General features: G+C 39.3%; 3 long non-coding RNA genes across 4 annotated transcripts; 1 reads left to right on the top strand and 2 right to left on the bottom strand.

Moving 5' to 3' along the window:
• Positions 1-23,044: 23,044 nt before the first annotated feature.
• Positions 23,045-27,150, bottom strand: LOC120888442 (uncharacterized). Its single transcript, XR_013423346.1, has 2 exons — positions 26,394-27,150; positions 23,045-23,186 (listed from the first exon to the last, which is right to left on the bottom strand). It is a non-coding gene; the product is annotated as an uncharacterized LOC120888442 (long non-coding RNA).
• A 1,261-nt stretch (positions 27,151-28,411) lies between these two features.
• On the bottom strand, positions 28,412-60,285 carry LOC120888440 (uncharacterized). 2 transcript variants are annotated; one of them, XR_013423345.1, is made up of 5 exons: positions 57,136-60,285; positions 54,134-54,242; positions 34,322-34,443; positions 32,320-32,416; positions 28,412-31,656 (listed from the first exon to the last, which is right to left on the bottom strand). It is a non-coding gene; the product is annotated as an uncharacterized LOC120888440 (long non-coding RNA). The 2 variants fall into 2 exon arrangements; XR_005732086.2 differs by lacking the exon at positions 57,136-60,285 and having other exon boundaries at positions 54,134-56,461.
• LOC120888441 (uncharacterized) lies at positions 38,661-44,934 on the top strand. The gene is made up of 2 exons (XR_005732088.2): positions 38,661-39,061; positions 44,726-44,934. It is a non-coding gene; the product is annotated as an uncharacterized LOC120888441 (long non-coding RNA).
• Positions 60,286-72,089: the final 11,804 nt, after the last annotated feature.

Genomic DNA, 72,089 nt, shown 5'->3' with positions numbered 1-72,089 from the left:
ATGGTTGAAGATAAGCACATATAGTTTAATGTGATACTCAAAAAATCTGCTATTGATAACAGTGCTAAGGTGAGCATCAGAGTGTCTGTATTCAAGTGTACAGATTCCAAAAGAGAAGATTGGTTTCCTGATCTCATTCTGGATCTCCCTGCCTTGGGTCTCCAGAGCAATTCAAAAGAGTCTGTCAACTGCTTTTCTCACTTTTCCTGGCTGGGCCCACAAATGCCTGAAGTGTTCTACAGAAATCATCCTTTTTAGGGTCACTCTGAAAGGTTGGCATTTATAGCCTATTAGTAAAGGCCCAGCACAAAGTACATGTACAATGAATGTCTCTGAATACCAAGTAGCACCATAGCTATTGTTTACACCACAAAGAGAATATCAATTGGTGAGATGGAGGGGCTTGAGTCGTTGGGTAAAATTCCATACTCAATAGACAAAGAAGTTCAATTTTTTTTTTGACTGCTTATCCCTGTACCTTAACTCTGCCACCCTGCTTGTATCCCATGGAGTCAACACCCAAGGACCAGGATTTTATGAATTGCCTAATGCACTACCTATACCAGCAACTTTGCCCCATTTCCAAAGCAAACTGTACCACTGACTGCCAGCCTCTTGCCCCATCTCCTGTCTAAATCTGTACTTTCACCCCTTAAATCTCACAACCCACAGCTGTCTGCAGGAATCACCCTAGACTTCCCGCCTGACTAGAGGCTGCATTTTCTCCTGTCACTGAGAATATCATCTCAGCATATTCACAGAGCACTTGGGGCATGCTTGCCGGCACTGCTTCTACTCGTCTTATGTTGTCTGCTGCCTCTCTTGGCTCTTTCCCAGTCCCAGAGTCAGGGATTGACTCCCCCCACCTCCAAAGGGCTAATGAATCAAAGGAGCAGGAAAAGGGGTGGGAACGCAGGACTGCTCCCCAAAGCTGCTCCTTTTGCCACCAGTCACATTCAAATGTTATGTAACATTGGTCAAAACTCAGCCTCCACTCTTCCTCACATATCTTATTTTCCAAGTCTACCTGGAAAGGCAGAGAAGGAGAAGGCAGAAGGGAGGAGCAAAGCCCAAGAACCCCGGGGGCATTTTTCTTAGGCAATGGTCAAGACTGTTCTTGGCAAACAGAAACTGCGTGGAGGTGACCACTGGTGCAGAGGCCAAGGGCACCTTAGCAGGAATTCTAACCCCGCTCTGAGGTGACACTGCTTCCGTTTTCACCTGTGGGTATTAACCCCTTTCACCCTCTAGGCATATAAGTCCTTGTGTGCATTTCACATGGTTTATCCTTCAGTTGAAGTCCTTGGTCACCTCTGGTCTATGGGATCCCACCACTCTCCCCACCTCTCTTTGTCCTGTGACACTTGTTGCATGAGGCACACAGGGTTTGCAGTCACTGTGCTCCTTGTGATTGTGAGGTAATTGGATAGTATCATCACTTTCCCAGAAAGCCTTTAAACTTATCATGAGGAGGTGAGGAGGTGAGTCTCCTGGGAAGTGTCTGTGTGGTCAGATAAGAGCACAGTTACATTCCACTCCAGTTCTGTCATTCTTTCAGTGTGGGCAGCTTCATGGAGTCCCAAGAGTGACAGTTCAAAGCACTCAGCTCAAATGGAATTCCACACACAGCACCCACAAGTTGGGTTTCTAATAATCAGTTTGTATAGAGCCTGTCTACAATTTAGGGCTTCAGTTTTGCTGCCCTTTGGGACTTGAATAATATCAGAGGCATCATGTAGAACATGATACAAGCATCATCATCAAAGAGAACTTTTATACAAAGCACATTTTTTTTTTCCTGTAGAATACAACATAAATTTTAATGCTTGCGGATTTATTAGCTAGATTGCTTGGGTATAAATCCCAGTTTTTACATTTTTTAGCTGTTTAAAATTGCTTAGGTTAACCTCTCCATACCTCAGTTTCTCCATCTGAAAATGAGAATTATATAATAGGATGCACTCCACCGGTCACTGTGAAGAATGAAAGACTTATCATATATAAAGCACTTAAATTCCAGGCAAAGAGTTGACAAAAAACACACACCATCCTATCCATAGTAGCCATAGTGGAAGGAATGTCTACAATTGCCATAGAGGAGGAGGTTTTCCTGCAGTGTTCTCCTTTGCAACAAGTCTGAGTATGTCACTGGCTCCCTAGAAGTCTATGGACCTCTGAGAATCATTACTTTCATGAAGAGCCCCAGATTAGCTGTTGCAGCTACGCACACTGTCCTCATTTCACAGATGAGGAAGTAAGTTCAGATGGTGTAACCGAATTAATACTATGGAGCAGGAGAAAACACAGGGGACTCTTTGGAGCCACTATTTGAATCCCAGCACATGAATCTGTGGAAAACCATCCAACCTCTCTAACTCATTTCTCCCTCCTGTAAAACTGGCAGATCTCTGCCCTGTCTGCTCCAAGGGTGAGACTCCAATGAGAAAGGGGGTTAATTCAAGTCCGCTGCAGGGTGCGAAATGGCACCTGGAACCGGATTGCAAGCACCTGAAAAGCCCTGGTCCTGCAGACGTGGGGCGGAGCTCGGATCTCGCCTATTTGCCCCACCCTTGGGGCGGGCGCTTGGCCGAGTGGCAGGCAGATTGGCCAATAGGTTTGCAGGAGCCGGGGGGGCGGGCTCCGCGCCGGCCAGTGGGAGAGCCAGCGGCCCCCAGCCTGGCCGCGCCCCTCTCCGCTCCGCCACGCCGGGTCAAGATCCACAGCGCTGGCGGCGGCCCCCAGACACCTGGCCTTGGTCCAAGGAGCCTGGTGAAATCTGGTTAGCGAGGACAGCAGGCTGCTGGCGAAGTCACGACGCGGTGCCAGTGACCTCGGTTCTCTCTGGCCCCTGTGGGCCCGCAGGCTCGGGAATCCAGGCGTCGGGACCATCACTCACTTTAAATAGACCCCCGGGACCCTGCCTTCTGCTTCCTCCCAGATTCCCGCCCGAATGGAACAGGCGCTGGGCGGGACCAGGAGCAAGAGAAGCTTAGGGAAGGGCTTTCCTACCGAAAAAGCAGACACAGAAAGAATGACACTGCGGTTGTCACATCCTGATAGGATCCTTTGACACCATCTCTCACCTGCTCTGTGGCTGTGCTCCTCTGGAGCCTTGCTCCAAGATTTGCCCATTCTTGTCGGGCCCACCGCAGCCCAGAGCGGTTGTTGTGACTTGCAAGTCTAGCCACATTGTCCTACTTTAAACCGTTTAGAGGGTTTCCTCAGGATAAAGAAAGGCCTGACTCTGGACTTGGCTTTCAAGGCCACAGAAAAGAGGCTCTGGTCTCCTGTTATCTGTTTCAGTCTGATCTCTGGGTCTTTTCCATTTTCTTTCTCCAGGGTTTGTGAGAGTAACACTTTAGGGATGAGTTTTTTTCTAGAATTACCAGCAAGAGTGTATGTCTAGAAGAAACTCTTCATAATGACAATGAAAACTTGTGTGCTCAGCAATCTCTACATGGAGAAGACATATGTATCCTGGAATTCAGGAAATGTGGAGTCTCTTCTTTGCTCAACTGCTGATTTCACTGTGTAAACCATCACATGTTGCTTTCACTTTGTATTTGTATAGTGCTTTTCTCTATCCATCTATGTCTCCATTTAGCTAATTCTTAAAAGATCCATGTTGAATGAATTAATGAATGATGATGAATGATGATAGGTGGATGGGCAGATGGCTACCATGAAGGTTAAGCCAAAAAAATCTGGGTTCTTATTGAATCAGCACGTCCACCTTGTGAAGTAAGTAGGGTAGCAATTAATGACCTCATTTTACAATGATGAGACTGAGATTCAGAAAGTTAAGCCACTTAGTTGAAGACACTTACAAAATGGCAAAACTGGCCCTTAACACTTAGGATACTTTTATTCCCATAACATCATAGTTCCTAAACGCAAGAGAGACATAATCACTGTGTTTTAGGTTGAGAACAAGTCTTCCTTAGAGAAAAGAACATTTACATGCCTCTTTCCTACACTTTCTCCTCCCTACGTGAATGGTTTCAGAGGCAAGCTGTTCTCAGAGGGTAATTTTCCAGACAGGTCCGGAATATGACACCTGTTAGAAACATGGTCAAGAAGAAGTAAACATCGTGAGGTTTCAACTCAGTTTTGTGGAGTCTTCTAATGGAAGAGTCAGCACAATTCTCTGCTTAGGAAAGGGGAAAAACTGAGGGAGGTAATTTCCAGACAGATAATAAAGCATATTTTCTTGGAATCATTTCTCCAGGCACTGGAGAAATTAAAAGGGCAAGGGTAATTCAGAGACCAGGAGTGTACATGGGTGATCTCTGAGAAATAGGACAACTTTTTAGATCCCTTCCAAGGGACAGGATAAGTGAGAAACTTGGGCATGTAAATGTTTTGAGCTCTTGGACCTAATCTGTTTTGCTAGCTGACTCATATCTCTCCATATGGATCATAAAGATAGACTTCCTAGGTCTTGAACCCTGGATTAAACACTAACTAACTCTGTAATGGTTCTTAACCTTGACTCAGCTCATTACCATCTCATGAAATGGTAATAGTAATAACACATCCCTTGTAGGTTGTTGTAAAGATTAAATGAATTAGTTTATGTGAATACCTTAGATCAGTGTTTGGTGTTATAGCATTGTAAATGCTACAGTAGCTGCCTTCTGTTAATTGAAGTAGGACATATACTTTTAAGACAGTTAGTTTTCTTTTTTTAAAATATTTTTTAGTTGTAAATGGATCTTTTATTTATTTATATGTGGTGCTGAGGATTTATTTATTTATTTATTTATATGTGTTGCTGAGGATCGAACCCAGGACCTCATGCAAGCAAGTGCCCTACCACTGAGCCACAACTCCAACCCCAAGACAGTTATTTTTTAATTGATTTTTTAAAAAGGAAGATAGTGTGACCAGTTCTCTGAGGTGCTTTTATATGTTCTGACTTTCCTCCTCATCGTCCATCCCCAGGCTTTTGGAAATTAAGATTTTGTATGTCTAGGGTGAGACATAGACATATTGTATTTTGAAAAGGCAAGTCTAAAATGTTTTCCTTCATCCTGTCCCTCAACCTAATACCCCACAGCACAGGAACCTCAACTTTCAGGGATTTTTCTCAAGACTAAAAGGTATCTTTACCATTAGTAATAGTTTCTATTATCAGGGTAGTAGAAGCTTGGGCAGGGCATGTACATCTTATGAAGTTCATCCCCTGTCTCCAAGAAGATCTCTTTGAAGCCAGCCTAGTTTATGGTCCAAACTTCCCCTTGCATTGTAGACATGCTGATGAGCTGCCTCAAACTTACTGATGATGTTATCATGACAGTGCTCTTTCTGAGAACACTAAGTCCTGTTAATTTAAAATTTGATCTTATAGTATTGCATGCATTACTCTGAAACTGACTTTTTTTCACCTAATAATCTATGTGGTCATCCTTCCAGGTTCATGACTCGAACTCATTCTTTTTTATAACTGCATAATATTTCATAGTATATTTTTTCATGCTTCCAATATTAGTCAACTTTTCAGTGTTGTGACAAAATATCTGGAAAGAACAACAATAACCTAAAGGAAAATTTATTTGGGATCACAGTTCTAGAAGTTTTAGTACATGGTTGGGCAGCAACATTGCTTTGGGCCTGAGGTGAGGCAGAACATCATGGCGGTAGGGCCTGGTGAAGGAAAGCTGCTCCACTCATGGCAGCTGGGAAGGAAAAAGGGGGCTGCGGGGACAAGATACAGTCCCCAAGGGTATACTCCCGAGGACCTATTCCCTTCAATTACATCTCATGTTCTACAGTTTCCACCACCTTCCAATAGTCCATTCTACTATAAATCCATCCATGGAGTTATCCATTATTAGAATCAGAGCCTTCATGATCCAATCACTTCCCAAAGTCCCACCCTTAGACATTGCTGCCTTAGTGACCGAGTCTTCAACACATGAGCCTTTGAGGGACATTCCAGATCCAAACCATAACACTTTACACTCTTGATTACTGAAAATGCAGATTGTTTCCTGCCCAATTTTTTTTTTTTAAAAAAACCATGGGGCTCCATGTTTATTGTGTTGCTGTTAACACCCTGGCACATATTTTCCTAAACACTAGAATACTTTTTCTTTCTTCTCAGGCTAGAATCATCCAAGTGTAATGGGTAGATCACAGGTGTGCACCTCAGTTATTTTAGAAAATATTGCTGAAGACGTTGAACAACCCCTCACCACCCCTCCACCGGTTTTCTCTGGGCATATTAGGTGTGCTGTGGAAAGGGGCAGGCTGACTTAGAACATCTTCAAGTGGATGCACCTGTGAGCACGATAAGATTATGATTCGAGGTTTAGGAAGCATTTTGGATTTTATGGGTCTGGTAAAACCTCGTTAGATAACACGCTGTCTGCCCTTTATTTAACGTAACTGTGTCTATCATGTGGCTGAATGAACCACCCACCACTGCACACAGCCACAAGCACCCATCCACTTTCCACCCCTGCTCCCAGTTTTGTGTGATACCTACTTGAGGGAGGGAGAGAGAGCGGGTGAGTAGATGCTAAAAACCTATAGGGGTAGGCAAATGAGACCATGGAAGACAGGTCAGGCTCTCTCTTTCCTGCTCTCTCTGCTCACAGACACTTTCAGCATAATAGCTGCTGGTTTTTGTAACAGCCTCCTATAATCTCCTGCAAATCCAATGGTCTCTGTGTTGTCACACTTTATCAGCTGTGTTATAATTCCCAGTAACTGGCACACAATGGATGTCCTATCCCTGAAAAGCTGCCCCCAAATAAGTGGATTCTGAGGGCTTAATGACAAATCAGAGGCATTCTGAATGGATGCTGAAAGGATTCTAAGTCAGGACAAATCCTCGCTGGAATCCAATTTGGCTGCTTCATTACTAGTTCCATCTCCTGCATACAGAAAGATGATAAACAACATTGTAAAGATGCAGATGAGATTGGCTTTCGTGACCTAATGTTTCTGATGCAGAGAGGAGTACGTGTTGTTAAAACAGGAAGAGGCACCCAACCCACTGGCAACAGAATATAATAAATTTCGCCTTGAACAGGAATCATTTATGTTTTATTACCTCAGAAATAAAGCCCTGGCTGTCTCTGCATTTTGAAGTGGCTTAATTAACCTTTGTGCATAAAAAAAATGGTACACCTACTTCCATGAACTAAAAGCCACTTAAAAAAATAAGGTTGCTGGCTATTTCTTTCTGATCCGGAGGACCAAGATTTTGCAAAGGTTCAGAGAATGGTGCAAGTGCACTTTCCAGAGCCAGGTTCTGCATGATGACAAGGGATTTAACTTCTCTATGCCTCAGTTTCTTCAATTAGAGAATGGGCACCATCTGAAATGAAAGTGTCAACAGGGTCATGCTCTGCAGAGGCTCTGGAGGAGACTGGGTTCTGTACCTCTTCTAGCTTCTGGAGGTGACCAGCATCCCTTGGTGTGCCTGGCTTATGGCTGCTCCCATTCAGTCTTTGCCTCTGTCTTCACACTGCCTTCTCCCCTGTGTGCATCTAAGCTCCCCCGCCCTTCTCTTATAAGAATGCATTTGATGGTATTTAAAGTTCATTCAGATAATCTAGGATGACCTCAGATCCTTAATTTAGTCCAATCTTTGAAATGTTTACCATATAAAATAAAATAATAGTCACAGAGTTTAGGGATTTGAAACTCGTATCTTTGAGGGCACCATTCAGCTCCCCACCATCCCTTATGATATGACAGACTCTCCTGGGTTTCCAGGGTCATATCTCATTTCTACTTTAAGGGAGAAATTGAAGGAAAAGGGACCATGATTTTATTTAATCAGAATGCTGAAAGTCATGGGTAGTATTTGGCAATACAGAACAAAGCAAATATCTATTTCTCTGCTACCAGATCATCACTGAAAGCATTAACAATAATCTTACACAGGTGATACGGCATAGAGGTAGAGGCGTTGATCCAGATGGTCTGGGTCAACAACCAGCTATAACTTTATAATAGGTATAACTTAATTTCCTTATGCCTCATTTTAAAAAAAAATCTGTAAAATGAATTATGTACCTAGCTCAACAGCTGTCTGTGAAGAGTAAACAAGGTGGAGATCACAAACAACTCTGTGAACGCGTTAGCTATTATCATACATTTCTATGCATATGGCCAGAGAAAAGACTGGGGACCAGGTAAAACACTACATTTCTGAAATACAAGTTCCCACTCTTTGTGTTCTTTCTTCTAATTTAATTACTTGCATCTGAAAGCATTATGCAGAGAACATTCTGGTTAATTAAGAATCGTGGGTATGAGGACACCCATGAATTGACATTTTTCTACATAATTATGCCCACATCTCTCTCCTGTTCTTGAGTTTTTAGGTGTTTTGAGGCTGGGAGAGAAAGAACATGTGGATTTAACTCTGTGGGAACAAAATGTATAATATGGGGCCCTTTTGATGAAAAGGAGCACAAAGTCACAAATGCAAAATTAGATAGTGTATTATCCCATTTTCTGTTGCTGTCACAAAATACAGGGTGCTGGGAAATTTGTAAAGGAAAGAGGTTTATTTAGCTTAGAGTCCTGGAGTTCCAAGAGCATTGTGCTAGCCTTTGGTTGGCTTTGGTGAGGGACACACTGTGGATGGCATCACAAAAGTGGGAACATATCATGAGACAGGAAGCCAGAGAGCAGGGAGGAGTCAGTGTTGCTGATGTATCACAACCCACTCTCTAGAGATCTAACTGGGGTCCCATGAGAATTTAATCCCTTCTAGGGGCAATGCCTCCAATAGCCTAACTACCTCCCAGGAGTCTCCACCTCTTAAAGATTCCACTGCCTCCTAACATCACCCCACAGAGGATATGCAGGTTTCTGGGGCCAGTCTGTACATATGACCAGGGTGTAGGTGGTTAGGAGCAGCAACTCTGGGAGGGGTCTTGACAACCCTCTCCTAAACTAGGAGTCAGTACAGTCATATCCATGAATCAGTAAATATATACTGCATCTGAACTAGAGCAATTTAATTGTTTTTTTAAAGACTTTACAAATAGAGAAATTTATAGATCTGTCTGAGCCTGTATTGTAATTTGGGGTTAGGAAAATACAATTTTGAACTTTTCTTTTAAATTCTTAGCTTTCCTCTATAGAGGGATGACTCTCAGATCCTGAATGGAAAAGGGAGCCTGGTAGTGTGGCCCAGGACTTTGGGTCAAGGTAGCAGTACCTACACAGCACAGCACACTGGGGTTGATCTTCTCTCTTGTCTCTCTTGTGTTCTTGGGCTCTTGGGGGGGTCGTGTGGCTGGGAGAGAAGGTATGCATTTAAGAATACATGTGCTGGGGCTCGGGTTGTGGCTCAGTGGTGGAGCGCTCACCTCACATGTGCAAGTCGCTGGGTTCCATCCTCAGTACCACATAAAAAATAAATAAATAAAATAAAGGTGTGTGTCCAACTACTTCTAAAAAACAAACAAACAAACAAACAAACAAACAAACAAATAAAGGTTTAAAAAAGAATACATGTGGTGGCAAAACCAAAAAGAAATGTGTAACTACATGATTGACATGTTAGTTTGCTTCACTATGGTAACCCTTTCTGTGTCTCCCACAACCCTTGAAGAAAGGAAATATGTACTATCAGTCCTGACCCTGGAGCTTCTCAGTGCTGTCTGGGAAGCTTTGGAAACATTAAGAAAAGTTGCTAGAAAGTACTGTCCTGTACAAGGAACCATAGAAGGGGCGAAGATGGCCTGTATCTCCCTCCTATTTCTTTTTCTCTTTGTCCTCCCCTATCTCCAGTCCCCATTTCAGAAGCCTACAGATACCAAATTCAGAAATTGCTCATGAGTTGGGATCTCTGAAAGACCCAAGAGCACGAATAGCTAATGATGGTGGAATTTTGGACACAGTGACAGGAAAAGGGAAGCTTAATGTAGTGGGCTCCAGGGATGGTGAGCTTCTGGGCACTCACTCAATGACTCAGAGGCCACACCTGCCCACTCAGCTTACTCATAGAGTCACTGCCGCTCTTGGGGATAATTGACCCTTTACATCAGGCAGTGCAGCTGAGCTTAGAGGCCCAGGGACGGTGACATGCCTACGCCAGCCTGTTCATACCTCCTCCTCAGCGAGAAGTGCAGCCCATGGGGGAGTGTTGTGTACGGTAGCGTGGGACATCACAGGACTAATGGTCCCAACTGAAGCCCAGGCATTGTCTGAATGGGTCAGGGAGGTGCAGAAAGGTAGGAACTAACCTGGCAGCCACACCATGACAAGGATGGGACCTGATTCTGCCAAGTCAGAGTTCCCCGTCTTGTTACCAAATCGTGAAGTCATCTTTTAATCAAAGATTCATTCAATCAACAGCTCTGAACACATGCCAGGCATTTCACTGGCACAAGGATAGAAATAAAATGTTCTCAAGTATATTTATAAAAACATATGAGATAATTTAGTATCAAGTGATAATGCTAAATGGAAGATGAATAGAACTTGCAGGAGCCAAGAAATGGTGATGATTACTTGTGTGTGAGAGTGTACCTAGAGTTGGAGCCACCTTTGGGGCATCAAAGTAAAATAGATTTAAAGGGTTTATGATGAAATTTTGGAGGCCTGTGAATTTAGATGGGAAAAAAGGGGGCACATCTAACTTTTATTAACCTCTGGTGGAAATTCTCAATCTCTTTCAACGATGAATCTAGGGAGCAAACCACAGAAGTATCATCAGCATCTATGATTTTTACCAATAGAAATGAAAATATGTTAATATCACATAACATTGTTGCCGATATCCTCAATTATTGTGAATACTTATCATTACTTTGAAATTACATTCACTCTTGACCCACCTTTAGATAAAGTTATGGACTGCGTCAGTAAAGAAGCACACAGATTGCTGCCATGACACAAATGTACTTTTGTTTTTGCAATTTGGATAAATGCATTGTGACATGATTAATTTCCTTTGTAATCCTATGTATTTTATTTGACCTGTTTTAAAATAGTAAACTCTAAACTTTACCAAGTTCAGAATTTGAACTCTTAGACTATTTCATAGACCTTCTATGCTTCTGGCATGCGTTTATCTCTGTAGAAGGTAGAAAATGGAGCAAACCCCTGATTTATGTATGTACAAAGCAATGAGACCCACTCTAAGTGGACTCTAAGAAGGAGTCCATAGCCTTCACCAGATGGCCAAAGAAATCCATGGCACAAAAGGGAAAGAGTCCCTGGGGTGGAGGGAACCTGTTGGGAGATGCCAGAAAACTTCATAGCTGGAACTCAGTGATCGAGAAAAGAGGATTATGCCTGACTATTCACCAGTTTCTTGAACATAATAACCAGAGAGCAGAAATCAGCCCCTATAAGGAACCCCGGAAGTCGCAAGAGCCATGTGAAAGCCCATTTTCTCCAAAATGACATTTCTCTGCATGCCAGCATATGAATCACCAACTCTGGCTGGCTCTTCCGAAAGGATGCTCAAAGTACTCTAGAGACAGAGTACTTTAAAAATTGAAGCTATTAATAGAATTCCTCCCACCTCAAGGCTGCAGTTCCTCCCACTGCCTTCCTGGTCACATGTTGGGCATTCTGCGAGGCTGTGTGAGCAGGACAGTTGGAGACAGTCTCAGCTCACAGTCAGGAGCCCCACGTGTTCTGTAGCTGTGGCACCACCCCCATGCCCTGTCCTGCACCCCGCAAGAGGAAGAGAAAGAAATTTGCCTGAATTCCCTTTTCTGGAAAAGGAGAGCCATGCTACTTGCCACCTACATCACAGTTTGAAGTCAATCAGTTAATTCCTAGGAGTATTCCTTGTGGTGTCAAAAAAAAAAAAAAAAGTTACTAAGCTTTGCTGAAGGCAGAGCATAAAATTAACCAGCTGTTGTTGGAATCACATAAACTCATATTCTTCTCCCATTAATCAATCATGTTTGCTTTTCACTGGCTAGTGACTATTGGCAGCATAGAGTGAATTGTATATAATTGCCTTATATAGTATGTAATTGTCTTGTACAGGATATTTAGTTTCCCAAACAAGAACAAGTAACCCTTTATAGTTATTTTTTCTTCCTCTAGCCACAACAATTTATTGGTCCTTGAATTTCTCATTCACATTTGGTATGGCTTTTGGCAGACGTCTATCAATAATCATTAAGCAGGTTTAAAAACTACTCACATCAGTCCCAAACTGGAAACGGGCCAAAGGTCCATCAACATAATTTGTAGTGCATTCCTACAAAGATCTACTACACATCAATGAGAATGATGAACTATTACTACTAACAAGAACATGGGCCAATCTTACAAATAGAGGTTGAGGGGGAAAAGTATCCACTGAATGATTCCGTTTCTGTAGAGTTCACACACAAGCAAAAGTGAAACCATGCTGTTAGAAATTTGAGTAGTCTATCCATGGATAAAATGCAGTGGCTGGAAGAAGATGCAGAGCTTCTAGGCTACAGTAATTAAACAGTTTCTCACTTGGGTATTGGTTGCTTGGGTATTTTTATTTGGGAAAAATTTATAAAACTGTACACTTGAAATTCGTGTACTTCTCTATGTGTATGCTATACTTCAACAAAAATATAAAGTAATAATAATGATAAACACAAAGAGAATATCGAAATGTTATGTGTGGCTTTTGTTTTCACTCTTGTTTTTTTAACACACCCTTCGACAGAGTACATGCGTTCTTAGAGAACTGTTGGTAGTTGGAAACAATGTCAAGAAATCTAAATTCTTAATTGGGGTTTCTGGTAATATGCAAGTCACCAGAAAATAACCTATCCTGCCTCCCTTCTCTCCAGGGACTATAATCCTTTTGATTGACATATCTGTTAATCTCAAGAGGCAGATGTCCTAAAACCAACCAGGATCTGTTCTAATGACTTGTTAAAGTGACCTTAAAGAATGGGAGCTCTTCTGAGAGTTTCCCTAGGGGGAGCTTCTGCCCAGGAGGCAGGATGATGTGTGGGTTTGTTCTGGCAAGAATACCCTGGTGCGAGGGGCCTGTACTGTGCTCTTACTCTGCTCCTGCAGTGCACAAAGCACGGAGTCAAGTCAGTTGGAAGAAGGGACTCTAATCCATCAGCCCAGGCAGGTCCTTTTTTGAAATTGGTAGGCCCTAAGTGGGTGCTGTTTTCCAAGCTGGGCTAAGCAGGGCTGCTTCTGTCACTACAGGTCCTCCTCCTATTCATGACTTCCACTGCTAAGTCTCTGTTAAAGTGAAGTGCTGTCCCTCCTTCCTCCACTGTCCCTTCCTGTCTTCTCTTTTCCTGCCTTGGCACAGGAAGCTTCTGGAAACCATCCTCCCTTCCTTCCCATTCCACACTCCAGAGCAAAGCAGACCACAAAGGCCTTTTGTTTGTATCCTTAGGGTAAAAGCCAGGAGCCTTGTTAGGAATCATTGAAACCCAGTTCCTATTGCCATGCAGTGTTATCTAGGAGGAGCTAAATACATGTTCAATGACTAGTCTCTTGGTGCTTCTTTTGACTTTCTGCATTTTTATCCATTGTGCTGGGATATTTGTTCAGGTTATTATTTATTCAGATTATTATGGTTCAGGATCCAGCAGGTTGCTCTTCAAGCCCTGGGCAAGTTATTTACCTCCCATTTCAGTTTCCTCCACTGTAAACGTAGAGATGATACTAAGGGACAGTGGAAGCTTATATAAGCAAAATGTATGCAGCTTGTGTTAGTCAATTTTTTATCACTGTGACCAAAATATCTCCCGGGAGCAACTTAGAGGAGGAAAAGTTCACTTTGGGTCCACAGTTTCAGAGGTTCAGTCCATATTTGGCCAGTTTTATTCCTCTGGGCCCAAGATGGGACAGAACATGGTGGCAAAAGGGCAGTGGGGGAGGAAAGCTGCTTCCTGATGGCCCAGGAGCAGAAAGGGAAAGAGAGAGCAGAGAAGGGGCTGCAGAGAGGATAAACCCTCAGGGCACACTCCCTGTGACTATCCCCTACAGCCACCTGAGTTTTTGGGGGAGCATCTCATATCCAAACTTAAGCTAGCTCCCAGAACTATGTTTGCACACAGTACCACATAGTCATTCATTTAATCACCCCTCAGTAAACATCCTATTAGCTCAAAATAACTGCCAGAAACCAGTCATCCTGCAGTGACACAAACAACAGGGTCCCACTCTCAGAATTCTATGAGGGATATACTTATAATCATTAAATGCAAAAAATAAATTGCTATGGATATTATAAAAGACTTATATTCAGCATTATTTGTCTATCACTGAACTATTGGAGCAGTCATTCTTCTACTATATATGTATTTAATTCTTAAATTAGTATTATTACACAAGTGCATGCTTGCTATTAATCTACAAAGATGCCTGGTATAAAAATCATAATGGTATATCTATACAAATATTTACATTATGACTATTTCTGGGACATATGATTTAGAGAAGGTTTTAAATTTTTCTTTGAAGTTTTCTATGTTTGAATTCTCTAGGAACAAGCATCATTTTCAAAAGATTAAAATATTAAAAAAGTTTTATGAACTAAAAAAATTTTTTCCTACTGGAGATTGAAACCAGGGTGCTTTTACCCTAGGGTGAGTCACATTCCCAGCATTTTTAATTTTTATATTTTTTATTTTAGCTGAGGGTCTTGCTAAGTTGCTGAGTCTGGCCTTGAACTTATGATCTTCCTGCCTCAGCTTCTCAAGTCGTTGGTATTATAGGCGTGCACCACCACATCCACAAAAAATTTTGAAAGGTTAGGCAAAGTGGAAAAACACTAAATGTCAAAATTGGCACAAAAATTAGGGAGTTCAACTAGACCAATTTTTGAAGACATTATATCAGTCATTTTGGCTCTCCAAAAATTGTTGGCTCAAATGATTTTCCAGGTGAGTTGCATCAAAACGATGAGGAACAACATATTCCTATCTGTGTTCTAAGTTATAAAAATGATGAAGAGCAAAAGCTGCCAAGCTCATTTTATGATATTGATGCAATCAGATGAACATAATATTTTAAAAAGAATAAAAATTATAGCCCTCTTTCTCTTACATAAGTAGATGAAGAAATCTTTTAAAATATTAGCTAATTGAATCCAACAGTATGATATAAAATAATACAGCTTGATTAATAAACGAGTCATCATTAAAGTTTCTGCCAACAAAATTCAGAACATTAGTAAATTAATTTTTTAAACCTTATATTGATGCAGAAAAAGTATGTGATATATATTCTTTGCTTATTTGTGATTTAAAAAAAAAATCTTTGCAAACTGAGTAGAAAAGAATTTCTTTTAATTCCCTTGAATGAATGAGGGTTATATTTCAAACCCCTGAGCAAACATTATACTTAATGGAGAAACTTTAAGTGCATTTCTGTTAAGATGAGAAGCGAGGCAAGTATGCTCACTGTCATTAGCCACTGGATAGTATAACCATTACCGTAGTGCTGGAAATATTGGCCTACATTGAAGGCAAGAAAGGGAATTGAGACGATCAGGCAGGAAGAAATAGGCCATCAGTTTTTGTAGATAATATGCCCATCTATGCAGAAGAAACAATTCAAGGGATAAACTGAAAGCACTTTATAGATATAAGATAAAATTATAAGGTCTCTTCTGATAGTCAACAACTATAAAGTGTTTTGAGAAAGCAAGATACCATTCATAATAGCAATAACAAGTAAAAGCATCTGATGATTTAACAAAATAAGTAAAATATCTGGTAATTAACAAAAACTAAGTAAAAATATCTGGTAATTAACTTTAACATAAATACATAGGGCCCCCTTGAAAAGCCCAAAGCTTCTAAGAAACGACACAGAAAAATGCCTGAATGGATGAGAAACATTCCTTGCTCTTGTCTGGCAAGATTTAATATTGCAAAGATATTAATGCCCCACATTCATAAGTATGTAGAATGTAATCCTATCATTTCACATTGAGATTCATGATAAATTCATCCTAAAATATATGTAATATTGGGGCAGTAGAGGATTTCTTAAACAAAAACTTCAAATAAATATGCATGGTATATTAACCTCTCCCCCATCAAATAAGTTCCCCTTTCCTTCTAAGTTTGGGAAACTAAGTCTTAATTTGTTGTTTTTTCCAATTAATTATTGAGGCTTATTAGAATTAAGGATTTCTGTTATAAGAAGGACCATGGACAAAGTTAGATATCTATTTAAAAATGGGAGAGGAGATTTACAAAGCTTCAAACAGACAAGGGAGAGTGTACAAAAAGAAAACAAACAAACAAGAGAAAACCAGGAACTTTAATAGAAAAATGGGCAAAATATGTGAACAGGCAGTTTACAAGGCAATAAACCTAAAAAGCTAACAAATCATAAGTAATTCAATGGATCAACATAGCAAGAGGATATAATTTTATAACTTTTGATTAAGAAAAAAGCAGTAAGCCAAATATCATATTGGCAGAATATGGGGATGTGGGTTCAAGTGCATGGAGTACTGCATACATGGCATACAGGTGTCTGAGTAGCAGGCCACTCCCCTCCTGCTAGGCGCAGGAACGCAAGGCAAGGCCACTTACCTTGTAGGCACAGTCCTGGACATAAGGCCATGTGTTTCGGTCCCTGTGCTTGCTCCACCACCCACTCCTTGATTGGTTGTTGCAAGGACAGTTAGCAGACATTGCATTGATGGCCGCCTGTAATCTGCTTAGCTACTGCCTGAGCATATATACTCAGTAACTGTGCAATAAAATCAGACTTGCCTCCCTCTTGGTCTCTGGAGGTCTTGATTAGAGACTGCAGCCACAGGATCCTGTACCCTGTTCCGTGGACCTCCTCACTGGATGAGAGAGAGCCCGCACATGGGGATATGCCCTGTGGTAAAGATAAGAACTGGCTGGACCACTGGGACACACCACTCTAGTTAAACAGACCTCTGTTCTATAAGCTGGGAAGATGGAAAGAAAAGTAAGGAAACAAGAGCAGTTGAGAAAAGAATGAGGTTTCCTGCTTAGGTGACTGTGTAGATGTGGCAGTGCCCAAGATAGAGAATGGAGAAGGAGGAGGAGCTGGTTTAAGAATAAAAAAGTTATTTTCTATTTTCAGCCTGTTGAGAAGGATGACATTATGAGACGTGCTGATGGAAATACTAGGTATTCAATGAATATTAACTTCTCCCCCATCAAATAAGTTCCCCTTTCCTTCTGAGTTTGGGAAAACTAAATCTTAATTTATTACTTTTTCCAACTTAAAATTTGTTCATTTACCTAGTTTGAAAAACAGTGTCTCTATTAATTCTTTTCAATAATAAAAGAATAAATAGCTACACTGATTTTTCAGATCATCACAACTTCTAAAGCTATAGTTAGGATCTAAAGGAGTAGGGATGTAGTAACCTACTTTTTCCAGGTTGTCTGATGTCAATATTCTTTGGTATGTTTTTTTTTTAAAGTGAGGAGAATAGATATGGAAACTATTTTAGACTGAAAAGCTCATTTTTTTTTTTTTGGTGCCAGAAACACTGAGTTTACATACAAGCTCTACTGCTAACATGCAATGCAATTTTGGAATAAAAATAACTGCCTTTCAGTCATGTTATTGAGATTAAATAAAATCCTATAGGCTAAGAGTCAGACATAGTAGATATGTTATAAAGGTTTTTCTTATTATTTTCATCAACACTCTTTCTTCCAATTCTTATAAATTCTAAATTTCACAGAATAGTCAGCATCAGCACTAACAGAAATGTGATGCAACCCACATATGTAATTTTAAATTTCTGGTAACCTTTAAAAGCAAAAAGAAATGAGTCAAATTGATTTTAACAGACCGGTATCAAGCAATGAGATTGAAGCCGTAATAAAAACCTCCCCAAAAAAGATTCTAAATCTGAGAAACAAATTCATTCAAGTAACAGGATACAAGGTCAACATACAGAAATTAATAACTTTCCTGTACTCCAATAATGAATATGCTGAGAAGGAAATCAGGAAAACTACTATAGTCACAATAGCTCAAAAATTACTTGGGAATAAAGCTTAGAAGGTGAAAGACCTCTACAGTGAAAGTTATAGAACACTGAAGAAAGAAATTAAAGACCTTAGAAGATGGAAGAACCATCAATGTTTATATATACATATATACATTTATATACATATATTGGGGAAAAGATAGCCTTTTAAATATGGTCCTGAGAAACCCAGATATCCATAAGTAGAAGAATAAAACTAGATTCCTATCTCTCATCTCGTACAAAAGTCAACTAAACGTGGATCAACAACCGAAGAATTGGACCAGAAACATTGATATTCCTAGAAAAAAACATAGGATCAACACTCCAACATATTGGTGTGGGCATCAACTTCCTTAATAAAATCCCCAAACCCCCAAGATCTAGAATTGAGAATCAATAAGTGGTATGGCTTCAAATTACAAAGCTTCTGTACAGCAAAGGAAACAATTAAAACCATGAAAAGAAAGCCTCTAAAATGGAAGAAAATTTTTGCCAGCTACTCTTCTAACGGGGGCTAAAGTCCAGAATACATAAAGAATTCAAAACCTTAACATGGAAGAAACTAATAACCCAGTCAATAAATGGGCAAAAGGTCTAAAGAGACTTTTCTCAAAAGAAGAAATACAAATGACAAACAAATATATGAAAAAATGTTCAACATCTTTAGCAATCAGGGAAATGCAAATCAAAACTGCATTGAGATTTCATCTCACTCCAGTTAGAATGGCAGTCATCAAGAACACAAATAGCAATAATTGCTGGTGAGGAAGTTGCGGGCGAAAGGTACACTTATACTTTGCTGGGGGTGACTGCAAATTAGCGCAATCAGTTTAGAAAGCTGGATGGAAATTACTGGAAAAACTGGGAATGGGACCACCGTTTGACCCACCTATCCTTCTCCTTGGTATTTACTCAGAAGATCTAAAAATCTGCATACTATAATGATACATGCATACCAATGTTTTTAGCAGCATAATTTATAGAAATTAAGTTATGGAACCAGCTTACGTGTCCATCAACAAATGAATGGATAAACAAAATAGGGTCTATATATACAATGGAGTTTTATTCAGCCATAAAGAAGAATGAAATTATGTCATTTGCAGGTAAATGGGTGGACAACATAGTGCTGCTATGAAATAAGCCAGATTCAGAAAGTCAAGGGTCAAAATGTATTCTCTCAAATGCAGAAGATAGAAAGAGAAAAAAAAGAAAGAAAAAAAATTAAGGTAAAGGGATCTCATGAACATAATGAGGAGAGAGGAGACCAATAGGGTAGAAGCAAATGCTTCCTCCTTTCACTCCAGTCTTTGCCTTAAAAAAAAAATCTGGAGATAGGCTGAATGGGGCCTCAGAATGTCTCTTGAACCAGGAGTCCAAACAACAATTTAAACCGCAACTTGAGGGGCCTACAAAAAAAAAGTTTTCTGTTTCTTCCCATTGGGGTTTAAAAATATTAATCCTAAAACAAATCCCTAAGCCCCTGAGAACAGCCAAACTGCACTAGTCACGTAACAAATGGGGGAGAAAGAGTCAGTTTTTTCCATTTGCTCCTGCTCAATGCCACTAAGACCCAGCAACTAGATATGAAACTGTTCTTTTTGGAATTGGTTTGGGATGGAGCCAAGGAGAAAGAAAAAAAATTACATATTGGGTAATATAAGCCACATATTGGGTAAGATAAACAGTGCTTAGAATAAATGAAAATATATGAAATGATTACTTTTCTCTACAATGTCTAATGGAATCCCTGCCCACATGACAGGGGATTCCTTCTTTGGGTCTCAGGAGAGTGACCAAATGACCGCCCTCAGATCTACTTCAAGTTTGTAAATCCCTTGGAAAAAAAAAAATTTATAATTAGATTTTATTTCAAAGTTTCCCGGATTTACCATTTTTGAAATACATTTGATTTTTTTTTCAGCCACATTTTTCCTGGGCAACAACTACACATGTGATAAATGTGAAGCCAGTTCTGATGCTGAAAAACTAGAAAGTTAGGATACTCACACCCTAGCTATTGTACTGTAGTTTGGACTTCCTTGAGACTTATTCTGATATGCACTAAAGATGGTATTTAATTTAGATTCTATCCAGGCTCCTAGACCAAGTACTTCATTACAATGTTTTCTTCCTCCCCAAGAGAATGACGCAGGTCCTCAAATTATAGGGCCCATGGAGAAAGCAAGCTTGGAAAATGTGTGTGGCCTCGAATGAAGTGAGGGTCAATCATAAGCTGAATCTTTCATGCTCAGAGAGTTAGCAGGGACACAGGCTGGCAACAGGGAGGCTGACCAATAGTAAAGAACCCCACATCACCAGTCTCTGTCCCCACCCTCTATCCTTCCCACTCATGGACACTTGGGACATCTCCAGAGAGCAGGGAATTCAGCTCTGCCATGCGCATCTTAGGTCAAAGGGAAAAAGCACAGAGTTCCAACGTGTGATTCTCAGCCGGAAAAGAACTAAGTGTCTTCTGATAAACAACACTTGAGTCTTGAGTTTTTTTTTTGTTTTGTTTTGTTTTTAACGAAGGCATTAAACTGACTTTCTTTTGAAATGGGCTAGACAGGGTAAACAAGGAGAGATCTTGTTTTCCCTTCAACCTGGAAAAAACATCTTCCCCTTTCCAACTCAGTACAGTTGACTGAATTGGAAAGGAATCTATTTTCTCTGGAAAGATTTATTTGCCCAACAGTTGTGTTTTTGTATATGTGTATGTGTTGGCAAGAGCCAGTAGATTTTCCAGAACAAGGGTCGTCTTGTTCACAGTTTAAAGGGGCCTAAGAGTTGACGAGGGAATTTAACTTTAGGAAAGCCTTTTGCAGACTTCATTAATGTTTTGTACAAACCCCAAAGCATGTCAAGTTGGCGTAGGCATTACTATAGGGGAATGAGTGTCTAGGACAGAGACTGTGTGGTAACCACACAGAAACACTCACAGAAACACCTCTACTTTATTTACCTTTCTGTATGCAACCTCAGGACATGTGCCAATCTGGGTCTGTTTGGAAGCAACATCTGTGTTTCTGTTTTTCAAGTACAGAAATTTTCCCCAAAGTTACACAATTTTTGAATAAAGATAAGTCTACCTTGTAGAATTTTCTCCTTCATCTACAATCACATTTCTTTTACCACCTGGGGACACAGGTTCCAAGATCAAGGGAAGAACAACAAGTAAATTCCTTTCTGGCTGAGTTCTAAGCAAAAACTTACAAAAATTGTGTCCCTTTTTCCTACCCCTTTCTCTACTTAGCTTCACAAAGGACAGGCATCCCTTTGGAGATTTTAAAGCAAATATTTTAGACTTTATGAAGAATTATTTTCCCTATTTTACATTTTTCCACATTGTGGCTCAGGCATTAATATAATATAAAATAAAATTCTGTGCTTTGGGATATTTTCTTGAGAACATTTCTTTGAAAGGGAATGACCTACTTGTCAATTCAAAAAAATTGAATCCATCTCTTCGAACACCAGAAACAAAATATATGTAAAGCCGAGCTTCTTTCCCCTCACTTTTCTGTTTCCAAATCCCTGCTTGCTCAGCTCCACTGACAGCTCAGCTGGCTTTTGAACAAGTGACTTTTCACTCAGCTGGTCTTTTCTTCGCCAGGTGTGTCTGGCCAATGTAAAGGAAAGGTGTTTTTCCTTTTAGCATGAACATTAAAACTTTTACCACATTTTCCATGGCCCAGTGTCTGTTTTCAAGGAAGCACAGACCAGCATAAAACAGAAGAGTCTGAGATTTCGCCTTTGTAGATGTTGGCTCCCAGCCTCTTAGTGCATTTAATTTAGCAGAAATCCACATAATTAAATGAGGGGGAAACATAATTTTTCTTTGATGGAAGAATGGTTTCCATGAGGAGAGGCTGGCTGATGGCGTCTCCTCTGAAGTGTTGCTGGAGAACTTGACAGCTCCAGGCACGCCTCTTCAGGCCTAGGCTATGCACCTTCCCTGGCTCCCCGGCCCTGGGGCTGAATGGCTTTCTTCTTTGAGAACATACATCTACCTAAGGTGTTTTGAACTTTTGCAAAGTCATTCCTAGTGTGCACCATAGACTATGTATTTGGCAAAATTGGAAACTTCACTAATTCTCTCATGTTCTGTGTTCCCCCAGTTGGGACTGAATTTGGTCTACGTGGGTTCCACACTTGCTTTAAAGTAACCCAGCACTGCAGCTCCAGGATAACCCTGGCATCTTTGGGAAAGAGCCCAAAGGTTTCCAGGGCTGGCTTCAGACTTTTCCTTCTGTGTCTACTCTTGTGTGTGTGTGTGTGTGTGTGTGTGTGTGTGCGCGCGCGCGTGCTGGGGATTATACACAGAGGCTTATGCAAACTAAGCACATGCTCTACCATTGAGCTCCATTCCTAACCCTTTCAAATACTTTCCCCATATTGGATGTGAAACAAATTCTTTATAAGTGCTGATCATAAGATAAAATAAATGGAGAAGAGGAGAGAAAAATGGCAGCTTGCTATACATCAGCAAGGATAAAATAGGGGTGATCATCTAATAAACCTGAACCTAATTTTCAATAACTCTCTAAGTTATTCTTGCAGGAATCCCAGTCCATTCAAGCTCTGCCGTGATCCCTTCCTGATTCACCTTCAGTGGTGCCACCTAAGCTCAACCTACTTATCCCCCCATCAATATACCCTTTCTTTCCCACCCTACAGGGCTGAGAGCTTTCTCAGGTAACCATTTCTCTTGCCTCACTTCCTCTCTCTTCACCTCCAGCAAATGGCTTAAGAGTAATGAACACTTAAAAATGTTTCCTCACCAAGAAGCTGCCAATCTCTGGGATGAAATATCAGTTAAGAGTTAATGAATCCTGGGCTGGGGCTGGGGCTCAACGGTAGAGCACTTGTCTGGCATGTGTGAGGCACTGGGTTTGATTCTCAGCACCACATATACATGAAGGAATAAAATACAGATTTACAAAAAAATAAAAAAAAAGAAAGAAAAGAAAAAAAGTTAATGAGTCCCGTATTCTGGGTTTCTGAACAAAAGACCAGACAGAAACTGTTGCCTTCAAGTGTAAGAGGGAGAATTAAGGTGTGTTAGTCAGCTTTTCACCACCGTGAACAAAATGCCCGACATAAACAACATAGAGGAGGAAACGTTTATTTTGGCTCATAGTCAAAGAGGTCTCAGTTCATGGTCGGCTGACTCCACTGGTTTGGCCTGAGGTGAGGCAGAACATCATGGCACAAGGGTGCGGCAGAGGAAAACTGTTCAGCTCATGGCTGCCTGGAAGTGTGGGGGAATGGGTGTGAAGAAGGGCCCTGAGGGAAGATAGACCCTTCCAGGACACACACTCAGTGACACCTCCTCTAACTAGGTCCCACCTCCAGCACTCCATTCTGCTGTCCATGGATCCACCCATCTATATAATAGATTAATTAATCCCAATGAGGTCAGAGCCCTCAGGATCCCATCGTGGCCTAAAAGCCCCACCTCTGAACCTTGCTGCACTGGGGACCATGCTTTCAACATCATGCTTTGAACATGGCTATTCCCAGACCCAAACCATAACAGGTGCTGGGTTAGAATTGTCTAGGTTGGTTGTTCACATCACTCATTTGGTTTGTAGACAAACTTAATGCAATAAAAATGAGGTGAAAACAGACTAAGCAGCTGGGTTTAGAATTTCTCCCCACTTGATGAGCCAGCAGGATGTGAAGAGTAGAGAAGGAAAAGCCTCAGGAAAGTTAGGGAAAGAAAACATGGTGCTGAATTGCTATGAAAGAGCGATACTTCATTAGTAGGGATGGAGTAGAAGTGTTGGGGAGAGAGTAAACTACCTGGTACAAGTCCCAGTTGCTGAAAAACAAAATTATAAGACATTAAAGTTTCATAATTTGTTGGCATTGGTATGATGTAAACCCTTTGTTTATTTAAGTCTTCATTAAAGGAAATAAATATATATAAATTACAATAAAGCAAATACAAAGATTCTGTGTGTGTGTGTGTGTGTGTGTGTGTGTGTGTGTGTGTGTGTGTGTGAGAGAGAGAGAGAGAGAGAGAGAGAGAGAGAGAGAGAGAGAGAGAGAGAGAAAATATCAAGGGAAGGCACTCAATTTTTGACACTCAAATCTATATTTTAGAGAAAGTCCACAGAGAACAATGAGGTGATACCCATATTTATACTCGGAGTCAATATTTCAGTGGAAAGAATTGAAATTTCACCAGGAATAGTGAAAGGCACACCTTCCTTCTCCACCCAGAATCCAGGTGGCAGACAGGATGGTTACAAGCTTCCCCATGGAAATGTGAAGCAGTTCATTTGCAACTCAAAGGACAAATTTTGTTTTTCTCAAATACCTTGGTTAAATTACGAGCACATTTAGCGAAGTTGGGGAAGGTGATTGGCAGCCATTTATCTGACTTGGTTTGTGTCTACTATCATGACCTGGGCAGAGACCAAAACAACAGAATTTTTAAACCTCTGCCCTGCACCTTGACTATATTGAAAATGATCTTTGTCTCTTATGCAAAAATTTATGGATCATAGACAAATGGGATCCCCCCAAAATATTAATGTGATGAACACAGATATAACAAAAGCCATAAAAGCACACGAATCCAGGCTCTGGAACCAACTTCAAGAATTTGGCCACAATTACTTATAAATGAACTTGTATAAGTTCCTTAACCTCTCTGTGCCTCACTTTCCTCTTCTGTACAATGGGGATAATCATAGTTGCTAGATCATTGAGAAGTTTGAATTAGTGTGCAGGCAACACAAGGAATAGAGATGGCATACTCAGAATCTGAATTATTATGTTATTGCCTCACTACAAGAAGTTGGGAAGGAGACTGTGCTAGGAAATCTGTATACATCATCCTCCCAACAATGAACTTTAATTAGTTAATTTGTGTGCAATCCTCCCAACAATTAATTTCATAGCAATTGTCAAACCTCTTTTCTTTACTGAAGACCAAGGAAAATAATTAAATTACTTAAGGTCACACAACTGTTGTAGAAGCAAATGCCTTTGTGGGCACTGGTTATATAAGTTTACAGAACAAAGTTATAAATACTGTTTAGATATTGTGCAGGGAATAGAGCAACATCTTGAATAGCATTTAAATAGAAATGAAAAACCAAACATGACAAAATTATGTGAAATGCATTAGTTCAACCACACACACCATTTTAAATGGGAAAGTATAAAATGAAAGGAAATGGTTACTGTTCATCTCTGAACAGAAAGTGCATGTGGTAAGTGGTATGGCTGAGCTAGAGTGTCTACAGAAGGCTGTACCTCTCAGTTTTTGTTCTGCTGCTGCTTGAATTTTGAGGCAATTTAAGAATGTATTTAGCCAACATCTCAAATATTAGATATAATCAATTTGTTGAAGAGAATTTTCTTTTCTCCTTAAAGCTATGTCTAAAGCAAAAGTTACTCTTCTCCCATGAGGCAGTTTGGATATCCAGGTTTATTGGAAGTCAGCTTTCATGCCCTTTCTGTAGCTTGGAGATTGTTATTGATCATAGTTCTGGGGTATGCTGAGGTCAAGAGAGGATCCTTCTTCCCTGAATGTCCCTATTGTCAGTTAGAAGCTTGGCCTTCATGAACCCTTCCAACTTCCACAATCAACTTCTGAGGGTGGTTCTCCCTTCCTCTTTTTGGAGATCAGGAAACTGAGGAAGAGAGATGTTATTAACTTGTTCATGTTCTCCTGTTAAATGTGCTCCAACCTTCTACCTTAGGACTATTTAAGTCCAAAATATATTTTCCTATTGGTTGGTTGAAGACAGACCCAGATTAAATAAAATTCCAGGTCAGGGCAAATTGTTGTAAAACTTCAATCATTCATTCAAATGTGTGTTTAAAAAAATGGCTATTAGTCACTCTGGCAAATATTTGGAGATACCTAACTTCAACCTCTGGGGCATAGGGCACAGGGAGTAGAAAAGATTGGCTTCAAGAACCAACCAGGACCTGAAATAAAATCAGACAATTTCTTATGGATTGACTCAAAATTCTTTGAGATTAGTCAAAGAAATCCAAAGGCCCTAATTTCTTAAATCAGTGATTCTCTTACTTTTCCCATGTGAAATAAAGGGCATGCTTTGTGCTAATGCACTATACATCCCCAAGGGTATACTCAAGACTCTGATAAATTTACTACGCCTGCACTCCTTTCTCTCTCAAGAAGATCTATCAGAATACGCATGGATCCTGAGTGGTTATTGGAGTCGTAACTTTGAATTCATATTCATTTGTATAAAATAGTACATTGTCTGCTAACTTCAGTGCTTCCACTATTATTGATAATAAACTACCTGCAATATACCAGAGAGCTGCTGTGTGTGGGAAACCTAGATGAAGCAGGTGGGGTGGGTATATATTTCCACATACTCACAAAACAGAAGTTCTGCATCTTTCTCTTCACCTTCCATTTTGTGGTGATTATTTCTTGTACTCCACTTCCTGAGAAGGAACTCACCTCGAGTTATCCAGGCTGGGCCTCTCCTCTCTGGGACACTTCACTGTTTGTCCTGTTGCCTTTCTCCATCCTTAGTTCAAGTAGTCAGTCCATTACTTCTGGATGATTATTGTGTTCACTTGTTTTCCGGAATCTTTTCTCTTTCCTTTATAGTCTTTGCATTCCATTGCTGCCAGATGAGTCTCCTCAAAATATAGTACAAGTCCCAGTATTGTCACAAAACCTTAAATAGCTACATAGACCCGATGCAAACTCCTAACCCTTGCCTCTAATAAACTTTGCTGTCTGATCCCAACAAGTGCTCCAATCTTTTCTATTCCCTAGGCCCTATACCCCAGCCCAAATACAACAGATGACTGGTACCCATGGGTCCCTTTGCTCATCCAAACTCACCTTATTAAAATGCTGCCCACTCCTCAAGGTTCTATCCATCCCTCACCTCAAAAACCTCCCTCTCAGTTCTCTAAATCAGAGATAATAATTCTTTCTCTCTGTTTTTTTTATTCTAATTTCCATCATTATCTCTAGTTCTTGGTCTTTTGCTTCCCCCCCCCACCATAAGTGTACACATGTACACACTTTTTAAAAACTTGTTTTAATCAGTTATACATGACAGCAGAATGCTCTTCGATTCATTGTACACAAATAGAGCACAATTTTTCACTTTTCTGGTTGTACATGAAGTAGGGTCACATCATTCATGCAATTATACATGTACCTAGGGTAATGATGTCTGCCTCATTCCACCATCCTTCCTACCCCCATATCCCCAACCCTCCCCTCCCTCCCCTTTGCCCTATCCAAAGTTCCTCCACTCATCCCATGCCCCCCCCATTATGAATTAGTATCCACTTATCATATATACACAATTGTGTATACACAATTATACAATTTTTCTTGACTTAGGATGGATGATATCCGGATATACCCATCAGATGTTAAAAATACTGTAGGTTGAGAATGCATTGACTACACCTGACCTTTCCAACATCCTAGCTTGGCCACACAGCACACTGTAGAGGCTCGGTTGTTCCCTAGCTGATCTCCTGATTGACTGGGAACTGGCTCCTTGAGGCTACCCAGAATCTGGAAAAAGAATGGGCTGCATTTCACTCACCCAGGAAAAGACCCAAATTCACCATTCAAAATATGGTTTCTACTGAATGCAATCACTTCCTCAACACTGTAAAGTGGAAAAGTTGTAAGTGGTACCACGGTAATTCAGAGACTGTAGTTTCCTTGTCGTTTGAGACCTATGTCCTCTTCAGTCTGTCTGCTGAAGTGATCTTGAATATGTAGTTAAGGACAATGATGAAAAGGGTGAAGGAGAAAGAAAAGATGTCTGGAGATGGCTTCTCCAGTTGTCATGGTGAGACAGCTCTAGTTATTAGAAAAATTTTCTCTGTATTCATCTGAAAACTGCTCCCTTGAAATTCAGTTTCCTAAATGTTTATCCAATTGACTACTATTTGCAAATTGTATCATTTTAGGCCCAAAGGGCTTATAGCCTACCATGCCTGCCCTCCCCACTCCATCAGGGGAATCAGCTTCGTCTCACATATTGAGAAGGAAGAGGCCTTTCCTGAGCTTGTCCACTCTTAGCACCTTCTCTAAGCTTCTTTTAGCTATATGCTGAGCACTGCTCCCAGGTAAATTACTTCAAAGGGTCTTTTCTCATTCATCTCTGGGTTATAAGATGTATGGGGGTAGGGTATAAAAAAGGTTTTTGAGAGATTTATTGGATTTGTTGTCATTCTGTGTAGTAAAACCCTGAGGGTCAGAGGCAGACAGACTCATTTTTCCATCCACATGAGAATATATCTAAGGCTCATAATTAAATCTTCAAATATTTGATGATTTCTACCCTATTTCTCTTAAATCTTTTTTTTTTTGGTGGGGGGGATTTAGTTACTTTGGAAACAAAGATAGGAGGATTGGCAAAGGATCTTAATTGAAATACCAGGAGTTGGGCTTAAGGTATTTAGAAAGAGGGGGTCACATATGTATTTAAAACTGAGTGGATATTATGACTGTTTATTATTACCAGGTTGGGAGACATTTGTTACTCAGAGCATCTGGAATATGGCAGTCTTTAGTGGTACTTCTGAGCCTACCTTTGGTCTCATAGGTTAGTCATGTGGATTAGGCTTTGTGGTGTGCAGTAACTATGAAATGCATTCATTACCTGACTTGGAACATGGACCAGGCAAATCTACCAATGTCTTCATTTCCATTCCTGTTGCCAATACCCTTATGAACTCTCTTCTGGACCATGCAATGAATGACCTCCCAACTGGAATCCTTGTCTCCAATTGCTCCCCTGATCAAACCCAGCCACACAAAACAGTGAGGGAAATCTTGCTAAAAATGTATTTCTGATCATTTTGTTCTTGCCCCAACAGTCTTATTTTCTTAAACCTCCAATGACTCTACCAACCTCCTCCCTGAAGGCCCTCCTATAACTCCATATAGAGTTGATCACACATACCCAGTCTTTACCTATTATTTATGATACAGATTTCTATAGTAGTACTTTAAACACCTTACCTCTTTACATCTCTTCCCCACTTCCAAGACTATAATTTTATTTTTGCAGTCCTCAAGCCTACCTACTGTTATGCCTAGTAATCAGTAAGTGTCTAATATCTGGTTTTGGATATTCAAATAGGATCAAGTCCAGCCTCCTCTGTAAAACACTGGAGGCCTTCCATAATCTTGGCCTGCCGCTCTCTGCAGTAGGTAATCTTGAATATGTAGTTAAGGACAATGATGAAAAGGGTGAAGGAGAAAGAAAAGATGTCTGGAGATGGCTTCTCCAGTTGTCATGGTGAGACAGCTCTAGTTATTAGAAAAATTTTCTCTGTATTCATCTGAAAACTGCTCCCTTGAAATTCAGTTTCCTAAATGTTTATCCAATTGACTACTATTTACTCTTCATGGCTGTTATTTTCTTGTAAACCATAAGACAAACCCGTTCCTTCACAGTTCTTGCATTTTTCCACCTTCATGACTCTTTCCAGTCTGTTGCTTCCATCTAGATGGCCTTTCCTCTTTCTCTGCTTGTTGAAATCCTGCTCATGTTTACAGAAACAATCCAGACATCCCTTCTCCATAGAGGCTGCCCATGTTCTGGTAACACCTGATCTTTCTTTGACAGCATTGACTGGATAGTATTTCATAGCCTTATTTGATTTCATTTCCACCTTCTTTGCACACACTGGCTTCTCTCTCCCCAGAGCAGGTTTTGGGATGGGGAGTTGGCCAGAGACATGCTAAGAAAATGTTGCATAGTGCAAAACTATGACTATATGCCTTTTTAGGGCTCTGCTGACTGTGCTGAGTGCACAGTTCTCTCCCAGGTGTGTAGATATTAGTCCCAAGTGAGTACTCAAAAACAGAGCCCAGCATAGACACTTGGGGCATGGTTAGAACAGGGTCAGGCCAAGGTCTTTCCCTAGGGGAGCAGTGAGCCAGTATACATAGCCTAGAGCTTCCCAGTTTATGTTTCCCACAGGGGAGGATTAAAGGTATGAAGAAAGATTCCTCTCACACTTTAGGGTGGCTGGGCCAGGCTTGGAGCCATCCAAATCCCCAGGATCAATGGTCTCTGGCTGTTATGCAGATGTGCCTTACAGATACCATAGGTGAGTCCTGTTAGGAAAAAGGTTGGGGGATTACTGATTTCCATAAAATTGGGGCAGATCCACAAATATGGGCAAACACACACACACACACACACACACACACACACACACACACACAGAGGAATAGGAAATGGTCCATTTGAATACAATGTCCTATCTGTGGACACAGCAGTGAAATCCAGGAACCTAGAGTCAAGAGCTGTATCCTAAACTCATCCTTCATATCTGTGTAACTTGGAGCAAATATTGAAACTTTCTGGGCTTCTGTTCCTCCTGGATTTTTTTTCTTTTTTTCTTTCTTTTTCTTTTTTTTTTTTTTTTAAAGCTGGCTTCACTTGGAGCAAGGGAAAAGCCATGATTTGAGGTTTCTATGCCCTTCCTCTACTTTGGCCAGAATGGTTCCCTTCAGTCTCCCTTTAGTCTTTTCTAAGTAGCAGAGGACCAGGTATGCCTCCCCTAGGACAGAATTCAACCACTGTCAAGTGTCTGGAGGCATCTGAAAGCTACTGGACTAAGTGACATCAATGCTCACATCCTCAGTCTATGAAGACCTGTTTTCTATCACTCTGTGCAAAGTGAGTAAATTAGTATACTTTCGGCCAAAACTTTTTCATTCTTAAAATAGACTGCTTTTCTGGCCTGGTAACTTGATCACTTGGTTTTCTGACAAAGTACAGGCTCTGGGTGAAGAAAAAGCTTTAATGACAGGAGTGCTAAATTCATCCAGTTGAAGGCAAATACTATGACTCCTCCTAGAAAAAGAACATGAACGTCTTCGGGGCATGAAATGCCATGGATGTCATCTGCAGGTGGCTTATTACTCCCCCTCCTGATTAATAGAACTGTGAGCTAATTTTAGAAAAGATAAAATACGTAGGGTTTGTGCCATTCATTTTTCAACTCAGCAAATAATTGCGTATGGTAACCATAATGCTGCTTGTTCACAAACTGTCCAGGTTAGACGTTTATGGATCACATGATCTCTACTAATAATTTTTAACTCTTTCATTCTGTGGATGAAGCACCTTCTCTCTGCCAGCACCCTGCTCCTCCAAGCTGGGTTGGTAAGGTTTCATAATTGACTCAGCTTATTCAAAACAGAGAATTGGGTCAAAACAACCTCCTGAAATCTCTTCCTTGGCCTGATAAATGGAATCTGAGCGACAGAAAGCAGCTAGCAGTAAGCAAAAGAGGTGGGCCCCAAATGGATCACAAGATCCAGAGTAGAAACTTCTAGCTCAGCAGTGATTCTGGCTTGGATATTAAATATTGGGAGTATCTGAGTTTGTGTTTTCTCCTCTGTTTTTGTGTAACTGTGGCTGATCGCAGTTTAAAGTTCTCATTGTCAGACTGGATTTCCTCCATTACAGAATCCTTCTTGGTTGCTCAGAGGCCAGCCCGGGAGGCAGTACTGTCTTGGTGATTGAAGTTCACTTGTAGTTACAAGGCACCTCCTTCAGCATTCACAGGTGCGATTTATTCAGTTCTTTGCACACACTGGCTTCTCTCTCTCCCCACAGAACTGGAAAGAAGGGTCTTTTTTAAACAAGGTGGTTGTAAAATGAATCCGGTCCTACAAGGCCTCTTCTTTTGCCATGGTGAGGACTCCTGGGCACACTCTGCAGCATATGAACACACGCTTTCGTCAATACCTGGCATACCTTCTCCATTTGTAGTCTGCAAACTGTCTTCCCTTATTGTGACCTACTAATGCTTCTTTCTTTGCTTAAAAACTTGGTTGGGTTTCTGGAATCTTCTATTTATCTCCAGCTGGGACATGGTCAAGTTGTGTTTAAACACAACCTCTTTCAAAGCTTTTACCGACCACCCCCTCCCCCCCGTAGAAATACACTTTCCTTCCTGTCAGCCCCTGTGCCATTTATCCACACCTCTCTCTTGCATTTATCACTTTTAATCTTGTGATACAGTATTTTTTTTATAGAATCCTCAGTACTCCTATATAGGTCGACCATCCCTAAGACAAAACTCTGAAATCTGAAATGTTTCAAGGTCCGAAACTCTTTGAGTACTGATGTGACATTATAAGGGGAAACTTCCACACTATGGAGCTGTTTCATGCATAGAATTATTAGAAAATTTGTATAAGATTATCTTTACACTATAATGTATGAGGGGCATAGGAAACATAATGAATATCATGTTAGAATTGGGTTTCATCCCCAAGTTACCTGATTATATCTATGCAAATAGTTCAAAATCCAGAAAAATCTGAAATCTGAAACACTTTAGGTTCCAAGCATTTCAAATAAGGGATACTCAACTGTATTAATATAAACTCCAAGAAGGCAAGATCTCCTCATTCCCATCAGGGCAAGGACTAGCTGGAAGACTTCCAGGTACTTGCCTAACACATAAAATCTAAAAAAAAAAAAAAAAAAATCCAGTCAAGATAAATAACATTATAATATGATTCTTAAAAACTAAGAGCAAAAATTTATGAAGATCAAAACATGAACATTTCAATAAAGATAGAATGAGCATTTTTTCCTTTTAATTTCCTTTCCATTTTTAATGTTTTTTTTTTCCTTTTTATCTCAGGTTCCAATATGGCCTGGCATAGTTATTGATTCTATTTTTACTAGAAATTTTAGATCCCTTTTTTATCACAGATTTTTGGTTTGCATTAATTTTGATTTCTTTAAATACTGCCTTCAGGTGTTATCTTAATTCCCGAGTGTTTTTTTTTTTGTGTCCCCTTAAATGATGTTCCTGAGATGAGCACCTCAACCTAGGCCTGGCTCTGATCGTCATAGCAACTAACAAGGGACTTTACCCGTTGTTATACACATGGAATAAGTGAATGAATGCCAGCAGAGATTTTAGATACTTTTCTTTCTTTTTCTAAAGGTAAAATGACACCTAACACAGATCCTAGCATGTCCCACAACGTTTGGACAGGCAACAGTGAAGGGAGTTTTAGCAGTCTCAAGTGGCCCCGAGGGTATAAGTCAGCACTGCTCTGCCAGTTAAAATAACTGAGCCTGAGCCTCTTTAACTGTCACAGAGCATCCTCACCCAGTCTTGTTTTTAATTCATAAGCAAATAATTCTTAAGAAGCTGAAGAGCTATGGAGGCAAAGAATCTTCTTTCACCTCCTCCTTGTGAATCATAAGGTCCTAAGAACAAAAACAACCTCTTCAGAAGCTCAGAAGGCTGGGAGTGAGGGTTCTGCTGATGGGATTCTTTAAGGAGCATAGATGCTTCCAGAGAGGGGAGGAATCAAGGGCTGGAAGACCAAGTGTGAGGACTCCAACTCTCCCAAGCACACTACTCAGCATGACAGAAAGCAAATGTTCATTTCTGTAAATTAGCACAGACACATAGGATAGATTCCTTTTCTCAGAGAAAAAAGAAATTGATCACATAGTTCATCTGTGACTAATACATGCCCTGAAGACTACAGTTGATTCCTCAGTGCATTCATCAATTTTTACCTTTAAAGACAAAAATGATTATTCATGAAATCCTTTCACAAAGCATCTCTAGAAAATAGAGTCTGTAATAACAAAATAATTCCTATGCCTTGGTAGAGGGCCCAAGAAAATAATGTCTTTGATTTGGTTACAGGAATTCTATTCAGCAAACAATAACGTTAAAGTGTTTTCTCTGGGTTCTATCCACCTACTAGTCCTAAGGGGGGAAAAATAGATTTTATTTTGTTATCATTACTATGATTTATATTTTGTCTTGTCATCAAAAATGGTTAGCCTTTATCTCTCCTGGTTCCTTTTGACCTTTTAAAAGTTAGCTAAATTAACTTTTAAAAAGAGTCTAAATAACTTAGACTCTCTAAGTCCAGGATAGAGAAGAAAATGGTTCTTAGAAATATCTTCCTGTGTCTCGGGTAGTCTTCAAATCACTTATTTTCCACTTTGGTTCTTTGCTGTTTTACTGTGAAGTGACTGAATTTCTGCTATACCTCTGGAAATCTGGGGATCAGAGATCTAGTGATGATCTAGTGATATGCTTATGTTAACAAATTATGTTTAGACCTTTCTGGAGTGTTCTTAAGTGAGCCTCCGTAACTTGTTGGTCTCTATTCCACACTTGGTAGAAACTCTGTGGCCTACTGTGTGCTAGCCACATGCAATATTCCCATAGTATCCTCTTCAACACTTAGAAGAGTTCACATGGAGAGCAGGTATTGTTAGGCTAATTCAGAAGGAATAAAGAGCAAAACTCAAGGAGATTGTTAGTTGCCCAGGGTTAGAAGACTAGAGGTGAGGCCATGGTTGGCCCACATCTCTTGCCTCTGCTGCTTACTGCTTGTCATTGACTGGGTATTGCCACAGACTGCTGTCATCTTAGAAGGGAAATTCTGCACTGTGTCTTCTCCAAGAGATGCACTGGATGTACTTTCCAATCCAATGTGTCACGTGGTTAATCTGAAATGAAATCAGTCCAAAGAAGTCACAAGCATTACTTTAACCTATTTGAAGAGACAAGCACTATCTATTCAGCCACCCATACTCTGTACACGCCTTCTCTTAGTTCTATATTTATCAGGGACATTGCTTTCTTCTCAAAACTCTCCCCTAATTTCCAGAGAAGCTTATCAGTAATAAGTTCTAAATCACCTTGGAGGAATTGGTATAAGAAAGAGAATGATTTGTTCCTACGAGAAAGGAAATGCACCAAAGTCCACATATTGAAGTCAGTGTACACATTTGCCTAATTGTGTAGGTTGGGGTTGGGGAGAGTGTGTGTAACAGAAATTAACTAATGCTGAAAATATATATCCTAATTAATCAGGAACATCATTTTGGTAAACAAGCAAACAAGTAGTCATGGCTACAACTATAATAAATAAAATGACTCAAATTTTAAAAGGTTCGAGGAAGTAAAGCAAAATAGCACATCATAGTAGTTAGTTGCCTGAATTGATAGTCCAGTCCACTGTGAGCTGCGAGAAATTTGTTAGTTTGGTCACTTAAAAACAAACAATAAAAACAAACTAATAATACAAATAAGTAACTCTTATGGTTTGGCTCTAAAATGTCCCCCCAAAGCTCAGGTGTTGAAGGCTTGGTCTACAATGCAGCAATGTTCAGAGGTTAGGTCCTGGGGAAGTGATTGGCTCAAGAGGGCTCTCACCTTGCCAGTGGATTAATCCATTGATGGATTCATAGCTTAATGGATTATTGGGAGGTGGTGGAAGCTTCAGGAGGTAGGGCCTAGTGGGAGGATGTAAGTTACTGAAGATGTGCTTTTGAGGGGCATATTTTGTCCCTGTCCCCTTCCTCTCTCTCTCTCTCTGTTTCTAGCTGCCATGACGGGAGAAGCTTTGCTCTGCCACACCCTTTCTACCATGATGTTCTGCTTCACCATAGGCTCAGAAACAATGGCTCCAAGTGACCATGGACTGAACCTCTGAAACCATGAGCCAAAATAAATCTTTCCTCCTTTTAAATTGTTTTTCTCAGGTATTTTGTCACAGCTACAGAAAGCTGACTAATACACTTTGTGTGTTCTGTATTTTCATCGATGAAATGGGCATGATAATAGCAGGAACGAATAATGTTGTAAAGATTAAATGAAAATGTGCATGTGAAGAGCCCAACACTTCATAAAAAAGAGTTCATATTAAAGAATGAAATATCTATAGCCCTTTTTTTTAGCTCCTGGTAATAGAATAATTTATTTCTTAAGTTCAAGAAGTTGGGAAAGAGTTAATCACAGTAGAATTGTCTTCAAGTTTAAAGATAGAGCAAATAATTTAATAAATAAAAAATAAGTATGACCTCAATAACTAAGGAACATGAGGCCTACAAAGCACGAGGAAGAGGACACCTAACCAATAAATAGTCATTGTAATGCAGTTGACAGCTGATCTTTGGAGCATCTATGTTCTTTTAACAATGATTAGGCTTTAAGATCCTGCTCAGTGGATTTGCATTAATCATAGAAGACACACAAGCAAAACTAGAAAAAAACAGCAGCTATCCCTTATAAAGGAAATTTAATTAAAGTGGAAAGGCCTGTGATAATGTTTCCATTGTGCTCTTCACTTAGACTGGAGAGTCAGAGAATTGTGTAAATTCTATAGGCCAATAGGCTGGTACAGAAACAGCTAGACACTGTGAGCCCCTTTGCATCCATTAGCCAAGAGAACCTGTGGCTGAGTGAATTGATATCAACTTCTCCAAAGCCATAGTGCTTCCTTCAGACCTGCACGATGCTGGGTGGCAAATGGTGTGGGAAGAACGTAGGGTCCTTTCTATAGAGTTAGACACTACCCTGAGGATGCAATAAACTCTTTAGAAATAATTCATGAAGGTGAGAAATCAAGCCCCACTCTTTTATGTTCTGAAATATTAATAAGGACCCCACCTCTTGAGAGAGTGAGTAAAATCTATTGCACAATTTCAGCCTATAGTATTTTCTTGCAAATGTGAGAGAACCTAAATTTGGGGAAGGTGGTAGACAGCTCCACAGGGAGACATTATAATGTGATCTGGGCCTGGATGGCTGCCTGATTTTAAATATGGTTTCACTATACCAGCTCCAACATGGTGCCAAGCACATTCCCGTTCCTATATCTCTCAGTTTCCCTATTCACAAAATGGAAGTAATGACAGTGTCTGCCTCATAGAGTTGTCATGTGTGGCGTGCTGTAGGTCCTAAATAATTGTCAGCTGTCATGCCCCCCCCCCTTTTTTTTACATATTTATTTTTTATTTGTAGTTGCTGAGGATCATACCCAGGGCTTCACATGTGCTAGGCGAGCGCTCTACTGCTGAGCCACAACCCCCAGCCCCAGCTGTCATGCCCCTTTTGAGTTTCCAAAAAATTATTTGGAAAAAAAAATGACAATTACCATCAAAATTCACATTTTATACAGATAAAATATCTAATAGGGTACATTGCCCTAGGGACTTCACCCATGATGGTGGACCTCACGTAATATGGATAACTCTGCAATTCCTGATTGCTATGTGAAGAGGCAGCAGGCACATTCCTCTTCACCTCTGAGTGGTATTCTCTTCCTTGGTGAAGTCAATGGCTTTTCTTTGTCTTTGGAAAGTGCTTTTGGGATCCATTTTAAATGCACTCACTGCCTTCATGTAGAGAATACAGATGCATGGTGGTTGCCCATGGGGTCTCTCCTTCACGGAGCTTAAATTCTGGTTAGGCAAAGGGCAACAACCAAGACCAAGTAGTATTTGCATAGGAGGAACTCAGGAATCAGAAGCTCTTAGGGAGAGGAAGGAAAGACTTCCCTAGGGAGTAAGGTTGAAGCTTAAGGCATCTTGAGTATTAGCTTCACTGGAAAAAATGTACAGGCAGGTGGTAGATATGGTCCCAAGAGCAGAAGAGAAAAGAAGGTGGGAGTTAAGGAGAGGGATGCATGCTACCCACCTGTAGCAAGATGAGGTGGAAAGGTGGATAGCAGCCAGGGCTGATGGAGACTTGAAGGTCACATTACAAGGTCATGGGGAGTCATTTGAAGGGTTTCAAGCTGGGGAGTGGAGCCATCCAAAGTGATATTAGGAAGGATTATTCTGGCAGCTCTGTGGGGATCCTAGTAAGAGGTGGTGGTCTCCACACAGATGTTCTTGCATTGTCTCCTAGAGATTTAGTACCAGTCTTGGGTGGTTTGGATGCAAAGAAGTAGATAGATGAGAGATATTTAAATATTTGGCTCAAAACTAAAGCTAGTCCTCCCCACCCACTAAACCAGTAGCCTATCCTGCAAACCACACTCAGAACATACTTAGTTTGGAAAAAGAAGTGAAGTGATATCTCAAGTGCAGTGGAGGGTTGTCAACTGATGTTAGTTATTGCTAACTAATCTTTTCAGCCCATTGCTTCCCAAACTGAAGGACTGTTTGACCTCCTTTCACCCTAATTAAGCTTATCATTGAAGGGCCCCAAAGTGGCCAGGAATAGCTCCAAACCTATCCCTCTAGCCAAACAATCAGCAAACAAAGATAACTTTAAAGAGTGTCAAGCCCAGTTTTATGACTTTCCTTGGCACCAAGGTCATTGCCTCCTTGGCCTAAATCACCAGACTCAATAGCCCAGACTGCTTGTTAGTTGACCTGCTGGGACCAAATGTGACTCATCTATTTACTGCAGAGCAAAGGTAACTGGGGATGCAAAAGCTGAGCACTGCCTCCCATGAGGCCACCAGTACTGGAAATGAGGGCACTGAGCTTCAACGGGAAATGTTTCCCCAGATGCAGACCCAGGATGGCTGAAGGGTACAGACAAGAAGGCACACCAGGAGGACATGAGTGAGCGCACCCACAGCCTTTAAAAATCTGGGGTCCTCGGAGCTGACTTTCAAGCCACTGTCATTATCATCTCACTGAGCAGCCTAGAGAGTAGTGACAATTATGCGTGCTCCTTATTTATAATTTGGATATCTCAGCCACATAAGAGGAATTCCTTTTTTGGAAGAAGTAAGATTAAGGGCCTCAGTAATATAATGATAACATTGGCATCATTTACTAACAGAACATTATGTTCTGAAAGCAATATGTCTTCCAGGTTCTGTACATTATCTCTAAGATCACAACTTAGAGTGTAGTTATGAGTCACCTGGGGATCTGTAAGAAACTGATGCGGGGGGGGCCCCCAGTCCAAAGACTCTGATTTAATCAATCTGGTTGGGCCCCAGGCATTGGCATTTTGAGGATCCCAAGGGACTTCTGATGTGCAGCCTGGGCCAAGAGCCATAGCTTTCATCACCACGACAGCCTGCAATGTAGGGACTCAAGATGAGGGAAATAGGGCCAGAGAGAGCAAACAACTTGCCTAAGAGCAAGATCAAGGACTTTGACCTTCAGTTTGTTTGGTCACCAAACTCTGCTCCCAAGTTACTGCACAAATTATTTAGTGAATTCTTGATTAAAGTGTAAACAGAGAGAACTCTCAGAGAAGACAAGGGAACCCAGGGCAGGAGCAGCAGCAGCAATCACTCCATGGGGACCTCGGAACTCGGAGAAAAAAGCTTCATCACCACCCTGGCACAGCCATGCCGGGTGAAGGTGGCTGCAGGTGAGAGGTCCCAAAGGAGAATAGCCTGAGGGGCAAATAACCTGGCTTTGAGGTTGCAGCATTTCCTGGACTCCATCCAAGCCCCAGGGACTGGCACAGAAGAGCTACCTGGCAGAAAGTTGAACAGGGCAGGGCCAGGCAAGGCCAGGCAGCCTCACAACACTCTGCGTTGTCATAGGGCTGCAGGGAGATGAACTTTCTCTGCTGCGGAGTGCTGACAGGTTTCCCAAGCTACCTTTGAACTCTTCTGAAATATCGGGGTGAACTCAAGAAGGTCACTCGAGTTGATATACTATGGGATGTGAAGGAAGCATCCTCAGATCCTTGTTTCTGCAATCATGAGCACCTTGAAATCAATATCAAGTGGGATTCTGAAGCAGGGCTTCCTTCCCTCCCTGCTAAGAACCCTCCAGCGCAGGGCCCTCAGCTCTCAGCCTCTTAGAAAGAAGCATGGAGCTGACAAGTCAAGGAGCTGACCTCCTTCCAAGTCTCTTGCTTCATAGGTGAACCAATCTCCCAAAGTATTTCTGGAATCATTGCCTCCAGTGGCTGTGGAAGGATCAATCCCTGAGGGGTAAGGAGAGGAGGAGAGAGGTTTCTGGAATCTGGGATGGGAGGTGTCTGGTTCTCCCGGCATGGCTTGGACTGGTCACCTCTATTCATTCATTCATTTACTCAGCACTTTCAAAGGGTTTATAGCACTGGGGAGTCTTAGAGGAGGAAGGGTTCTGACCTCCAGTAGCTCACAGGTCAGCAGGTGAGAAGCTGTCTACAGAGCAAACAGAACAAAGGAGGGAAGTACTGGTACCTAGGAGCACAGGGAGGCGCCTAGGAGCACAGGAAGTGGGAGGTAGTTTTCCTGGAGGGTCCCTGACTTGAGACTCGCCAAATGCCTAGCAGCTGTCGGAGTGAAGTGGAAGCTGGGGGAAAAGGTTTTCCAAGTGCAAGGGGCAACCTCAGCTAAGGAGCAAGATTCAGCCCCTTGTCTCAACAAAGGGTGTTCCTGGCTGAACTCCAGAAACTCTTCTTTCTCTCCATGTCAGAGGCTTGGACTTCCTTCTCTACATTCAGGCCAAAGGGCTCATTCTGAGCACAACTGAATTCCAAACTCAGAATTTTTTTTTCCCCCTAGCAGAAACATGCGATTCTGAAATCCTGCCAAAACACCAAAGAGCTCTTCCCAAGAAGGCATGAGCTGGGTAGAGACAGCTGCAGAGTGGGAGGAGAGTGGTGTTTTGAACCAGAAAACAAGAGTCGAAAGAGGCCAATAATTCACAAAGCACAGGCGCTGCATAAAGGTGTCTTTTCCACTTGATGAGGATTGTGTTTCATAATATTAAATGTCACAACCGGACAAGCAAGTAGACTTTGGAGGAAGGCACAGCTGGATTTCAGCCCTAGCTCTACCATTTAAGATCTTGGGCCACTTATGGCAGATTTCTTATTTCCCAGTTTCTATATATAATATAGGGCTGAGCATATTTTGAATCCACTTTGGTGACAATTAGGTGAGATAACAGTGATCAACACTTAAAGCTTGGCATAGAAAGTGTTTCAGCAAAGGGTAGCTGAGTTTCATGGTTCTCCTGAGCGCTGGTTCTGGGTCTAAAGAAAATAAAATAATAAGGGCTCAGTCCTCAAGTGGGCCGGTTAATATGTTGCCCCTCCCTTACCCTTCTCAGAAATGTCTGTGATGAGCTTCAGTGCTGGGGGAGACTGTAGAACAAGTCAAAATAAACCCATTACCACTACTCAAAAAAGAGCTCCAGTGGGCATGGTGGTGCTTGCCTGTAATCCCAGCAACTCGGGAGCTGAGAAAGGAGGATCCCAAATTCAAGGCCAGCCTCAGCAACTTAATGAGGCCCTAAGCAACTTAGTGATACCCTGTCATAAAATAAAAAAATAGAAAAAAAAAGAGCTGTTTTGGATGTGGCTCAGTGGTAAAGCACCCTTAAGTTCAATTCCCAGTACCCGCCTGCCTCCCAAAAGAAAAACCCTCCAATCACATGCTGTACTGTGAACTATTCTATGACATAATTAATTCCAAAATATGACATCTATTTGGGATCAAAGTGATACTATCTCTTCCTTAGCAATTTTTGCAAAGAGCAGAAACCACAAGAATAAAGGAAACCTCAGATGTATCAGGATGAGCCACTCTGCAGCTTCCCTACATTTTCTGAGACTTTCTTTACTTTTGGGATTTCCTTATTTCCCTCTCATCTTTACGTGTGTGTCTGGAATATGGGAACCTGGCTTCTAGTCATCTAACACTTAACATTTCTTCTACTCCTTCCTTAATTTCATCACTGTTCTGGGCCAGTGTTTGAGGAACAGTCCTGGACAAGGGTTCAAGAATCACTGTCTTTGAACCAGCAGAAAGTACTGATTGATAGGATTGTAAATCCACAGGAAGCATGCGTTGAGATCTCACAGGGAGACTGTCTCCATCCAGGACAGCATGGGTCACCATCAGGCCAGGTCTTCTCAGTGCCTCTCTGACCTCACACCTGTGTCTCTGTGTGATCGGGGTGGAGTGTTGAGGTGTGGTCTTCCTAGGTTTGCTGTAACCACAAACAGGGTAGCTTTGAAAAACAAACCCACTGTCTAACAGTTCTAGAGGCTAGAAGTCCAAGATCTAGGTGTCAACAGAGTTGTGCTCTCTCTGAAGACTCTGGGGCTGGGAGTCAGGCAAGGGCAGAGTCAGGGAGAAGCCTTCCTGCCTCGTTCTATTTTCTGGTGGCTACTGACAACCCTTGATGTCCCTGGGCTTGTAGATGTGTGGCTCTAATCTCTGTTTCCATCTTCACATGACCTTCTCCCTGTGTGTCCGTCTGCCTGAAAGTCCCTCCTTTGTAAGGATGCCTCATTGGACTAGGATGCCTCTACATCTAATATGATCTCATCTTTCTGAGGCTAGAGTTATTCAGCCAAATAAGGTCACCTTCACAGGTGCCTGGAGTTAGGACATCAGTGTATCTCTTTGGGGGACACAACTCAACCCACCACAGTTGTGTGCTCCTGATAACTGTCTCCCAGCACTCTCCTTCTAGCTCAAAGATATGGTCAGAGAGCATGAGATCTGGGTTTCCATGGCCCCCAGGACCATCTCTGGGAGGTAAAGAGTAGGGCTAACTCTTTGAACTGTTTCCATGAAAGCACAGGGAAAGCAGCTTTCCCAAAATGAACTTTTGGGGAGAGGGTCCCTCATGGGAACTACCTGTACTTCTGACCTGACCCTCCTGTTTCCAGGCCTGGACCAGGAAGCCCCTTCAAGCTTTTGAGTCCAGTAACCCAATCCTTGCCCTCAGAAATGTCTACCTTCCCCCCAAAGTGGGTGACCCATCTTTAGATCATTTCCTGCATCTGAAATAACCCAACAGATGACAGAGCCACCCTGAAGCACTTCAGCTGGGTGCTCTTGGCCATTTCTCTCTCCTCTTTGCACTGTGAGTGGGGAGCAATAGTGAAAGAGGCAGGTCTTCAGTCTTCATTTCTGTGCAGAGGGAGCTGTGGCCAGTGCTCTTACCACGTCACTTTATGTCTCTGTGACCACAACCTTCACCTTGCCCATTTTGGAATAATACACTTAGCAACGATGGGAACATTTTGCTTTGTTCTGCCTGTGCTGAACCTGTTTACTTCGCAAGAGAAATCAGACTGGTTGTCATAGTTATGCCCTTGGCTCCCTGAGTTGAATAGGACCAGTTTTGATGTTATCTTATATTCTTTATAATTAATTATATTATATTCTGGATCTCAGATGGTGGGTGGTGGAGCAGGTTTGCCAATGCATTCCATTACAATGCTTTTAAAATAAACCCTCGGAATTAAAACCATGTTATTATCTCCTTTTACTTTTAAATAGATTTTCAAATGTTCATCAAGTTAAAAAAGAAACATATTTAAACACTCATGGTCTTTCATTTAATCATGTTGGGAAAGAATCCAGAAGAAGGAGAGGTCACAGAAATATCTTAGGGGATATTTGCTCATATGCAAAACCCTCTGTTGGTTCCAATGTGGCCAGCTGAGGTGAAGCTTTATCAGTTCATACCAGGACAAGCTATAAGAACTTGGGACTTGTTCCCTAGCCTCCAACTACTTTCCCCTGCAGCCTGTGCTGTCTAGACATCTCAGTCATCGTGTGATGTGTCCGCTCAAAGTTTCTCAATACCTCCTCACTGATGGCAGGGTAAATTCCATCCTCCTCAATCAGATATTCAAGATGTCCTACCATCAGACTCCTCCTGGCTTTCCAGATGGGCTTAGTCATCGTCTCATTGTCCAGCGATAATACCAACATACCTTTACTTCATGCCTAGAGTTACGGCTCCCTCTGTATTCTCCCTCTTAGAAATCATTCCCCTCCTGGTGTCTGTCCAAATCCAACCCATGTCCTCTTTCTAGTGCATATGAAAGCTCAGTCTCTGCACCTGTCTATCTAGCTTGGCGAGCCATAATTTTATGCTCCATTTCCACGTACCGATACGTGAACAGAGATGAATATATTTCTAGGCAAGATGGAACCCCCTTCCTCACATATTCTTCTCCTTTTCACTGGCAGCTCCACCACCCTTCAGCTGCTCAGAACCAGAGACTTTTTGGCTCCCTTTCTTTACAAACCCAGGAAGGACTTGGTATCACCGAGACACTGTTCTCTTGGCAATAATCTGTGTGGATATTGTCTCCCACGTTGTGCACCTATTTTCCAAACCAATTTCCTTGAACAAGCAAGGAGGTAGGGAACACTGATGTCTACTGTATACCTACCAAGCTCCTCATGCAAGCATCTTCAGCCATACTGAAATGGATCTGCAAGCCCCTCCAGAAATGTTTTTGTCCATACTTTCAAATGAGGGAACTGAAGCTCAGAGAGGGTTAATGACTTTCCCTGGGACAGTTTGATGCCCGATATGGTGCCAAAGAGAGAGAGAGAGAAAAAAAAATATTGTGGGATGGAGCTTGTTAGAACAGGCTTCACAGATGCAGTGGCTGTGAGCCAAACCTTGGCTGGGTGGGCAGGAGGCGAGGAGGGAGCACTGCGTGTGAGCAGCATCACAAAGATTTCAGACTCAACGCGACAATGTGAGCATTTATGGCTTCCAGAGATTGTCCCTGATTTCCTTTAAGAAGGCAGTATTAAAGTTAATTGCCTGGTTTGGAACATGCAAACACTGAAATGTGCTAGAACGATCAAAGTTCAGAGGTAAGTGAACTTTTATGGCAGCAGGTTGAGAATGGAATAAATGCTGACTGAGGAGCAGGGGATTTATACATTAACTGCAGGTCAAAAGAGGACTCTCACCCAAGGTAGCTGAAACTGGCAAACACACAATCCCAGATGGTTTCACACAGGGGGATAAAAATGAATGAGCCAATGTGGATTCATCGATGGTAACAAATGTACCACGGCGGGGAAGGGGGGCGCGGGCAAACGCTCTGTACTTTCTACCCTATTTTTCTGCAAATCTACAACTGCTCTAAAATATAAGGTTGATTTTAAATAAATCAATTAAATTTTTTAAAAAATGTTTAAACAATTAGGCCAAGTGCTGAAACTGACCACCGTGGCATGAGAAGAGAGGAATGTGTTACCCCCTCTTGGTGTGTTGGGGTATACTCACCCTGCTCAGCTAATGTGTTGCCCTTTTATTTTTCCAGTTTGCTCATTAATGAAATGAACACTGAAGGCCTCAAGAAGTGAGACGTGGACTAGAGAAAGAAGAAAATGAAAAGGAGGAACGGAAGGATACTTCAGTAGACAACATTGAAAAATGAAAAGCTGGCTGCATGTGGAATTTTCAAAACCATAAGGATTATGTGTCTAGGAAGAGTTTTATAGAACATTTAATATATGGTGTCCTTGGGAATTATTCCTCTCATTTTCTGTTCTCGCTTCTTTAATATCTGCCACATATGGTGATGGTAAGAACTAGATTACATCAAGCATATAAAATACTTAGACCAAGAGCCTACATTCATTCACTAAAAATATTTATTGAGTGACTAATATGTGCTAGTAACCAAGGACTCAATGGTGAGCAAAACAGATTCCTGCTAGCTCATTGAGCTTAAAATCTAAGGGAGAGAGAAGTATAAAAATAAAGAAATGTAAAGAGAAAACATAAAAATAATTAATTGCAAACAGTGAAGAATTCTATAAAGGGAAAAATCAGTGCTATGAGAAAATAACAGGGCTTCTGAGTAAGGAAGCACATGCCTGTAATCCCTGCAGCTTGAGAGGTTGAGGCATGAGAATTGAGAGTTCAAAGCCAGCCTCAGCAACTTAGCAAGGCCATAAGCAACTCAGTGAGACCTTGCTCTGAATAAAATATAGAAAGGGCTGGGGATGTGGCTCAGTTGTTGAGTGCTCCTGGGTTCAATCCCTGGTACCAAAAACAAAACAAAACAAAACAAAACAACATCATCATCAACAACAACAAAAATCTCACTAACAAACAAACAACAAAGATAAGCATTTCTTTGCAACTTTTATTCATTTACATCAGACAAATCCTTCCACAAAGACCAATTGAGAAAAAATGGATAATATGTATTTTTAAAACAAATGTTTGAAGGAACACTAAAACTACCAAGGCAATAAGGGCATTAGTAAAAAGATTCTAAAAGAAGAAAATACCAAGAGATAAGATCAAAACACAATTTTACTTTCTCCTTGAAGTATTTACCAGCTCATAAATACCAGGAGATGGTTTTCAGACATCATGGGACAATATTGGACTCACGGACTGATAAGGAGAAGGAGCATTGAGAAATACTCTAGGTTTTCAACTTGGGGCCCTAAGAGAAAAAACTGGAAGTATAAAGGAAAACTGGGTGTAGATCAGCTCTCACACAAACTAAACAGTTGACGTTCCATTGGATTAGGGTGATTTGCCTAGCCCAACTGTCTGGCATTATAATTTTTGAAGAAATAACATCATTTAGGGCTCTAAACAATCTTTTATTTTTTTATAGAATAAGGTCCAGCATTCAATTAAAATACTATAGTCTATTAAGACAACAGAAAAATGACCAAAAAATCACTTAAAAACAACATATGCTGATCCATGGAGGATATTGATACTACATAGATATTGGATTTATCACACACTTTAAATACTATATTAAATAACCAAAGATGATAACAAGATGGAGACTGAAATAGAGAATTGAAATACATGAAAAAGAATAGAAGGAAATTCTAGGACTGAAACATATAATAAATAAAACTTAAATTCAATAATGAACCAGAATGTAGTTTGTTAGAAATATCTATAATGACAAAATGGCAATCCTCAAGAATACAAACAACAATAAATGTTGGTGAGGATATGGAGAGACAGTACATTCAAACATGGCTGGTGGGACTACAAATTGGTATAACCACCAATGGAAAGCAGTATGGAGAGTCCTCAGGAAACTTAAATAGAACCACTATTTGACCCAGTTATCCCACTCCTTGGCATATACCCAAAGGACTTAAAAATCAGCATACTATAGTAACATGGCCACATCAATATTCATAGCAGCTCAATTTACAATAGCCAAGCTATGGAACCAAACTAGATGCATACATAAAGAAAATGTGGTATATATACACAGTGGAATATTACTCAGCCTTAGGAAGAAAGAAATTATGATATTTGCTGGTAAATGGATGGAGCTGGAGAATATCATGCTAAGTGAAATAAGCCAATCCTAAAAAATCAAAGGCCAGATGTTTTCTTTGATATGTGGATGCTAATTCACAATAAGGTAGAGGAGTACTAGGGAAGAACAGAGGTACTTTTAATTAGAGGGAAGTTAAGAGAGAAGAGGAAGGATAGTAGAATGAATTGGACATTCTTACTCTATGTGCATATATGATTACACAACTGGTGTTATTCTACATCATGTACAACCAGAAGAAGTTATTCTCCATTTGTGTATGATGTGTCAAAATATATTCTATATTCTATAAGTAATTTGAACAAATAAGAAAAAAAAGAAATATCCGAAATAATAGAATAGAATGTAAGTTGTTAGAAATATCCAGACAGAACCATAGAGAAAAAAGGGACACACACACACATATGCATATATACACACAAGAATATAATAAATAAATTTTCTATATTAAAAATAATATATAATTATATATAATAAATAAAAAATATATAATAAATTATATGTGAAAAATAAAAGATAAAGTCAAAGTGTCCCAATGTTCTCTTATTGTATAAGAATTATATGTAATATAGAGTAAATATTATATGTGTATTTATAGCTTCAGAATGAGGAGAAAGAGAATAAATAACAGAAACAATATTTTAAGAGACAGTCCCTGAACTACTGAAAGACATCAAGCCACAGATACAAGAAACCCTGTAAATCCAATAAGACAAAGTGAACTTCAGCAAAACCCACCATTATATAAAGCTGTTATAAATGAAAGGCAAAGGCAATGTTACAAGCAGTTAGAAGGAAAAGTACATATATTATCTTCTAAGAGAAAAACAAGTTGAGTTCTTAACAAAAATTATGGACAACAAAGATAGTAAAATAGCATCTTAGGATGAAAAACACCCCTGTCAAATGAAGACTATAAAAACTGAGATCCAAAATATAGAAGTTAAAATTTGCTGATTTTAAAATGATCTTTATTTTTTGTCTTTTTATTATACAATAAAAACCAGGTACTTAAAATAACCAAAACAAATATATAGCTTAACAAATTATTTTAAGGCAAAGACTCACGAAATTACCATAAGGACATAGAACTTCTTCAGCCACTCAGAAACATTTTCTTGTGTGCTATCCAGATCATAACATGCTGTCTGCTCCAAAAGTAACCTTTACCCTTTTACTGTGCATTTATTATAATATCTTTCTTGTTTTTATGCTTTTATTACCCAGTTATACATTCCCAGACACTATGGTTTAATCTTGCCCATTAAAAAATGTAAGTGAGTCTCCTACAGCTCCCTCCATTCCTTACTTCTCCTTGGGCTAAAGGTTAAAGATCTGGGTTGTTTGAGCTGTCAAATTTCCAAAGTGTGGATTTTGTTAATTTCATAATGTGGCAGGTTTCAATAAGTCCTCTCTTTCTCTGTGTTTCTTGCAAATTTTCAGCTGGACCTAGAGCTGTAAACACTGTATTTTCTGAAAGAATTTATTATCCAATATATACTAAATGAAATACCCAAGGGAGATCTTCAGGCAGAAGAAAAGTAATGCCAATAACAGGAAAATATTGTAGGAAAGAAAGAACTGCAAAGGACAGACACACGTGTAAGTAAGTCTAAATAAATCTTGACTGCAAATATCAATGCTAGTATTTTATTGTAATTTGAATACATGTAGAATTAAAATACATGATGGCAATAGTAAAAATCAGAAGACAAAAATGAGCATGTTCAAATGTCTTCTCATTGTACAGGAATTGATAAAAATCGATAAAATAATAATTTATATTATACTTTACAAAATCCAGGATTCATACTGAATCTCTAAAGTAGTCTCTGAAAAGAATGCCCCAAATTGCTGTAGCTCACCAGGTGCAAAAAAAAAAAAAAAAGTAGAAAAATATACTAATATACTTGATTAACTCAAAAGAAGGTAAGGGGTGGGGAAAGAACATGGGATGGCTCAAATAAATGGTAGAAAAAAAATTCAAAAAACCAAAGTGTTTAAGCAGTTATATTAAGTGTATGAATTTTTTAAAGATTTATATTGACAGACTGTATTAAAACACACAAGATGGCACAATAGAATGTTTACAAATAATCCAACGCTTCCAAGAGAAGTATCTTAAATTCAAGAACACAGAAAGAATAAAGAGTGAAAAGAGATAGATACACCATACAAAATCTAAGCAGAAGAAAAGTTGTCAGAGTCACTCTAGAATTGGAGTAAAGAATAAGTTAGGAAGGGACGCTTTAAAGAGATAAAAGAATCAGTCCACTAGGATGATAAGAGTGTTTTAAATTTGTGGTGTGTGATAAGGCAGCTTATGTATATAGAAAGAGAAAGTGATAGAATTAAGGGAGGCAAATCCAGAGTCACAGTGGAAGCATGATCCATATTTCTCACCAAAACTGATAGAACAAGCAAAAAGCAAATAAACAAATACAATGATGAGAAAAGTCAGATATGGTCTCTGCTTCTATTGAACTTGATTTAAAGGACACAGGTAGTAATTAAATAAGCACATGAAAAGAAGGCAATTTTCTGACAGTGAGCATGACCTGGGCTGAGAGAACAAGAAAAGTCTTTTCTCAGAGAATGACCCTTGCTCTCACCTCTAAGGGATGACTAGGAATCAATTAGGTTAGTGGAAGGGGCCATGCACACCAAAGAGCTTTAGACAAGGGGCAACACGGCAACATTTTTTATCTATCTACAAAGATCCTGTGGTAGAAAGAAGCACATGAGTTTGAAGAACTGGAAGGTGGTCCAAGGGATGGAAGCACAGTGTATGAAGGAAAATGATTCAAAACCAACCAGAGAGGTGGGCAAGGCCAAAACATTCAGAATTGTGTAAGCCATGTTTTAGATCCTGGACTTTATCTAGAGATAATGGGAAGCCAATAAAAGGTGGTAAAGCAGGTTTATATTGTCATTTGGGTTTATGTTTGGAAAAGATTATTCCAGCTGTAGCATGAGAATGGATCATAGAAGGTCAGAGTCAACAGGGGAGATTATACAACCTAGCAGTTTTTAACCAGTGTTGAGAGATGAAGGAAAATGGTGGTGATGGAGGAGTCAGAGAGGAGTAAGTTAGCTATTAATATTTACAGTATTAAGATATTCAAGAGAAGTTAAATCAACAGGACTTGGTAAAAAAAACAAATTCCACATGTGACTGAGGACAAGGGGATGAGCAAGGATATTGTTTTAGTTCCTTTCCTGTGAAAATGGGTTCGACAGTGATGCTCTTCTCTAAGATAGGAAATCCAGAGCAGATTTTTGAAGGAAGATCATAAATTCATAAAGGAAGATCTGTTGGGATTGAGGATTGTTCCTGTTGGAGATTATTCTACAGGACATCGTCACAAGGCTCTTAATGGACTTTCTCTTTGTTGTGTTTCGTTGGTTTTATTTTGTTTTACCCTCTTAAGTCTAACATTTCAAAAGTGCAATTGCAAGCCCCGACTGGGGACATTTATCATGTTGCCACATCAAAATATTGATGCTTGCCTAATTTAAGCCTTCCCGGGGAATAATACAAACAGGAGAGAAGATGGAAAATTTGTTGATATCCCCAGGAGTGCTTGCAGGATGCTGGACACTGACCCCAGTCAGAGTCTAAATGTGCAAAGGCACTTTCCTGGCTCTGGTTGTCAAAGGCCATGTAAGGTGACAGATTGCTTTTCTGGAAGGTGCTGCAGGAGAATGGGCAGCCAAATTCAGGAAAATTGGCTCTTAATACATATGCCATTTCAGAAAAGCACTAATGAGCTCTCTCTTCATTGAAAATTAAATCTGTCAAGGATATGAATCAGATGTCATCTGAAAGGAGAGACCAATCCACTCTTCCACAGCAATTTCCTGTTAGAACTTCAGGATGGGAGATACCATTTCTTCTGTTCCAGGGTGGGTGAGTTCCTGTTAGAAGGTAATTTTGAAATTCTTGTCGTGAAAAAGAACACAGTGAAGATGACAACCTGTTGCAGGGTGGATTCACATCCAAAAAAAAAAAAAGGGCAACATATATTTCTGAATCATATATTCAAGGCAATTTCTCTTTTTGGGGGAAGGTATTGCCCTATAACCTTCTAAGGATGTATGAGGCTCCCCTTCTTTGTTCTTGTGTACCCTTTAATGCTTTTAGGGGTTAACTTAAAAGAAGAAATTTAAATTTTTTTGGCTTTTCTTTTTCTTTTTGTCCTAGGGATTGAACTCAGGGGCACCCAACCACTGATCCATACCCCCAGCCCTATTTTGTATTTCATTTAGAGACAGGGTCTCACTGAGTTGCTTAGCACCTTGCTTTTGCTGAGGCTGGCTTTGACCTCCTATTCTCCTGCCTCAGACCTCCTGAGCTACTGGGATTACAGATGTGCGCCACCACACCTGGCTTAATTTCTATCTATCAAGATAAGGTCTGATAGGAAATTTGGCTATGGCATCTGATTTAAATGAAGCTTGTAATCTTATACATGCTTTAAATTATGTGTTCTTCTCTGAGATAACTTGAATTTTAAATTGTTATTACAGTGTATGGCAAAAGTTTCAACATTTGGGGAACTGAAAAGAAGATCTGTTTCCTTACTTGGAATAGAATCCTGAGTTTTCTAAGTATACAAAGAAGATAGACAGAGACAAATGATTTGCAACAATTTCATAAACTATAACCACAATTCCATTGTTGAAGGAGGAAAGGTGAAAGATATTCAGGAACTTATTATTTATAGGGTCTTCTGTATTCTTATGATTTGTCTAAAAATCATTATGTTAGAAATGTATAAAAATCACAAGCTGTATCTCTGTAGCCTGGAACCAAGTCGGTCAATGAACCTTGACTTTGCTTAATACCAGTACTGGTCAATACAAAGGCAACACCAAATTCTTCAGTGAAGATGTCTTTAAGCCATTATGCAGTCATAGCTCAGTGACTGGGGATCTTGACCTATTTTAATCCCCCACCTCATTCATTATCGATAAAGAAACAAGAGCCTAGAGGGAAGTGTGTTCTGCTATGACTACACAATTTAGATCTCAGAATTCATTTCCTTTGAGTTTTCTTCAGAGAAACAAGAACCAAAATGGAGAGAACATCTTCTTCAGAGACTGGTTTGGTATATTACCAAATATACCAGATGATAGTATTGGGACTCAGATGATAGTACTGGGACGAACTGTCCTGCATAAAGACCTCTCCATGGGCTCCTGGCTTTGGGCATGCTTTGACCATTTTCATTTCCATTTTGGATCCCTGCAGACTCTGTCATTAGGAACAAGTAATCAGGTTCTTGGGCAATTGCAGTGTGGAATTATGGGAAATGGGAGGAGGCTCTCATCTCAGAGGATGCTGAACTTGCTCCTTGCCTTGGACCCCAGCCACATGCTGATAACTGAGCACTAAACCTGTCATCTTAGTTTTAATACTCTGATTCTGTTGACACAATCATTTGGTAAAATAACCTCAGTTTTCCTGTCTGAAACATGAATTTAAGGTTGGCAAAACCCTGCTCTTAGGAAAAATAGCTTTAAGCTAATTGCTAAAGGCTGTGGCGTATGACTTAGTGTATTATTATTTTATAATGGAGAATTTGACCTACCTATATCAGCTGCCTATAGTGTTGCTGGTAATGTATTATTAATGACTTCTAAAAACTCCAGCTCTGGAGAAGCTGCATCATTACTGCATTAAATTTTGCTTTTGGTTAATGGACAGCTATATTTCACTGTCATTTTTATGAATAACAAGAGAGCACAGCTGAAAAATTTTAGCAAATATAGGACAATAGAAGGCACTGTCACTTATTATTAATTGGATGATCAAATTCAGCCTTATTAGAGCCAGGAATTTTCTGGGCACAGTCTGCAACCCATACACCTCCCTTTCACTTGTGCTCTCACCCACTCAGAAGCAAGGACCAGGAAACGCTGTATTTAGCTAGCATTTTCATGCTTAGGAAATTAAAGACTCCAAGTCATCACTCTTTTGCTTTCCACGTAAGCAACAACAAAAAAGGTGGCAGAATCTCAGGCAGTAGGAGGGGCTTCTGTTCACTTCAATCCAACTTCATGAATTAGAATGAGGAAACCCTTTTAATGTCATCAAAGAGGCCTTTTTTTTTTTTCCTTCAAGAAGGTTTTTAAAAATCATGTCTCATAGAGTTCTCCATTTGGCAGATAACTCTTAAACCTGCTCTCCCATAATCTAGAATAATCTAAATCAAGCTCAGCTGCACATACAGATGTTCCTTGATTAATGATGGTATTATTTTCTGCTGTCAGTAGAAAACATCCTAAGTTGGAAACGCATTTAACATACCTAACCTGCCATCATAGCTTAGCAACCCAGTCGATGTAGAGCACCTGTTGTTTACCATCAGGATCACGTGGCTGACTAGAAGCTGCCACTTGCTGCTCCTACCAAGCTTCACGTAAGAATATTGCATATTGCCAGCCCAGGAAAAGATTAAAACAAAAAGTACACTTTTGATGATATGGGTATCACTTTAGCACCATCAAAGTCAAAAAATTCTAAGTCAAACTTTGGTAAGTTGAGGATTGCCCTGTAGGAGTCAAATTGCGCAAACTGGCAGTGTTACAAAGGAAGCTATTCCTCCTAAATCCCAAAGCCTCACTATGTGTCTTTAGCTTTTAATTTTTTCTCTTCCTCCTTTGTTATCTATAGCAAAAATATCCCGGGGTTAATGGCATCTGAAGGTGCTAATGGTCAACAGCAACAAGGACATCAGAGATGTTGACCTGCCCTTTAATTGTAAGTTTGTGAGAGCAAACTTACAAGTTTGAATGGTGTTTTTCAAAAGGATAAAGAGGGCTCTTAGCCCTTAGGACAGATCTCTGCAAACTTGGTGCAATCGGCAGATGTAGATGGTAAAAGAAGAAGATTTTTAGCATGGCGTATACACTCATTATTTGATAGCTTAGAGCTAATGAATTGCATATTTCATTTTGATATCTTCTGATCCCATTGAGTTTTCCTTCGTGCAGGCCAAACATGTGCAACAAATACATTTTCATACAATTACTGATGGCGGTGCATATTTTCCTGATCAACAGGGTCCTTGGTTGGATGGTAACAGCAGGAACAAGGACATCAAGGGTCTTGTTCTTGTCTCCTCTTATTTTCCACAGCTGCCCCTTTGTTGTTTGGCTTTAGATTATTTGATGCCAGGAAATAGCTCTAGACGCATCATATTTTCCATCCATTAATCAATTCTAATCCAAAGAAGTATTCTGTATACTGAAACATCCACAGGGAAGGTCTTTTGCCTTCACTTACAAAACAAGTCAGTATTTATATATAGAATCTGTGCTAGACAAATTAAAGGTCAAAAAGAGAATGTACTATCCATTAGGCATCATGACAACCTGGCTATAAAAACTCACCATTTGTTCAGAGTCCGTAAATGGATGTTGTGGTGTCTGTTAGATGTATTATGGTCTAGGAAGTATTTTTTGTAAAAGGTGTTTCACGGAAGAGAAGTCTCTGGGGATGCTTGAGAGAAAGGATTCTGAAGTTCAGTAAGTTTCAGGAGTCCTCCATACAAGATTTCCCTGTTTGAGGCTCACAATGCATAATTAAATTGTACCATTCTGACAACCCGACTATTAAAAAAACAAAACAATAAAACGTAGTATTATATTTTTAAAAACAAAACAATTAAACATAGTATTATATTTTAAAAAATAAACAATAAGAATTTTAATACTTGTTTGATCACAGGCCCTTTTGGGGAATAATTTCTAGCATTAACTGAAAGTAGCTAGTGAAACAAATGATCTATGAATAACAGTTTGGGAGATCAGTATTTTTAATTAAAAGAAAAGTTTTCAACCTGAAGTCAACTATTGATTTTTAGTACACTGCAAACCACTGTCACGTGCTGTATTCCACTATGTATCGATAACTTCCTCTTTTAAACAAAATAGTGAAGCTAGTGAAAATTGATGAAGTTCTAATGATAAGTCAGGCACTGTACTGAACACTTTACATGACTTGTCTCATTGATTCCTTCAAACTTGTACTTATTTTTTAAAAAGCTCAAGTAGTGCTATAATACATTCTCATTGCAAAAAGTAAACAAAAAGTTCAAAAATTATTTCATTTAGGTATCTAAACCTCTAGATCTTTTTTTGTGCATAATTTGCAGCATTATACACATTTTTACGTAAACAAAATTATATTTGCATACTATTGTGAAACTGAAGTGGCACCCCCTTTCTCCATTGAAAAGTCTTAACTCAGCCTCTCCAGAAATCTTCAACATGGCTGATTTTAGGACTTTCAGCAAAAGAGTCTCTGCAAAAGAGTTCAATGTAGATAAACTTCCTATTTTCATGTCGCCCAGTTTACTTGAACACCGGCTGGGAAGATACCAGCACTCCAGGTGCATGGTACTCCCTTACTAGTTTTTCACAAACATATCCAGTATAGTACTTTGAAGAAATGTGTAAACAAGGCCTCTGGCCTTGAGCTGGGCTTCACAGAGATGTCTACATTTTTAAGATAAGTTACAAATGGGCTCCATGATAACAGCTGGCAGGGGGAGGAAAGAAAGTGGAGAAGAAGCTCTCCCCTTCCCTAGTGTTGTCCTTGAAGAGTTAACTTGCCCAGAACAGTAAAAGAAAAGCTGCTTTATGTGAACTTCTGCAGACTGTGAACTTCTGAGCCCCTCCCCTTACATGCTGGGTATAAAACTCTGAAACTCCCTGAGTTCAGGGGATTGATTGATTACAGCAAAAGCTGTGCCCTCTGAACCTGGCTGCAGCCAAATAAAACTGTTTCCTGCTATCTTCGGTGCCTTGCCTCATTTGTCCCTACAACAAAACTAGCTTTTTCATTTACAAATATTTTAAAATATATTTCTGGGTCAGCATGTTTATATCCACCACATTGCCTTCACTTACAACTTTTTATAAAGGGTTTTCACAGAGGAAAAGAAGTCTTTTTCTTTGGCATTTTCATGACTTCATGGTATTTTATGGTGTATACATATCAGAAAATTTTTATTGATAGATGTTCAGCTTATTTTCAAAATTCTCACCAATGTAAGAAAATTTTTGTTTATTTCTGGCAATATGACTTATAGATAACAACAAATGATAATTGAAACAATCAGAATCCTGGAGTAAACAGTCCATCAACAGGTGCATAAGGTAAGAAGCCTCAGAAGTCAGAAATAAGGTGAAAGTAGAAACCCTGTGGAGCAACACGTTACAAATGTTTTCCTTCTTTCTGAGATTTTCTGCTGAACTCTGAAAAAATTGGAGCTAATGTTTGGTGAAACAGGATTCAGGAAGCAAATCTTAAATTCCACATGAGGCATTGAAGCCAAAAGAAAACGCCCAATATAAAGCTACTACCAAAGGGCTACACCTTCAATATAAGAGTAAAAAGTAATAAAACCACCATCCAGATGGACAGCAAATAAATTTTCCTTGCTGGACTTATATGCTGAGAATTCAAAACCACAAACCTGACTTCTTATGTGTTTTCAATCTCATGCATTGTTTTTGTGTCTCAAAAATATTAAGAATGTAAAGTGTCCCTAAGTTAGTGGTCTCTCTATGTATATTGTATAAATAAATCAAATCCAAATCAGGCTCCAAAGAATATCCTCCAATAATGTTATAAGGAAAATAATCAATTAACAGTCAAAAATTTATAAAACCCATAAGGAACTAAAATACCATGAATGACAACCAGAAGAAACAGGAGATAAGATTATCAGACTTGCAAAGATTTCATATATTGGAATCACCAGACACTAAAGACAAAACAACTGTATTTTTGAGACATAAAGGAAGAGATTGATAATATCAACAGAATAGGTAATTGTAAAAGAAGAAACAAATGTATTTGTAAAAGAATCACTAGAAAACTTTTAAAACTTCTAGAACTTATAAATATGCAAATTAAAATTAATAAGTCATTCTAAACAGCAAATAAGACAGATATAACTAAATAGAGAATCAGTTGAAAGATACAGCTAAAGAAGCTATACAGAATACAGTCCAGAGAGATTAAGGAAACATCAAAAGGGATTAAAGACGTGGAGGATAGAGTAGGAATGTCTAATATACATTAATGCTGATATGCCTTAATGAAAGTCTTAGAAATAAAATAATGGAGAAAAGACAATATTTAATGAGATAATAATGGCTGAGACTTTTCCCCAATTGTTGAAAGATCCTAATCCTCCAAGAAATCTCCTGTCCAAGAAAGCCAGCAAGTCAAAAGTATGATAAACAAGAGAAATCACACCTCAACATATCACAATGAAGCAAAACGCCAAAGAAAAAGACTTAAAAACATCTTTCAAGAATGAGGTTGATATAAAGTTATTTTCTATCCCTTAGCTTAGCCACCTCTACTATGTGTTACTTACCTTGTCATAGAACGGCTGCATCACCCCAAGACTCGACTCTGAGTTATAGGTAGGAGAAAAAGAAATGGTGACGTGTAAGAAAACACGCAATTAGGTCTGATCCTCTTTTCTTGGAAGTCTCCTTCACACTCCCACTTATATCTCATGGCCAGAACTTTATCACATAGCCCACTTCTCTGCAAAGGAGTCTGAGACATATTGCCTCCTGCACCCCACCAAAATTTTTTCTCATTTGTTAAAAAAAAAGGTGAATAGCAGATAAGCTACAATTAATTATTTCTATCACAATTAAGAATAAACATGGTCTCTGTCCTCAAAGGAATCATAGTCCAGTGTGAGAGATAGTCCTTTAAAAAAGTTAAATGTAGAATTCCAGGCACATTTTTCTATAGATCATCTTTATATACTAGATGGAAAAGTTTTACTATCATCTTTGGTGGTCTTTGTTGATTCATTGTGCAATGAGTAAGCCATTGTACAATCGTCTAACTTTAAGAAGCAGTCTCATGCTAGGAATTATACCAGGTCGGGAGTAGTAAGAAGAATCACACGTGGTTCCCACTCTGCAAAGGCTTATGACCATGTGGATGCTGTCAGGCAGAAAGAAAAACACTAGTGCAAGAAATTATCACAACACAGACAGAGGAAAATAAATAAAAGAGGATATCATGAGTTGCGTTGCATCTTCCAAAACTTGTTCATTAAATTTGTTATCCCCAGAACCTCAGGGTGTAGCATTATTTGGCGATAGGGTCTTTGCAGAGGTAAATGAGTTAAAATTAGTCATTAGAGTGAGCCTTAAACCAATATGCCTGGGGTCCTGATAAGAAGGGGAAATTTGGATTCAGACATGTATAGAGGGAATGTAGCATAAAGGGAAAGGGAGAAGAGGGCTGTTTACAAACCAAAAATATTCCCTTCCTCACAGCTCTCAGAAGGAAACAACCTGCTGACACTGATTTTGGACTTGTAGTCTCCAGAACTGTGAGATAACCAAAATCCATGGCAGTTGTTATGGAAGCTCTAGTGATTTAATACAGAGGGAGTGGTAAATTCACCCCGAGGCATAAATAGTTTTACAAAAGCCTTCACAGATTCTGATGGTTGAGTTATAGGATGAGTAGACAATTCCCAAGCAGAGTTATAGGAGGAGACAATAAGAATTTCAGTCCAAAGAATGTTATGAGCAGAGATTCAGAAGTGGGATAAATCATGAATTCTTGGTCTGTTTGGACTGCCACCAAAGAATACCTAAAGAAACAGTGCTATATATACACAATGGGCTATCACTCAACATCAAAACTTCTTGCTGCTTTGGGGACTGAGTTTGAGGACTTTATGTTACAGAATTAGAATCAGTAACAGATTTACAGTAACAGCTCAAGGAATTTTTAAAAGTGCAAATTGAAGTAACATTAAAAGAAAATAAATTATGGTATTTGCAGGTAAATGGATGGAGTTGTAAAATATCATGCTAAGCAAAATAAGCCAATCCCTAAAAACCAAAGGCCAAATGTTCTGTCTCATAAGAGGATGCTGATTCACATGGATCATCATCCTCTTGTGAGGGGGAGGGGACATGGGAAGAATGGAGGAACTTTGGATTGGGGAGAGGGAAGGTGGGGAAGGCAGGGGGCATGAGCGTAGGTAAGATGGTGGAATGAGATGAACATCATTACCTTAGGTACATGTATGATGGCACAAATGGTATGACTCTGCATCGGGTACAATGAAAAGTTGTGCTCCATTTGTGTACAATGAAATGAAATACATTCTGTTGTCATGGATAACTAATTCAAAAAAAATTTTTAATTAAGAAATATTTTAAAAATACCATAGACAGATGGCTTAGAAACCACATAAATTCATTGCTTACAGCAATAGATGGGAAGTTCCAGGTCAAGGCACTGGCAGATCTGGTATCTGGTGGGGACTCATTCCCTAGTTCATCAGCAGCTATTTTCTCATTGTGTCCTCATAGGGCAGAAAGGAAGATGTGTTCCCTTTTATAAGGGTACTAATCCCATGAGGAGACCTCCAAATGGCATCATGTTGAAGATTAGATTTCAACACACAAAGTTTAGGGGAACACAAACATTCATTTTATAGCATGTGGCATGACTTGAGAAAGCACTAGAGCAGAGCATAGGGTTTGAAGTAAGTAAGTAAGATGATCTGAGATAAGAAACTGGAGTGGTAGGATGCCCATATGAGGAACCTTTGATGCCACAACAAAGTATTTCCTTAAAAAATAAATGTGTAGTGAAATAGTCTTGGGAATTTGTTTCATATTGGATTTGACTCTGTTTCTGACTCTTTGGGGATGAGGAACTCTGCAAACTCAAGGAATTGTTGACATTGTGTAGGTCCTAGGAGTCTATTTCTGAGCCTCTTGATCAATTAAAACTGATGTTCGGGGCTGGAGTGGTGGCTCAGTGGTAGACTGCTTGCCTATCATGCATGAGGCACTGGGTTTGATCCTCGGCACCACATAAAAACAAACTAATGTATCCACCTAAAACTAAAGATACATAAATAAATAAATATTAAAAAACTGATGCTCAGACAAAATTTGCTCTTCCTATTCTGTACAGGATTCAGTATACTTGTAGTCCCCTTGTGTTGAACAAATAGTTACTGATGAATACATGGAGTTGTACACTCAATATACAATGAAGCTACATGTGGCTTGACACACTTCCATGAAGTCAAGATCAGAGTCCTTCTAATACTAATGTGTTCTCTTGGCCCCACTGAGATAGTGGAAGATGTGAGTCTTGAAGGTGTGAAATCATTTGATATTGAAGATTACATTCTCTGAGATTAGGTTGAAATATATAACTGCTGCAGTTATATCTTTCCAGATAATTGTGATATGCATGTACCTTTCTAATTTGAAATTTCTGTTCTGTAGACAGTTTCACTACTCGATTTAACTAAATCAAGTATATGCAGGAAATAGTAAAGGAGCAGAACAGATTGGCCTTACATGTTCAAACCCAGAAATAGAGAACTGCAATGTTTTAAAGATTAAACTTTTTCAATTAAACTCATTCCCTCCTGCTCAATAAAATCCATCTAAATTGAATTTGATAATGGTACTTCCTAATTGTAATAAATGACTGTAAATAAGCTATCTATTTTGTAATTTCCACAACATAAAATTTAATGAACTTAGCATAACTTTCATTACAATATTTGTCACATATTGAATTAAGATTTTCAAGAGTCAGAAGCTACTTTATTACTAGTTTTGTTATGCCTGTATTCTAAAGCAACAGTCTACCTTTTGTGTAGATAGTAAATTTAAAATGAAATAAAATAATATATTGTAATTCTTTATTGCTATAATGCAGGATGTAGGAGATATTATATCTGAGGGAATTTTAAATGGCATACCAACACAGATTCTGTTAATGAGATCTGCTATCTAGTCATTGGGAGGTTCACATAAATCCTTTATCATTTAGAATGCTGTGTATTCTAAGCTATAAAATAAGAACAGGTGAAGAAGATTCCTACACCAAAAATGAAGCACATTGAGACGAAAGCAATAATATTTCAGTAGTCTTAATTATAGCAAAAAAACATTTTTTTGCTTGAAAAGATTAGGACAACTTGCTCACAGCTCTAGACTGGGAAGTTCCAGGTCAAGGCACTGGCAGATCTGGTATCTGATGGGAACTCACTTGGAAGATGATGTTTATAGTTTACCTACCAAGGAGATTTAACATTAACTTTACTTATGCAGAGATGATTTTTAAAAATTCAGTGCATTTCTGGAAGAGGAGAAACAGTCAAGTAAGTACAAGCTCTTTAGAAGAAAAGTGATATTAATTGGATATGAAAATTGGTATCACTGGACATCAAAACTTCTTGCTGCTTTGGGGACTGAGTTTGAGGACTTCACACTAATTCTTGTATTAATTAGAATCAGTAACAGGTTTACAAACACAAAGACAATAACAGCTCAAGGAGTTTTCAAAAATGAAAATTGAAGTAAACATTTACAGATTTTATTTACTTGCTGAAAAAGTCCTGTTTGCCATAAATAAAATTAAGAAATGACTGGGCAATCAGAATGTCAGTATGGAGGAGAGATATTCTTAGGACCTACAGTGTGGCAAAAATTCCCTGTTCTTCAGAGTTCCTTATCCCCCGCATGGAGCGTTCCTACAAATATATTGGTTATTTACTCCTATCATAAACACATAATATTTCTATTAATTTATTATTATATATTGTGAATTAATATAATGTGTATCTATTATGTTCAAATGGTTTTTAAAAACAAAATGTAGGTAAAATAAATCATACTTATATAATAAGTGCATATTTTCTTAATGGAATTTGAAATCTATTCGCTCTCATATTATAGACATTATTATTGGATATACCTCTGTATCAATTAGTCTTTGCTATGTAATGGAACATCCCAAAACCTAGTCTTAAAAGAATGATCATTTATTGGTTTACAGTTCTGTGAGTCAGCAACTGGGTTGGGCTCATCCACATGATTCATATGCTCTTCTCATCCCCACTCCTTCATGTGATTCCAGTCAGCCCAGCTGGGGCAAGATGGTCCAGGATGGTCTAAGATAGAAACTGGCAGCTGGGGTGCCACATGGCTATAGCTGGAGTGACAAGTTCAAATACATAATTAATTTTTTAAAAGTCAATAAAATTTAATTTTTAGAGACTTTCATTTTACAGAAAAAATTGAGTGGAAATCAGAGTTGTCAAATACCCACCTCTGTCTCCTTATACACAGTTTCCTCTATATGAATATCTTGCATTCATGGACATTTGTTACCACTGATGAACATTATCACTAACTGAAGTCCATTGTTTACTTTATATTGATAGTGTGTTGGATTTTAGTCATTTTCACAGGTGTGTTATATCTCATTATTGTTTGGATGTATGTAAGTATATTTTCAAGCTATTGGCATCATATTTGCTAGTGATCCCTTCGCCAAGGGATCACTATAACCAAGGCCTAAATCAGAGTGGGATGGACACCCAGAGGAAATCAGGCACAAATTTTATAGGCAATGTTCAATCTATTGTGTATTTGTTCTCATTGTTATTGTTGTTGATGATGATGATGAAGATGATGGTGAGTACTAGGTCCTCCTTTTCCTGAAACCATTTATCATCTTCTCTTGAAAATGGTAGGGCTGGGGTTCTCAGGCATGGTGGCACATAACTGTCATCCTAGCAGCTCGGAGGCTGAGACAGGAGGATCACGAGTTCAAAGCCAGCCTCAACAATAGCAAGGCACTGAGTAACTCAGTGAGACCCTGTCTCTAGATAAAATACAAAATAGGGCTGGGGATGTGGCTCAGTGGTTGAGTGCCCCCGTGTTCAATTCCCAGTACCAAAAAAAGAAAGAGAGAGAGAGAGAGAGAGAGAGAGAGAGAGAGAGAGAGGGAGAGGGAGAGGGAGAGGGAGAGGGAGAGGGAGAGGGAGAGGGAGAGGGAGAGGGAGAGGGAGAGGGAGAGGAGAGGAGAGGAGAGGAGAGGAGAGGAGAGGAGAGGAGAGGAGAGGAGAGGAGAGGGAACTGGGGATGTAGCTCAGTGGTAGAGCACTTGCCTAGCATCTGCTAGACCCTTGGTTTGAACCTCAGCACCATGAAACAAACAAACCAAAGGTAATAAATGTATGAGATGCTGAGAATAATTAAAGCAGTTCTTTACTCAGTTGCTTGTAGCTGTTTTATATTTTGTTTTTGTAGTTTGTGATACAGTGATTCATAATTCTGGATTATAATGCAGTTGGATTCATTGCTTAGTTTTTAATGATCATCAAGCAAAGATCTATCTTACAAAAATCTAATTGGAAGTTGTTGACTGAGTTTATAATACATTATTCTGATTCTTGTCTTGATCACAATAATGTGAAGATTCCTTTTGTTGAAATTTGGCTGTTTGACTTCCATCTTCCCTAGTACCAATCCATTTTTCTCACAATTTAGAAGGTACTATGCTTTTTTTGATTATTCAAAAATGTATTTAAAAGTCCACTGAAACTTTCTGTGGAAGATTTTTTTTTAGCAAAATTAAAGTTTTTTCCAGTTTTTATAATGGCACAGATAAGATAGCTTTAATGGGTCATTTATGTTGTTTTCAACATTACTATCACATAACAAGAGGAAGCATTTCCAAATATTTTTAAAGAATCCTCTTTATAATAAACATTCTTTCCACAACATTTCTTACTCACCATTAAAATAAGTATGTTAATGATTTTTTTTCAGGTACTAGGGATTGAAATCACAGCCTCCCATACGCTAGTCAAGTCCTCTACCACTGAGCTACACCCCCAGTCATAGAATATTAATAATTTAAAAATATCTGCTAGCTTATTATCAGCCACTTGTCATGGTGGAAATAATAAGTGATTTTGCACTACTCATGTTTTTATATAAGAGAGTAGCTTATTTTAAAATTTAGCAGCTGTTTTAAGTACCTTGGCAGGGAACCTCTGCATGGGCTTAGGCACATGTAAACTGCAGAATGTCAGAATTGCTAAAAATGAACCGACACTAGAAGGTGTTACCATTAGCACCTCTGCTCTGTGCACCCCCGAGGGCTCTGGTTACACACTTGGACCAAAGTGAGGAAACCAATGTCAATCCATATGTAAATGATGAATTCTACTCCCTTATTTATTATTCAAGATAAATAAATAAAAGCCTGTTATGTTCACCTCCTGGGATGCCTGCCCTGCTCCAGAGATCACTGACTTCAAGGTGCATGTGAAATGAGTCTTCAAGGAGGAATTGTAATATCATTACCCAATGGCTTCTTCAGTCTCAGAGTACGTGGGACTTCTGCCACATTTGACTTGAAATCCAGTTCTCCAGGCATCTATGTCATGATGCTAAAGGTCTCAAGTTATTTCTCAGATTTATTTAGTACTAGGAATTGAACCTCAGAGGTGCTTTACCACTAAGCCACATCCCTAGCCCTTTTTATTTTTTATTTTGAGGCAGGATCTCACTGCATGGTGTAGGGCCTCTCTGAGTGGCTGAGGTTGGCCTTGAACCTGCAATCCTCCTGCCTCAGCCTCCCAAGTGTTCAGATTTATTTTTAAGTCTCTACTTTAACTCTTAATCCATAATCTAAAGGAAAGGCAATAATAGTTTGGCCAAATAATAAATTAAGTAGTTTTTTATGAGTTGAACTTCAAAATGAACTATATCATGATGATTCTTGAGTGTCACAAAAGTTATACATACAACCTTGATCACTGTCTAGCCATCTCCTTAGCCCCCAGGCCCTGAATGGAGGGGTGAGGTATAGTGAGGCAGCCAGGAGATCAAACCCATTTTCCAACTGGAAGTACCAATAACTATGAAGGAGAGTCCTAGCCTTTCCTTTCCATTCACCTGCCTTATCCTGAAAATGATAGTAAATAGATGAGATGGTGTAAAGAACAAAAGTAGTTCTACTGGAGGGTTCAGCTGATAGGTATAAAGTTTCTTGGGCCAGATGGCTCTATGCTATGGAGAGCCATCTGTAGAATGTTAGTAGCATCCCTGGCCTCTACCACCCACTCAATGCCAGTAATTGTTCGGTTATAATTACCAAATATCTCTGGAGGGACAAACTCACCCAGTTAGAACCACTGATGAAAAGGTTAAAGAATCAAGAGGGGTTGGATGGTTTGCAGCTTCTTTCTTTGCACTGCCCCATGAGGTCTGGATATTTAGGGATTTTCCATGTGGATTCTTCCTCTTTCCTTTCCGAGTCCCTAATCTGTCTTTCTGGTTTCTTTTGATCACTTTCCTTTCTCGGCATTCTTATTTTCCCTGTTGCCTTGGATATAATGCTGGTCCTATGAGGTGGATTGATTCCTAAGTCCACTCATAACTTAACCAATTTTACAGCTTCCACTGCTCAAGAACATCAAGGCCACACTCCATTCTTCTGATTCTACTGGCTCTGCAGAGTGGAGGACGGAATTCATTCCTGGGTGTTTGTGGACCCGAGGGTGGGATGGGGGTGGGGAAAGGATCTGACCACCTCTCACCTTGCTCACTGACGCTAACAAGTGTCACCTTTACCTCTTGCCTGATTCACTTGCTACTGCTCCCCTCGCTCCACCTCCATAGCCAGTCCATCACCTGTTAATCAGCTCAGAAGTCAGGTAGCCCTTTTTAAACATGAATCAGATCATGCCGCTCCATTGCTAAAAGCCCCCAAAGACTCTTCATTTTGCTGGGAATAAAATCCAGCCTTCCCACGATAGCCTGAGGGTCCCACATGATCTGGTCCTGTGTCTGCCTCTGATCTCAGCTCCTGGCTTGGCCCTTCCACTCTGCTCCAACCACATAAAACTCCTGGGGTTTCCTCGACATAGAGGAATGCTCTGAAGCTCATCTGAAGGGCTGCTTTCCTCACCTCCTTCAGGACTCTGCTCTGATCCAGTGTTAGCTTGTCCATGAGCCTTATTCTCACCCTAGTTAGGATCCCTAACTCACACCTCCCTCACCCTGGTCACACCTCCCTTTCCCTGCAAGAACTTTCCCAGGCTGCCCTGTCTGCTCTCCTCTTATTTCCCACAGTGTTTACAAATAGCCTTCATATATTACTTATTTATTACATGCTACTGTTTAGATGTGGTTTGTCTCCTCCAAAACTCATGTGGGAATTTGGTCCCCAATGTAGTAGTGTTCCGAGGTAAGACCTTTGGAAGCTGATTGGGCCATGGGGACTCTGACATTTACTGATTAGTAGATAAATGGGTGAGTGGGGTCTTGCAGGAGTAGCTTTGTTATGAGAGTGCTCTGTGTGTGTGTGTGTGTGTGCGTGTGTGTGTCACTCTGAAACACTTGCTCTGCCTCACTAGAAAATGCCTCCTCCATTTTGTGACATGGCAAAAATATCCCTCACCAGATACTGGAGTCATGGTCTTGGACTTTCCCAGCCTCCTGAGCAGTGAGCCACATTTCTTTATAAATTACTCTGTTCGTGGTATCCCGTTTTATATATATGGAAATGGACTAAGACATTATATATTTATTATATTTTGCCTTTGTCTGTTCTGTTCAACAATGTATCATCTAGAATGTTCCCTGGTACATAGTAGGCATTCTGAAGATATTACTCCATTAATGAGTGAGTGAAGGTTGAATTCTATTCTTGTTAGAAATGCGGTAAAGAACAGAGAGGTTGGGCTAGAGTTGTGGCTCAGTGATAGAGGACTTGCCCTAGCATATATGAGGCACTGGGTTCCATCCTATATATAGAACAGAGAGGTTCTCCTTCATAGACTTTGACTCAAACCTCTCCTACAATATTGTAGACATGGCACTATTGAAAGTTAGGGTCAGATAAGTCTTTGTTGCATAGTATCCAGCATAAATTCCATATTCTTTCTACAAGCATAATTTTAATCTTGCCCCCTGTCCCCCTCACACTGATACTGCAAGGCGTTTATCTCTTCCCTATGCTAGTATGCATACGAAGCCCCCCATCCCAACTTTTCTGGAAGCTGGCTGGATATGGGGGATAGTCTCATTTCACTCCTCAACAATACATTTGAAATCTTCTAGATCATAATCTTTTGTAAATTAGATCTTGACTGATTTTAAGATGCAAGTTACGAGGAAAACAAAAAAAAACTTTGGCTTGAGAGTTATATAGTCTCTCTTAATAATTTCTTTGAAATTTCTCTTTTTTCTTAAGAAGAATTAAAGTGAAAGAAATGAAGAAAATAAGCAGAAGGTCTAAGAGGCATGGGAGAAAACTTCTTTCTCCTTGTGTTGATTTAGTTCTTTGTGTTTGAATCTAGTGCCCCCTATACAATGTCAGTTAATGTCCTAAAACATCCACAGAGTATAGGCTATCAGCTCCTATCTCAGATTTTAGAGTTAACAGAAGCTTAATTTCTCTCTAGATAGCCCACTAAATGATTTTAGCTCCATCTTAGACTAAATTATAACTTAGGCACTTTCACTTACAAGAAAATTAAAAATGTACCAATTTTCCCTGCCAATCTATAATATTTAGTAATACTCTCAGGGGCTAAAATTCACCTAATGATTCCTTATGTTGAAATAAATTGTTATGTAGAAATTCAAGTAAATGATTCAAGTACTTGTGAAAATAAATAATTTTAGAAAATGTTCTACTCCTTTGGAATCTCTACCTGAGGGCAAGGAGATCATTTATTTCTTTTTGTAATATCACATCTATAGAATTCCTGGAACAAAATGGGTATTCAATAGATACTAGTTGAATGAATAAAATAATTCATCTATTTGATTAAAAAGGCCCCCAAAGAACATTTGACTTGAATACAGTTTGTTAGCTTAAATTGGAAAGTAATAAAAATGCTTGTCTTTAAAAATATCCCTTGAATTTGAAACTCTTTGGCAACATACTTGGAGATTTGAAAGGTTCATAACCTCTAACCCAGTAATTACACTTCTGGCATTCAACCCTGAGAATGTAGTAATAAAAACTTAACTTAATGTAATTTAAAATAGCAAAATGCTTTATACAACCTAAAATGATCAACAGAAGGCACTTTAAGTAGCCACTGGCAGATATTGACAAAATAGAATGCAGAGTTTTAAAACCATATTTATAAATAATGTTATAACATGAGAAATTTCCATAATATTGAGTTTAAAAGCACTATTTTAAGTTATATATACAACATAAATGCAATGTTACTAGAAATAAATGTAACTTGGTGTTATCTATGGTTGTGTGTGGGCCCTATAATTGAGGCATTTTTTTCTTTTGACTGTTGTTCCCCTACATTCTTTTTATCATAGTGCATATTCAAAACTGCCATCATCTCTTTCTGGGACCATTGGAACAGCCCCCTAACTGATCCCTCTACTTTACCAATGTATGGCTTTTTGATATCTAAATATTTTCCAGAGTGATCTCTAAATTAGATAAGTTGGACCCTTCTTCATAAGCTGACTTCCTATTGCAAATACAATAAAACCCCAAATCCTTAATTGATTGACAATAGTTTTCTTGATCTTGATAACAATAGTTATCTTGATTGTTTTACAGGATCTATATTTTGGAGGTACACATTTGAAGTCACTTCTCATTTCTTCTAAAGCTCATCATCTTCCTGAAAAACAATTTGAAATTTATTTATGCTAAATTACCTCTAAATCATATTGCATACTCACAGCTTACTTGATTGGATCATTTCATCAACTTTTACTAATAGGTTGTGTGGGTACTTCACCTTCCCACATAAATATAGGTCCAATAAAACAAATCACCCAAAAATGTTGCTAGTAATGCCCTCTGAGGTAGGAGTACATGAATGAATGATTGACAAAATGAATTCACATTCAGCAGTTTTTTCCTTACTGATTGTACATGAGGAGGGTGCTTTAGTGGCAAAAACCCTGTTTGTTTAAGAGGAATGAAATCAGTTTCTCTAGGGGAGGAGAATAGCATTAACATTCATTGAGTTCCTGTGTGGTAGATAATTAATATTTGTTATCTTACTTAAGTCTGGAAGTGTTAGTAGATTTGTGATAAAAAGAAAACAAACAAAGATTGCCAAAGAACAATCTGTAATAAAAGTGAACTTTTTGTTTAATTCCAGCTCAGTTGGTCTCCCGGGTAGAAATTTAAAGGGCTAGATTACTGCTAATAAAAATTAATGCAAACCACACTGGGTAATCTTTAATTTCTAATAGACACAATTAAAAAGTAACAAGTATAAAAATGAAAGAGAGGTAAAATTAATTTTAATCATTAAGATATTTCATTTAAATCCGTGTATCCAAAGTGTCATTGTTTTAATATATAATCAATAGGGAAATATTGATTAGATAATTTAAGTGTTTTGGCTAAGCCTTCAAAATCTAGTGTACATTTTATATGCAAAGAACATTTCAAGTTGAGCTAGTCACACTGTAAGTGCTCAGTGGTCATATAAAGGCTAGTGGCCACCACACTGAACAGAACAGGCCTTGAAACTAACCAAATAAGAGAGTTGAAGTTCCTTTCTCTTGGTTAATTAGGTAAATTGTAAACACTTATCTAGAATTGGTAGCCTTTAGTTTTTTGCCACACCAGTGCTGGGAAATTTGGCTTCAAAGAGTCTCAAATGGTTTGCCCAAGTAGTCAATCAGTGGATGAGCTTAGCTGCATGTGCACAAAAAAAGATTTATTTTTGTTATCCAAACAAATCTGCAGTGCACCACAGATGACAACATGAGATTTTAATTGCTTCATCAGCCACTCTGAACTTTAGTTAGGATGTCCATAAAATTCATTATCCAAACCAGGACACTTTGGAGAGAGAAAGTAGGTACTATTATCAATGACCCTGGGACAACAGGCATAATAGGAGATTGTCTCTACCAGCAAATCAGAACATATGGTCACTCCAACCCAAAAGTTACTGTCAATAGGCCCACATATCTGCAGCATCTATGTAACTCAATGAAGAAGAGTCAGTTCCCATGGGAAGCTCTGCACAAAGTCCTAAATTCCTCCTATAGATTTTAGGTCTCATCCCCAAAGCTGTGCATTATGAAAGGTCTTTTGCTTCCATGTCTAATAACATTGCTTTGAAGCAATTTGCAAGCTTCCTGTTTTGCAATTTTCCACTTTGGGTCTTGTTGGAATTGGGGGTTTAATGAGAAATGGCTGTTGTCAGCTAAATGGAGCTTCTTCTTGGCAGGGTTTCCCAAGGAAGTTGGAGGACCAGTAAACAAAGCTTGCATGCGGGTGGCCTGTAGATGCCTTTTTTTTTTTTTAATTTAATTTTTATTTTTCTTTCTTTCTTTCTTTTTTTTTTTTGGTTCCTCGTTTTGTTTGTTTGTTTCTTTTTTTCTTATATACAAAAAAGAAGTATAGCAATCAGCAGTGACAGCCACAGGAAATGTTTCATGGGAAGGAACAGATGGCTTCAAGCCACCTTCATTTCTGAGTGAGAGGGAGATTGCCTGTGGGCCTGGAAAATTGAAGGTTTGGAAACTAATTTTGTTTGACTCTTTAATCTTTTTCAAACATAGGCCCCAGAATGGAAGATTAAAGGATTTCACTTTTGCTGCTCAGTAAACTCAGCTCAGAAAGGTAAAAGAAGAATGGCTACGGGTAAAACCAGAGAATTGAACACCAGGAAAGACCTTTATTAGCCTGGGGATAGTTGGGTAAATTTCTGAATTAGGATTTTGTTGTTATTATCGTCTTTTATGTGAAGACTGGAGTGTTTTACAAGATTGGAAGATACTGGGTCACCATACAAAGTTGTGTTTTATGTAGAAACGATAGTCAGAATTCTTATATCAAATAGACAGAAAGTAGCATTTAGAGAGAGGTTCATAATTTTCTTTCACCATCATATTATTTGTTTTTATTAATCCATTGGTCCTCTATTTCCATTTCTTACTTTTTTGGGGGGAATAGTCAAGTTTTTTCAATTGTTATTTTATTTCTCCTGTTAGCATATTAGTTGTCATTCCAGCGGTCAATTTAGATAAAATAATATGTACACTAGACTTATAACTGTCTATAATAAATTAGTATTTTAACACCTCCTGGACAATGTAAGGATCTTAGAGTATTTTAAATCCATTTACTTCCTATGTCCTTCTGTGTTATTGTTACCATATACTTAAATTCTACATATATTATAAACTCCATATGTTATTATGCTTATATTATTTTGTTTCATAGTTAATCTATTTACTCCCATGTTTACCCTTTCCAGAAATCTTTCCATGTTTGTATATTTCTGTTAAAATAATGTTTTTACTTCCTGAAGTAAATATTATAGCATAGTGTTGTGGTTAATTTTTACATTTCTGTTTTTATGAAAATATTCCTATTTCCTCCTTAGTTCTTGAAAAATATTTTCAACCAATGTAAAATTTTAGAGTGGCATTTATTTTATTTCAGCACTTTTCAGATACTACTGTATTATCTTTTGATTGGCATTATATATGTTGAGAATTTGTCCATTTATAATTGTTACTTTGAAAAGAATGAATCTTTTACTTTCAGCTGTTTTCTGTTTTTTTTTTTTTTTTTTGCTTGTTTTTGTTTTAGCTTACAGCAGTTTTAACATATTGTACCTGTGGTGGTTTTCGTTGTATTAAATATTTGTTGAGTTCTTAGAGTTTCTTGAATGTTTGAGTTGACATGTTTTATAGGATTTTGGAAATTCTCATTCATTATCTGTTAAAACATTGTTTTATCACTTTTCTATTTCCATAAGCCTGAACACAAATACTTTGTGTGTGTGTGTGTGTGTGTGTGTGTGTGTGTTTTACATACTCTTACATTCTGTAGTTTTCATCCTTTTTTTCTTCATTTTTCAGTCTGAATTTTCTTGCACTTTGCTTATCTTCCAGTTCATTAATTCTCTCTTCTGCTCTGTCTAATCTTCTCTTACATATGCCAGTTATTAATCTAAGAGACTCTATTATTCAGTTCTAAAATTTCTATTAGATTATTTAAGAATTCCAGTTTCATGGTGAAATTCTCAAGGAAATCAATTTTTATAAAAAATGTTGATCATACTCTATTTGATGTGTCTTTCTGATAGCACCCAAATCAGAGTTACCTATGAATTCATTTCTATTATTTGCATTTTATTTCTTGATTTTCACTCATTTGTTCCTGTCTCCATCATGTTCAGTGATTTATAATTGAATAGTAAGTATTACCTAGGAAAAATCATAGTAGCTCTGGTGATATACCTTCTTCTGTAAAATTTATCTTTCTTCTTGCTGGCCATTAGATTAAGGGCATATAACTTGATTCAGTGGGAAATTGACAGAAGTCAAGGCTGACTGTTCATTTTTGTGAGGACTTATGTTTTCCCAGTTATTTTTACCCTTAGTATGCAGCTCTTTGTGGGAATCAACCTAAACAGCAGAATGTTTACCATTGCCTCTGTTACTTGGTTGGTCTTTGGACTCCAATTTGTATCCCCTAGAACCAGGATAT

The sequence above is a fragment of the Ictidomys tridecemlineatus genome, chromosome 6 (assembly GCF_052094955.1).
Source record: "Ictidomys tridecemlineatus isolate mIctTri1 chromosome 6, mIctTri1.hap1, whole genome shotgun sequence".
Lineage (NCBI taxonomy): Eukaryota > Metazoa > Chordata > Mammalia > Rodentia > Sciuridae > Ictidomys > Ictidomys tridecemlineatus.
The sequence above is the reverse complement of the archived record's forward strand: the minus strand, read 5'-3'. Positions and strand labels throughout refer to the sequence as shown.